This window comes from Falco biarmicus, chromosome 2, assembly GCF_023638135.1.
Source record: "Falco biarmicus isolate bFalBia1 chromosome 2, bFalBia1.pri, whole genome shotgun sequence".
Taxonomy (NCBI): domain Eukaryota; kingdom Metazoa; phylum Chordata; class Aves; order Falconiformes; family Falconidae; genus Falco; species Falco biarmicus.
The window spans coordinates 118,729,323-118,801,411 of NC_079289.1; the positions used below are offsets into that span (position 1 = coordinate 118,729,323).

Genomic DNA, 72,089 nt, shown 5'->3' on the forward strand with positions numbered 1-72,089 from the left:
CCTATAATTCAACTTGCCCAACATTTCTGTGTTGTGCTAGAAGAAACAGAATGTCAGAGAGCAGTAAATAAAGCTGTATGTTAATAAGAATCTAAATTATAAGGCACGGCATGAGTAATGCTTGTAGTTAAACTGGCTGGGATAAAAACTTATTGGCGCTGTCAGTCTTCATGCTTCAGGATATACATCGATCGCACAAAAAGGCCAGGAAAAAATTTATCCCCTCGTAGCCCATTTTTCCTCCTTTCACTGCAAATTTGTCGAGTACGAGCATGTTGGTTGTTTGCATCCTGGTTTATTTGCTTTTCCCTGTTGTTTACTCCAGGTGAAGATTACATGAAATATTGGTTTAACCTGATAAAATAATTCCTGGTCATATCTGCAGCAAGCAGTAGTGAGGAATTATGTGGCCACATGTGCAATGATTAGCATTTTATTTGTTTTCTGATTTCCTGAAAAAGAGGTGTGTCAGATCTCTGTCTTCCAAAGATTAACCTGTCATTAAGCTAAGTGCTATCAACAAGATAAAGGGCTGTCAGCCCATAAGTTGTTAATTGAAAACCTGGGGTTTTTTCTATGACCGTCAATCAGAGAAAAGTAAAAGCATCCAGTTTTACCCACATTTTTCTACAAAAACAGCACGTGGGATGTTGCACAAGAAATTGATGCTTTAGAGGCTACTTTCTTGAAAATTTGACCCTAAAACCAGAACATGAACCGGGATGCTGTAGCATGGGGGCACGTTCCCCAGAAATGCTATTTAACAATGTATCTTATGTTCTCGTGACAGTGATGGCAGTGGTTTGTAAGACAATTTAATTATATCTTTCTAGGCAGATGACTCTTTGTGCTGCCAAGCAGGCATGAGGCAGCTCTCCTGCCCGCCATCCTGCTCCGCTGCGGCAGAGCTGCAGTACGCAGCCCAGAAAGGTCGGTGCAGCATCACCTCCATGCACCTTGGGTACAGGGTGTAAGTGCCATCTGGAACATCCCACAACAAACTCAGGACCTTTTTTTTTAAAAAAGAAACATATTCTGCAGTGTAGCACAAAAGGAGTTGTCCCAGGGAACGATTTCAGACTGTGAGGGCATTTGGCATACATGTTGTTAAGCTAAAAATACCCCCAGACTAGCTGTTTTGTATAGATTCGTATATAATTTTGCAGGTGCCCCTTCCCAATCTAAAGGAAAACACCTGTTTTGTGAACCATGGATGTTGTTACAATTGATGTGAATTTTATCTGTGTAAGGAATTTCTTTAAAGCACCAAAGCTGTTGTATGAGAACAAATTGTATCAAAATTGAACACAGGGGTGATCCTAAATATCCTGCTGCTTAAAAATCATTTCTAAAACTGGTGTCTTACAATATTGTACTATTATTGAGGATTGAAAGCAGTTGTAGATAAATGTGAATTTGCCAAGTTTCTTGTAAACCATGATGAGAGACCGTGCACAGCAGGAAAAGCAGCATAAAAGACCGTGCTGTGGCAGGAAAGGTAGCATGGATGAGCTCTAGCATGGATGGGCTTTCAGTGTCTTAGAGCCAGTAATACTCTTAACCTGGTGACTGAGCACTCTAAATCTCTGGGTTAATTTGCCTTAATTACTTGTGGATCATCTGTCTTAAAGTGCTGACTTGTTCTTGAAAACATAATGTTGGTGATGCAGTGAAAGTCAGCCTACAAACCTGTTAGAGAAGTTCAATTAATACTTCCTTTCAATTAGTTACGCAAATATAAGCAAGCTAGAATAATATCAAACACTCTACATAGCAGGTTTATCTTTCCCTCTCTCTCCCTGTCTCCCTCTCTGGGAGGGAAAAAAACCCCACAACCAACCACAGAAAGAAAGAAAGAAAGAAAGAAAGAAAGAAAAAGAAAGAAAGAAAGAAACCACACTGATACAGTATATTTAGGAAGTGAAGATATCTATTACATATTAACTTTCAGAAATGGAAATGTGATAGCCAGAGGCTAATTTGCAAAATTATAAAGAAATACAGGAAACATAATTTTCTGAAGACAGTCTGAATTGGACACCTCAGAACCAAGAGGGTACACCGTAAGCAGAAGATAAATCAGGCAGAGCTCGGAAGGTATGAGCAGGTTGTTTTCATGAATTTGTTGTAGCGCTTCACTGCAGCACAGAATGGGCTTTTAACAGTACAAAGGGTATAAAAAATGTTCCTAACGACATTTTTAATTGAAGAAATCCACACCAATTTATGACACCTTTGATGGAGAAAGAGAGGGACTTTCAAATTAAGGAGCAGTTTCTTGGGTAGCAGTGTGGATGGATAGCAGGCTCGCATTAGGAATTAGCAGTCAAAGAGCAGAGTATTCCGGAGCTGATTGAAAGCAAAATCATTTCCATCCACTAAACTAATTGTCAGTAAAATTTTGAGTGCTTATAGCACACAACTCTTTCTCATAAGGGATACAGTGTCTGGCACTAAGCGAGGCGCTAAAGGTGTGTGTCATTTACTACCAGACCTTGGAATATGTCCATCCCGGGCTGGAAGCTGCTCAGGTTGTGGTCCTTTTGCTCAAGAGGAACCACAGTTGTGTCACTTTCAGCTACGCTGTGTTCCGTGGGTTTCCTGCAAATAAATACCTGTCTATGTGCAACTAAAGTCATTTTAAAGAGGTGGCATGTGTGGTAGAACTGGAATATAAGTTACTATCATCTGGCCTGAGTTTACAGGTCTCACCAAGTCAGGATATGCAGCTGGCATTGCCTGCTAGGTTTCCTCCCTGTAGCAGAGGGGCTGTGCTGCTCGTGTGCAAAGAGAAGTTGAGCCCATGCACTGCACTTAATGCTGCTAAGCCATTGCATCTAGTGAGGACACTTTTCTGTGTTACACTGAAAGTTTTATTGTATTGATCAAGAATTCACCATGATACGAGTTCTACCCATTCTGTAGCATTCCTGTATCATTTGATCCTAATCTGTCTTTAATTACTGCTTAGATACTATTCTGGTTGTCCTATAAATGGTGGATAGCTATAAACTCCCTACGAATGGTTATTCTTGAAACAATAACATTTCAAAATTGCTGCACAATTCTCCCCAGGTATGTCACCTGCTATGATGCTTCTCTTTTCTGATCCTTTATGAGCTTCTTTTAGCCCTTATGACACTGTCTCAATTTGCTTGGAATGTATATACATATGTCTTAGACTATGACTTGCCTAAGCCACAGCTGCATGATCACAGCTGACAATCTAGTCTCAGATTGTTGGTGAGCAATTAGGTCGGCTGATAATTACCTCATGTACCTTTGATTGCTGTTCGATTATGCTGTTCTGTGCTAGAAAATTAGCATAAGATTTTGTGCCTTGCCCTCCCTTAGCAGCTTCTGTTACCCTCACACTGGCAGTTTTCAACCTGCTTTTGTTCATCTTAACCCCACTCTCTTTGCTTAGCTATCTGCACGCAGGCTTTTGTGCATTTTTCTGTTTCAAGCCATGCCAACTTGGCATTTTGGCAGCATAAAAGAAGGTAGTAATTTTCATTAGTACTGGGCTCAGGCACTTTGTCAAAACTAGCCTGGGTCATCTTAAGGTGCTGGATATCTGGTGATTTGACATGCACTGAAGATCAGCCATTTGATCTGTCAGATGGAATAATGTAGGATAGGTTTGATGGATAGTTTGCAGAACAGGTATTATCCCCATTTCAGGGATAGCTGCAATGTCCAATAATCATACCTTATACCATGCTTTACCTCATTTTTATGTTCTCAGATAGGTAGTTCATTATTTTTAATGCTTCTCATCATGCCTGAATGGTGACAATAATAGTTTCAGTACCAGTTTCTATTTGTAGGAATGTGATGCTAAAGACTGGAGTAAGTTACATCTCTCTTGACCCTTTCTTTCCCTGGAAACCATGACATTGCTTCCTTTTCCACGTGTCTTTCATCATCTGTTGGGCCGTGTCATTAGCTACAGCAGCACACTTCAGGGAAATGGCACAGCTAAGGTTGGTCTAAACCAACCTGAGAACCCACTGTGGCCAAACCACATGAACAAGAGCACTCAGTGATGTTCCTCCTGCTGTCCATTAACAGCACCCTGCACTTCAGGAGCTCTCTCTTTTGTTACAGCTCTAATTCTTGGGGGGGGGGGGGGGGGGGGGGGGGGTGTGTCCCCTTTAAGCTAGAAGCTTGCCTGTCTCCTTTTGTGAGCTTAATAATTCTTGACTTTCTATGACTTCTATACCAGACATCTAGACCTGTGATTAACTTTTTTGGCTGCTCTGATTTGATTGTAGGTGGTAATAAACTTGCTCTTACTGCAAAGAAAGTTGCAGTACTGTACATGAACGGACACTTCATAAAACCATCGTTCCAGGGCATCTGTACCGATAACTGACAGTGCGCACAGATGGAAGATAATCAATGCCAATTACCCTGGGAAAAAGCCTCTACTATTCTCAGACGGTAACTCTATCACCTCTATAACAAAGGCCTGCTACTAGCTCTGCTACAAATCCCTGCTCTTTCGAAATATATAACAGTTCTTAAAGTATATACTCTAAGGTAAGGCTTGGTATAATAAACCTAATATCCAAGAGCAAGTGGGAAATTACGCGCTGGCTTTTCAGCAGGCAGTAAACAGGGCTGTTGAAGCGGGTGTGGGCTATATATAATTGACGGGAATTGAAGGCTTGTACAGATCTACTCCTCTGGTCCAACAGCGGATTCGGTTTCTGTCTCCGACAGCCAGCCTGCACCCAGCTGAGTGCCTTCCCGGCCAAACCAGTCTGGCTTCTACTTCTTCCTTTGGGACCTGGCATGTAGCAGGGCAGAATGAGGTGAGAGGCTGACCTGCTGCTGCCTTGGGCTGTTTGGTTTAAGCTCTTTCACTCAGCTTTTCAACAGCCGTTCCTAACAGTGTTCTCCCACTAGCATCAGCTCAACCACTTCTCTTAAAGGTCTGCGTATCTGCTTACTACGTTCTTTAGTAACAGTCAGGATACAGACACATTTAAGATAATTAAATCAATCAAAGAGCCTGCGGAAAGCTTAAGCTTCTTCACCAACTGTAGCAAAACGCTTTGTGTCCACACACTTTTGTTTGTTCTATATTGTGTCCAGCAGCTGAGCACCCACCAGCCGCTCGCTCACACTCCCACCCACCTCCAGCCCCCAGGAGACGGGGGAGAGAATGGAAAGAGCAAAAGTGAGAAAAATTCGTGGTTCAAGATGAATCCAGTTTCATAATCTGTTTCATAATAATGATGAGCTGGCGTCTGAAAATGTGTTGGTTTGACATGGGAAACAACCAGCAGGGAAATATTTATAGCTCGTCTCTGCCAGTTTGAACCCATTAACATCGGTGGACATAATTCTGATGAAAACGAAAGCAAAGGTAAAGTAGGATGTGCTGCACCTGATGGAACAATAGCATCTGACTCTTGTTAGCTATACCCGTGCTTTGATCAAAGTTAGGTAGAGCAGCACATAGAAAAGCTGACTTTATTGTGACATTTATAAACTTTGCTTCAAGATTGAGGACTGACTTTATCATGAGGAAAGTTAAGAACAGGCCTTATGGAAGACAAGGAAAAAAATTGCTCTGAGCTTTAATTTGCATTTATGAGATTTTATTGCTTTTGAATAGTTTTAAACTAAACTATTTATGTATAACAGGACTAAAACCTTATTTTGCTAGTATGTCATGTGGAACTGCAGCTAACTAATCTGAATGCCATCTCTCTATTACAGATTATTTACCTGGAAGAAAAGCCACCCTGAGGAGCCTTTTGTTCTGCTTCCACTCAACACAGAGCAGTATGATTCTTCCGTGTACGCTCTTTGAAAACAATGATTGCTACGGTATTTTAACCAGTAAGCAGGTGCATCCTTACTAAGGGTAGACGTGTTAAGAAGTTGTTTAAAGATACCATTTTCAAATCATTTGACTGATGTTCAAGGCCAAGTCTGTAGGCTTACTTGAGAGCAGTGAGAAAGTGATGATGTGTAAACGTGTATTTGATGGGGAGGAAAAGGGAAGTAGCTTGCTGCCTCTAAACCAGACAGGTGAGAAGAGTAACCATGCCATCTGGAATAGCTGCAGCCAATGATACAAAGCATAATGCAAAGCATAACATAGACCATTCTATATAAAAGAGTGAGTTAAATACTGGGGCTAATGACCTGCTCAGGTTTCAGTGACGAGACCTTCCCTGGAGAATGATGTCTGGTGTCATGTATTTACGCTTTATTTTTGGTGACTGCATAGCCATTAAAACTATTTCATTGATTTTATACAGTGAAGCGACTGCTAAAAACGTCCTGGTTTCAAGAAATGTTTCAGACTGGAGGCTGTTTTCAATCAACAGGTACACTGGGAGATTGGGACCGTGTTCAGTATGATATTTAATTTACAAAATATATGTATCAGAGTATGAGTATTATCTGAGGATGACATGACCAGGAGCATCCTCCTGAGACAGCCTCCCACCTCCTCATCCCAGAGTCAACTGTGTCATATAACACTGCAGCAGCAGACCAGCAGCCTTGCCTTTACTAAAAGTAACAGAAAATGTTCTTTGCTAGCAACCTCTTCCTAGATTTGAGAGTGACTTTGAGTCTTATGTATGAAATTTTGCCTTCCATACCCATTGAAATTCTCCTTTATTCTTTTAAAGATTTAAATCATAATTCCAGTCATTTTTGAGGAATTAATTTTAATGCAACATTTTTCCGTAAATAAATGTCTCTAGATGTAAATTATAGCTATAGAATTCATGTTTATTTTTGTTCTTCCTCATTTCCTGGTACTTTATTCGATAAATATAGGGTTAATACAACAAATCTGACATTCTTGATGAAAACACAGCCTCAATTATTTTCAGAAAGACTTTAAAAGCAACGATAAAACACCTATTCCCTAAACTGCTCTAAGTTCCTAAATTCTCCAAATTCCTCTAGGAGGCGGCTGTTCACCCAGTGTATCACAGTCAAGGACTTGCCCAAGGTCTCAGATCCCTTAATCATGCTAGCTTAGCTTCAGCTGTACATTTTTAGCATGTAGTTAGACCAATATAATTACTACTTTATGCAGCTGTGAGAAAATATATGTACCATTGTAGCTGCTCATCTCCAGCGTGCCAAACAGAACACTGTTGCAAGGCTTGGAGCAACATCTGCTCTCATAAATTTGCTATAATAAGACTCCCTAGGCTGGAGCTGTTGGATGCCTGACCCTAGTCCTGTCAGGCTGGTTAAATGCAATGTAGCATTCAGACAACTGTCCTGGCTCTGTTGGATGAATGAGTTTAAAGACATGTAGAGTGCTGCCGCGCAGCAGTAAGATAAATGGAAAAGGTACTTCAGGAACACTAATGTAGGCATTAAAATAATGCTACAGCAGAATAAGGCAGTGTCTGGACAAATATGTTTTCTGTGGTACCTCGATCGTTTATATTTATGTGGTATCTTGGACTGTTGCTGTGTGCAGTATCCATTTCTGCACTTAACAGTATGTATCAAAACTGGGAATTGTTGCTTTGAATTTTCTCATGCACTTCTCTTAAAATGCAGTGAAAGGAAACCCACTGAATAAAGCTTTATTATTAGCAGAGTTCCCAAAGTAATTTAATGTTTGTGGAGAGGGTAACAGTCAGAATATTGGCTTGTCAGTACTAAAATACAAGATCATTTATTCATACAAAATATCCAACAGTTTTTAAAAAAATCCTAAACACCTAACACTAGCTGTTTCTTAAGGGATTTAGTTTATTTCCCACCTTCTTTATTTCTTCACAAAAGTGCATATTCACCTTTTACTTGTTTGGTTTTGCACGTGTAAGCTAATAAAGTTCTAAGGTTTCACTCCACCAACCACTTATTTGCTCTTTAGTAAAATTTACAACTCTAATTGACTTGTCTTCCTAGTACAAAAGTACCTGCCTTCTGTTGGATGAAAGAATAGGTTGAAGGCTGCCTTCTGTTCATCCCTGTCTGGTATTATTGAGCTCTAGCTGGCAAAACACTTACGTTTAGCAGTATTTCCCTGGCTTACACTTGTGCGTATTGCACTCCGGATGTCAGGGAGACCATGCTTTTCCAGGAAACATATACTCTTGTTCCCAAAGCAAAAGCAGATGTTTAATACCTGAGCTGCTTTCACTCCACTTCTTCCAAACTCTTCCTGAGAGGCATTAGTACTGTCACAATTTGGAAAGGCTCAGACCTACTTGACCTGCAAGGCTCTGCAAAGCTCTGGCATGCTCAAGAGCTTGTTTGAGATACCCTGACCAGTGAGAAAGGGCAAGGAAAGTATCGGGATGGTGACAGATGAGGAACACCCAAAACCAGCTCAACTTGACATCCCCCATCAGATTTTATGGGAAAGAGTTCTTTCTCCTTTTGTGTTGGACATCACTCTGCTGTGCCTTGGATGGACCTTCCACCCTCAGCACCAGGCTGAAACAGCAGAAAAAGAGCAACTAAGGCAGTGGGACATCTCCGTGGGCTAAGGAAAGCCACAGCTCATGTGGAAACCCCAAAGCTCTGCCACCCTGATGCTCTCTTACTCACCGGTGCTGCAGGCAGGTGGGGAAGGAAGACTGAAGAGGGGCCATCCAAAGCCCCAGGCAGTGTCCCATGGCCCCTCACCACGTGATGGGAGCTGCAGCTGTGAGCACCCCCAGTTTCAGCAGTGGTTCGGTGGTGCCTAGTCTGGGTCACCAGCCCCATATGCAAAGCAGATGCCACCCAGGCACTGCAAAGCACCTCATTAGCACCACATGCAAGCCCTTCTGCCAGCCCTTTCCTTCCACTTGGCTCTTACGACTCTAAATGCGCTTCTTCTGCTCCCTGACCAAAGAGGCTGGCGCAGGTGCCCCTGTCCTGGTTTCAGCTGGGACAGAGTTAATTTTCTCCCTAGTATCTGGTGCTGTGCTGTGGTTTGGATTTGGGGTGAGAACGACGCTGATAACACACTGATGGTTTTGGCTGTTGCTGGGTGATGTTTACACCAAGTCAAGGACTCTTCAGTTTCTTGGGCCCTGCCAGCGAGAGAGCTGGGGGGAGCACAAGAAATTGGGAGAGGACACAGCCAGGACAGCTGACCTGAACTAGCCAGAGGGATGTTCCATAGCGTATGGCGTCACGCTGAGTATATAAGCTGGGGGAAGAAGGAGGAAGCAGGGGACGTTCAGCGTTACGGTGTTTGTCTTCCCAAGTAACTGCAACGTGTGCTGGAGCCCAGCTGTCCCGGGGATGGCTGAGCCCCTGCCTGCCCTTGGGGAGCAGCGAATGAATCCCTTGGTTTGCTTTGCTCACATGGACGGCTTTTACTTTACTTACAAATTGTTCTTATCTCAACCCACGAGTTTCCCATTCCTTTCCGACTCCCCTCCCCATCCCCCTGGGTGAGGGGCAGTGAGCTGCATGGGGCTCAGTTACCGGCCGGGGTTAAACCACGACAGCGCCTTACTCCCTGCTTTCAGGACCAAGTGCACTTTAGGGTTGTGCAGCTGGGCTGGAGAAAACTGGAGCTCCCAGTCTGCAGCCCTGGAGCCAGCACCTTCTGTCCAGTGGAGGTTTCACCCGCTTCCACACCTTGACTCAAAAATAAGGATGGTGTGGTCTCCCCCATTCCAGGTTTTAGTTTGACACTCCCCATGGCAGCGTGGTACCTCTGGCTTGCTTTGAGTTGACTCTGTTCTCTGCTTATTTAGCATGCTGAAGGAGTCTGCACTGTTAGGTGGGAAGCCGATGCAGTGACAGCATTCGTGGGATCTTCCCTGTGCGCGTGGAGGAGGACAGTGGAAATGCCACCCTCTCGTTTAAGGTAAGCTTTTCTACGGTGAACATCTGAGCAGTCCTGCTGTGCTCATCCTGTGGGCAGGCAGGTCAGAACCCAATTTAAGTCTGTGCTTCAGAGCCTTATGCAGAAATATAAAAGTTTGAGCACTGCGCAAAGTACCCAGAACATGACAAACATCTGATCGAGTTTTCACCGGTCTAGGATTTGTACCCTGACATTTTTACCCTAAGCAGAGAGTTTCAGGTGCACGTAGATCTCCTGGAGCGTGCTCTTGTCAGACTGTGCTTGGGTGAGAGTTACTACCTGGAGGACTTGGGTTCTGCGTGATTTTTGTTCACGTTGGGGCAATGCTATTGAGCTGCATGAGCCGTGATTTTAATAAGGAAGGGAACGGGGAGATTCCTCCCTTGGCAAGTTGAATTCCCATTGTACAACATTTATATAACTCTGATCCTGGTTTCAGCACTTCAGCAGGATGAAGGTGGCAGGTATTTGGCTCTTTTCCTGTCACATCACCAAGTGCAGCAGTGGATTTAGCAGGGTGAAATGAGGATTTTCCCTCTCTTACTACCTCTTATGTCTCCCTCTGAAGCCAGGAATAGCCCCACTCTCTGCGGGTGCTCAGGGCTGTTTTTCAGGGAGTGAAAGACTGTTCCTTCCTCTGGACAGTGAATTGAATTAAAAGTGAAGCTGCGAGTAGTTTGACCTTGGATGAGGGAGGAAATCTTTGGTTTAGTGCTGAACTCAGTGGTCAGGAAACAGCATAAGTTGAATACGTAAGTTTTTGGCAAATGTATTTCTACCAGGCTTGGAGGAGGAATGGGGAGTTGGGAGTATAACTTTGAAATGCTGCTTTTAGAATTTAAATTAGTTGCATTGTGGTAGCAGTGCTATTGAAACTCTTTTTGCAACTCTTTAATTTTTTACTGCATTTTTAATTTGCCTCGTCGTGCACTATGTGTTTCACATAGGGAGTAAAACACCAAACCGAGTCACTTGCAGATTTGCCTTCTGAGACTGTCTGCTCTGTGGTAAAAAGCAACGTGTTATGTCAGGTTCTGAAGACTGAAGCAAAAAGAGTTTTAGATGTTTTCAGGCCATTTATCTCCTGAAACAAAATGGAGTGATGTGCCGAGCAAATGACAGAATTAGGGACATATTCCATGCTCCTCTTAACACTGGTCATTAAAAGCAAGACACTCTAGGTCAGGTATAAAGAGCATCTGGTCCCACAGTAGGCTTCTGCTCGCCAGGAGTCTCTTACATTAAACAGCCACTGGACAAAGCATATCTTAGCAGAGTCTTCTTAAAAGAAGAAAGAAAAAAATATAGGCAGGAACTAAGATTAAGCAGACTAAACTTAACCAGGCTTCTTATTTAAAGATTATCAACTTGTGCAGTGAAAAAGAGATATGAAGACGTTTGTTGGCAAAATGACGACATTTCTGTTCCAGTGAGTAGTTGCTGTGGCCAGCAACATCATGAAGAATGTTAATATAATTGCTCCAAGTCATTTTCTGAGAGGAGAAAAATAATTCCTAAATTAGAGGAAGTGTTGAAATCACTGCAAAACCTTTTTATAACTTTGACAGAGGAAAAACTGCTGTGTTTTGTTTGTTTATTCTTTGATGCGGCAGATGCAGTTTGCAAATGAGCAGGAGCACGCTGCGGCTGAACTGTCAGATCTCAGTTCATGCACTAAATGCTCTCTTCACGTGCGTCTTATAAGTGTGATACTGCAGCCTTATCGTTATCATGGGCCTGAAACAGAGCAGCTGTCCAATAAAATTGCCAGAATTGCCAGCGGTTCCCTAAGGTGGCTTGTTTGCTGATAGGGAGAAATGCCTTAGACCCAGCCTGCCGACACCGTCCTATGGGAAAGCACGGCTGCCGTAAGGCCAGGAGCACCGGCACCTGAAATGCCGCCAGTGCCAGCCTTTACACTCAGACTTTTTGCAGGTAAAATTAAGCTTGTCAGAAGCCAGCCTCCCTTACTCTCTAAGTGCAGTGGCACGGTAGTTGAATGTGTAAGGTAGGGTCTGGCAGGAGCCTGCAGTAATTTCCAGGTGAGTTAGGCCTCTGTCTGTGACTGGGCTTGCCCTTCGTTTATTGAAAAGGCATCCGTGATGGATTTGCATCCATCTTCAGGCATTCAGTAATTCAGGCAGAGTTATTAGGCAATGCAGACTAGGCAACATGAATACTTTCTCTGAAAGACGACCGTCCTTCATCCTTTCTCTTCCTACTTCTACTGAACTCACAACCACCGCACGCAGTGACACAAGTAAATACACTGTACGGCACTCGATGGAAGCTGTGGCATCCCCGCAGCAGCAGACAGCCCTGGGGCATCCCTTCCAAGGACAAAGCGAGTGGAGCGGGAGGGGACTTCACCCCTCAGATGCCAAGTGACTAAGCCAGGTCGGCACTGCTGACCCCGGCATGGTTTCGCTGCAGCTCTGAGACAAATCCCTCTCTGTGCTCAGCTTCCTAGCTGAAATACAAGGAAGTGGTTTGCAAAACATGGCCATTTTCCATCACTGATGTAAAATTAAAATAAATTAAAAAAAAAAAAAAATCAAGCTCACTGTTCTGCTGCTGGCACTATGTGGATGACACATTGGTGGCATCGGATAGCACAGGCACGGAGTGAAGACACGTTGGATAGTATAAATGGTTGTCCTGCTGTCCAGTCCTTTAATTTTAAACACCAAATTACACACTATGGCTGCCAGATGGTTTAGTATCATCTTATACAGCTGGCTGAATAAACAGAATTAATCTTCATAAAACTGAGAAGTTTTCTGCTACTTAAAAGCGTACTAAATTGGAAACTGCCCACTACGTAAATTTTCTGCTAGTTCTTCTAGCAGAATGGTGTGCACTGAAGTCTTGTAAGCACATTTCTTGTGTATGATTTTAATCTTTCTGCATAAAAGCTCTGACCAAGCAACAAGAAATTAAAGCCTTGCTGTGTTTAAAAGCACAGTTTCATTTGTTACAGACAGTTTATTTGCCTCCACTGTACCGGGGGAGAGCTTCGCCTCCAGCCATGGTCCTTTGTAATAATGCCCCAAGTGACCAGGAGGTGACTTTCCTGGCCTTGGTGCTTTAGAAATCTTCATCACTGACATGTATTTGATTTGATTGTCATTGAACTTCTTGGAGTTCTGCTGTGGTTTCTTGCCAGATGTAAGCTATCAAGACAGCAGGTTACCTGCATGCCCATGGAGGATGTAAACATCTGCTTTTACAGTATGGGAACCTACAGCTGCCTGATTACATTCACTTAGAATAAAAGTATCTTCCACTGGAAAAGGTCCATACAGGTGTAATTAAAAAAAAAAAAAAAAAAAAAAAAACCAAACAGAAAAACCAACCCAACAAACAAAACAAAACAATAAAAAGATGCTTTCTAAATAGGGGGAAATATCCTGCTTTCTTAAGTGCTTCTGACATACAGATGCAGGTACCGTTCCCATTTCATTGGAAACCACAGTGACACCAACCAACACACAGAGACATGAAGACGTTACAGAACTGGTATCAAGGCGCGCATGGATGCAGTTTTCCCAATGAGCTTGGAAGGGAAGTGATTTCCCTCTCCCGTTTTTCAGTGCAGGCAGTGTCTGCTTTTGTCTCCATCTCGGCCATACTGAAGTTTGCTTGAAGCAGTGCAGGGGGTGCAGGTGTCGATGCGCTGGGGGCTCTGCGCAGCCTCTGTCACGGGCGGGTGGGCTGCCCCGTGCTGGACACAGCCAGTCCCAGCCGCAGGGCACAGCTGAGCCCCGCAGCCAAGATGATGGTGTCTTGGGAAAAGTGTCTGCAAGAAAGAACAAAATACTGCACAGTGAGGAGGGGAAGAGTGTGAGACACAGCCCTGCAGCCATCAAAGTCAGAGCAGGAGGAGGAGAGGAGGATGTTCTCCAGGTGTCTGAGCAGAGATTCCTCTGCAGCCCCTGGAGGAGACCGCACTGGAGCAGCTGGACATGCCCTGAAGGAGCTGCGTCCAATGGAGAGCCCACGCTGGAGCAGGTTTATCCTGAAGAACTGCAGCCCGTGGGAAGGGGCCACCCTGAGAAGGGGAAAAGAATGCGGAGGAAGGAGAGGCAGGGAGGAGCTGCTGTGGACTGATGGCAGCCCCCATTCTCCATCCCCTTCGCTGCTCAGGGGGAGGAGGGAGGGGGGTCAGGAATGAGAGGATGAAGTTGAGCATGGAAAAAAGAGGGGCTGTGGGGAATGTGGTGGCTTTATTTGCCTGTCTGTCTTTCTCAGCATGATACTCTATTTTAATTGGGAACTAACTGAATTCTAATTTAATTTAAATTAAGGTAATTTTCTCCAAGTCAAGTGTTTTGCTCATGACAGTAATTGGTAAGTGATCTCCCCATCTCTATCTCAACCTGAGTTTTTTCATCTTATTTTCTCCCCCATCCTGCTGAGGAGGCAGAATAAGAGAGCGGTCGGGTGGGCACCTGGCAGCCAGCCACGGTCAACCCACCATGGTCGTTTACAACAGACGCTGGTATGCTTTAGGAGTCACTCTTGGTACGTACAGCTATTCAGGCTGATTATACACGTTACATGTGCTTAGTTGCTATGTTTTGTCTGTGGAAAAAGTGTCTCACACTTATTTCTAAAGCTTTGCAGCTGCACGGCACACTCGGAGGACGGGGCTACAGGGCTGTTCAGAGAAGCTGCAGCTCACCCTGCCCTGCTAAACAGCTGCTTTCCCCCAGCTTCTACATATTGCTAACTCAATGTAGAAAGGGAAGAGCTTCCAGACGCCTTTAAGGTGAAAGGCAAAGCAGGTATTTTCATGCAAAGGTTCAATCGCTTCCCCATCAAGGACCCAAGAGACACATCGATCTGTTTTCAGGTACCTTTTTGTATTTTGTCCTAAGCTGTTGTGCAGCTTCAGGAATGTTCATTACCTATGCATGTTTACTGGGGGCTTCTGTTACTGGAAGATGCCAGCAGCTGGGTGTCCAAAGTGCACATTCACATCCTCTGAGGTCTGTCACAGGAACAAACTCCAGGTTTTCAAACTTTCTCTGGAAATGATCTACAGAATTGAACAGCCTGCTATGGTTCTGCTGGTGAGCTTCATTTTAGATCAAAGGATTTGAAACCTATATCAGTATCACAGGGCAGGTTTATCGGTTGTCCTGGCCTTTATTATTTTTAGATACCCCAATGTCACCTTTAAGGCGTAGGAGGAGAACTCAGCTGTGAAAATGCTGTTATTCACCAGCTGACAGCAAAGAGTTTGCTCACCTAGGGCTTCCATACCCTCCTGAACTTCACTGGTGTCCTCTCCTTTCTCTATTTGCTTTCGTTAGTTGTTGTTCCTTTACAGACTTCTCTTGACTTCTTTTACACACACACATAATGCTCACCTCCAGAATGTAAATACTATTTTTACTTCTAAGTAAGAACAACCAGAGATTCCTCCTGAATAATTAAAGAAGTCAGAATCATGCTACACCCAGGTAAAAAAAAAAAATTAATTAAATTCGTCTCTGTTCCAGGATGATGTGCCACTAGATAGGTGTAATTATTCTTTGTGGATGCTGCTTTCCAAGGAAAAGAGAATTTTTTTATTTGTATTTTTGAATTTATTAATTGAAGTACGTTTAATACTCTGGGGAACCGCCTTAAATTACGTGAGGTAGGTAAAAAGGTTAAGCCTAATTCAGAAAACCTGAGCAGAGCTTTAGCTTTCAGCTATTGTTGCAAAATACGGTGGCCATCAAGACTATCAAAAGATAAATGCAGAAAGAATTTAGTTCACTGAAATGTTTTTTTTTTTTGTGAAATTTTGGGGGCATTGTGAGTAGACTAATTTCTTTGATAACAGACTGGGAAATTGGTCTCAAACTCATTAGTGTAAAGCCAGGGTAGTTCTTAGAGTAAATCTTCAGAGTTAGAGGAATTGCTCTATGAGGTGTATCTTGTGTATTAGGCAAATCTCATCAACACGGTGGTTTTTAGGCACCGAGAGAGAAGCAATATTATTCTATTAAAGGTCAGCTTTCCAGGCTTGTGCAAACTGCACTTGCTGTCAAGAGTTCACATGTTTCACTGCGATGTGCTTGTCAAGGATGAGGTCTGGTTTATTAAGTAAATGAACCTGGAGTACTTAAGAATATTTTTCGCTTTTTGTACCCATTATGGAAAAGAATTTGGCAAAAGCTTCATGCTCGCTGTTGCACGTTGAATGTGTGATTTTTAAGGAATGAGAATTTTTTTCTGTCATCCCATATCTTCCTGGGACCCTCTACCAGTTCAGTGGAGATTGTATTGTCTAGAAAAGGGAAGTCTGGAACAGGTCCGAGACTTTCTTAAAATGCCATCTCATGAGACTGGAAGATCGGTTGAGGTCTCAATTTCCACCTAAGTGTAACGGCTGAGAGGAACCTACTTGTTTTCACAATCGGAATATGTGACCTCCACTTCTTAAGCTAGAGGGAATGCTTCTTTTCATGAAATCAAACCTTCAAATGGCTTTGGAACTTCGATCGCTTCTTTGTTTCTTTTCAAATTTTGCTGGCAAATCTGAATCCAATTTTTCAGCACTTAGAGTTCAAGCAGTTTACCCTTAACAGTGAATGCTGATGTGCTGGCCTATTGCATGACAATGAAAATACTTTAAAAATGAAAAAAAGAAATCTGTAATACATCAGCAAAACTGTCTGCAAACAGTGATCTGTACTTTCTAAACTCTACCAGATTTCCCGTGCCTTTATTTTAATTGCATGTGCTGATTAAGCACGTACATGCCTCTCCTAAAAGTCCCAAGGCTGTGCCGCCTTACTCAGAGTGCAGTTTCTGTGTGGAGAGTAAAGTCTCCAGCACGTATTTTTGTCAGTTTTTCAGGCCGAAACGCAGAGGAATACTCTTTGTCAGTACTCAGGGGGAAAAAAAAACACTACTTGAATAAATGTTGTGCCTACTGATACTTTTTCATATCTTAAAATCTGTCAAGAGCTACAGCAGTCAGGAATGATCTTTGCGGTTGCCGTGGCAGTGTGAGACGACTTTGCAGCACAGTCAGTGCTGCATAGCACAGTGGTGATGAAAATCCTCTGGAGGAATATGAACTACAAAAGGTCAAAAGATTTTCCCACATCTTTTTTTTTTAATTTAATTCCATGCTGGTTTTATTTTTGTGTATTGCCTCTCAGCATGTAATACCAAATGCCGATAGTAGGATAAAAAGATATCAATTTCCTTTTTGTTTTCTTTGTCCTATTCCATTCGCAGATCTTGCTCTCAACTATTTGGGTCCTTTTGACAGAAGAATAGGAGGGAGAAAACACAAGTTTTTTTCAGTCTTACCTCAATAATGTAAAAACTGGCATTGCAGCCATCAAAGGTTTGGATAAAATGTTTTGGACACACTATAAAGTTATTTATATATATTCTTATATATACTTTTATATATATATTATATATATACATATCACCTGAGTCCATACTGAGTCCATTGCTGTGCCCAGACATGAGCCACGGATGTACCTTACAGGCCACTGTTTGCACATCTTCTGTTATGGGTAATTAACCACGATGGTTTATTAACTAGTCGTTTTCTACATGCAGAGCAACGTGTACAGTAGTTATTATAAATATATTTTAAAGGGAGTGCAGGGCAGGGTTGCCTTTAGTCAGGACAGGAAACAAAACAGTCTCTTTAGATTTGAAAGACTATTTCATTCCATTAATAAATAAATAAATAGAGAGGAAAAATTCTGTCCCTCGCTTCTGCATCTGCAAAGCACTCTAGCAAACTGCAGCAAAGCTGCAAGCTGCAAACACAGGCGTCCAAGGAAAACTGAGCAGCCTGAGGGGGAGGATGGCAGAGTTACTGAAGTGCCTTCCCAGGGTACCTTACATTTAATTTCAAGTATTTCTAGTTATTGAACAAAAGAAGACAAGCATGGCCTGTCCTGGGCTTCCAGAGTTAGGTGCATGACCGGAGGTAAGCGGAGCTGCATCCAGATGGCTCAGGCGGCCGCCCAGGGATGGTGTGTGGGCAACGTGGGGAGCAGCTGGCCAGGGGTCCCGGACCTGCGCCCCCTGCCCAGCCAGCCCCGCTGCCCCGCCGGCCCCTGCTGCTCCGGGCGCTGCCAGTCCCGGTGCCGTGCACGCTGCACCCACCCCGCCGCGCAGGTAATCCCAGGCTCTGCCCCAGCAGGGATTTACAGATTAGACGCGATTACTGCTATCAAACCAAAATATGACTGACTGAGATTTCTTTTCAAGGCTAGCGGTGCTAAGCATGTTCTGCATGTTCTTCAATTTAAGTTTGTGTAATCACTTGACAAGTATGAATTGCTAAATTGTCTCATTAGTATCTTTTGGTGAATTTTATGATCTTTACTATCCTGCTGAAGGAGGAATAACTTGTATTTATCCTATCTCTTTTTTCCAGTTAGGGTGGGAGGAAGGGGATGGTTGCCTTTTGTTTAGTTTTTCTTAAAGATAAAATAGTGTCTGGGTTGTGTAAGAGTCCCAGAAAGACAATGATGTCACTTTAATACTTTATAAAGGGCTTTAGAAGCATTAGAATATTACTTAAGTAACTTTACCAATAATTTAGAAACCACCCACAAATCTAATTTTAAAAGCTACCTAATAAAGTTTATGAGAACCACAGCAAATTAATTATTAATAATAAAAACAACAGAAGAGGAAGAATTACAGGTTAACTGCCACCTAGTCATCTCCTCCGTGTAGGGTATCACAACTCTGATTTTTGTTCTCTTATTAGCTTATATCAGTTTTGTCCCTGTGTGCATTATGATGGCAGAAGACAGATTTCTGCGTATGTATTGGTTCGTCACTTTAAAAAAAACAGCTATAGGACATAACACAATAATAAGCCACTGATTAGTGGGTATTCAGAGTTGCATATTTTTACATAGAAGCACACTGAGAAGATTACAGCCAAACTAAAGCCAAGAGTCCTAATAAGGAAGCACTAAGCCTGTGTGAAAAAAAAAAAAAAAAAAAGATGGAAAGATGCAAATAGAAGCTGTACAGAAAAAACACTTTACATCAGCGCTTTTATGATCAATGCGCAAATTACAAGTAAATGGGGTTTACCTGCATTGGACCCACTCATCCACCTAAGACAGGACCTTAGAAACAGCATCATTTTTTCAAAAATGATTGCACTTCATTCCGTCTGTCTGGCCACCAGCTGGATAAAGATAAGCCAATTAAACACTCTTTGGGTCATGCCTGGCATGTAAAAATAGCCAGGCTTCACTAGTCAGGTCACAAGCACCTGTGGTCCACTCGCCTGTCTCTGGCAAAAGCCAGGAGCACGTGCCCAGCGAGCGGGTACCCCTCCACCACCCTCTCCGCTTCCAGCAGCCTATGGCCACTCCATCAAGTAACAAGTTTAATAAGTGGGTTTGATGGGATTTTCCTCCATGAAATTGTCTAATTCCTTGTGGAACTCGCACTTACTTCTAGCCTCCATACCACCTTGTGGCAATCAGTTCCACAGTACAATTACACAAACACTCTTCTTTCTTTTTTAAAGAAATCGGAGTGATCCTTTCTCAAATTATTTTGCAGGAATATTTCAAAGACCTCCAGAAAGGCTCTCCTGAGGTTAAAGGAAAACAAGACTTTTCAGTTCTGCGACCTGCGATTTCTATGGCAGCAGTTAAGATCATTGCCTGTCACCGTAGCAAAGGGGTCAGATAAAAATTCTAAATGGTGTTGTCTTCCTGCATCCTTAAAGGCCAAGCATCTCATTCCCGTGGACTGCAGAGGCTGATGGTGCTCATATATAACGCTGAGAGAGATGCAGTGAGAACTCTGCTATGGGGAAAGAGCTGGGGTCAGGGTTTAGTCCCTTGAAGCTCCTCCATAAAACAGCTGTACATTTCTCTGCCCTGGTATCATTGTCCTCATTGTCTGTAACTTTTATGTTCCAAATGTTTCACCGCATTTCTCCCTATAATTCATAGCATCACGCACAGCAAGCTTGACATTTCCTAGACACAGTTTATTAGAGCCTCAGGGGCTTTTGTTTCATACCCTGTGTCAGTAGCCTGTAGTCATTGCCATCACACACGATGGTCTAAGCGCAGGTGCCATCTGCTGCAGTGCTGGGAGGCTCCAGGTGACCTGGTTGTTGTTTGGGGTTTGGTTTTTTCCCAATCACATCCAGAGGATACTAAGCACACGGTCTATGTTTGATACAGGCGCTACTCAGGCAATAGGTTTCTGTGTATAACTGTTGATACCAGATTTAAGTCTTTGGAATTAAAATCTGGGTTTCACTCTCAATGTGTAAACTCAGCTGCTTCTTTCCAGGCCTCACACTTCTTTTATGGCAGAATTATACTGCTTTTTTTTTCATCCTTTCTTGAAGTGCCTTACGTTCTCAAAGTCCTGCCAGGCTGTTCGCTATGTGCTTCTTCTCCTCGTTGAGCTGCTTCCCACCCCCTTGCTGCCACATTGCCTGCAGACCTACCACACAAGTTCTCCACTACTTCTGCATTCTCCCTTGTTCTACCTCTGGGCTTTGTAGGGTCACACACGCGCAGGGATATAATCCCCAGCTAACCTGCATGTTCAGATATGACAAGTCGGAGAAATTTGTCCTTTAACTAAAGAAGTACCTTTTCCTCAGAGTGAAAGTGAGGATAGTATTAAATTGCTAAAAAGAACAGTGTTGCGAGCACAGCCCTTCTAATCTGTGCGTGCTCCATTGCTATAATCCCCCAGGAAAGCTATCTTAACGGCAACGTGGCCTGTACAAGAACTCCTTTAAAAGCAGTTAGTTCTCCCGCTTGCAATTAATTCTAGCTTCCACGTTTCCATTTTATTTTGGGCTATTGCTTCTTCAAGTCTTCTGGGTGTTCCCTCTTGGTTTTTAACTATGACCTTTGCTGATAAGCAAGTCGTGCTTCTTCATAGCCTTATTTTGTCAAATGCTGCAGTGTAAAAGTTAAGGGGCTTTTTTTCAGATTCATCAAATAGATAGTTTAGAACAGCTTGATGATTATCTTGAAGAGTTAAATAAAATGTGGATTTCTCTGGTGTTTTAACCTTGTCTTCCATAAGGACAAACACAACAGAGGGAGGAGATCCTTCCATGCCGTATGAAAGAAATATGCATATTTTCAAGGACTGAGATGCTTGGTCTTTGATACTCACACTTATGCTGTTCCTTTTTTCAGAAGGACATTTGAAAATGAAAATGTACAAAAAATGATTGCAGGCTCCTGTATTTGCAAAAAAACCTAATTGTCTGGCTTCCAAAACCTATGGTTGACATCCTTGATTTTTTTTTCCTTTGAATACTGCTGTTATTTCTGGGAAAAAATGGAAGTGTGAGTAACATTTGAATTTTAAAACACTTCCTCTTTTTTATTGAACAAGCAATTTGGTAGGTATGAACTTTGAAAATTCTGTGTCGGCATTTCCAATTACTAGCTATTGAAAATTTGGATTTGATGATGCATGATGAAAGACTGAAGATTGCTACTTCAAGCTACCTTTCTTTTGCTTGCTGTTCTTGGTTCTTTACAAATGCAGCATTCTTTGCCTGCTAGTGATATTTTGAAGTGGAGTACTTCCAAATACCACTTCACATGTTTCAGATTTATTCTTGCTTTATTCAGTATTTTACATAGGTAATCCCTGCTGCTCCCCGGTATCGAAGCCCCTGATCCTGTCACTGACAGCATGTTAGCAGACAGCTCATATTGCTCCGGGGAGACTGCTGAAAGCAGTGCGAGGGAAGACGAGAGATTAGAAAAATCATGTTTTAATGATAGCTACAGTCCACGTTGCTGTTGAAGTCCTCCAGGCACCCAGGTATGCTTTCTCCCCCTTCCCTCCCTCCTCAGCAGCGTTGCCCTGACGGGCTGCAGGCTCTGGTTTATGTAACGTAGTTATAAATAGGCACCGAAAGCCTGTTCCAGACGGCCCAGCTTGCTCTGTCCCTGCCACCTTTTGCAGCAAAGGCTTGTACCTACTTCTGAGAAATATTTCGCAACTCTGACCTTACATGATTAGTGCGTCCCAGCTCTTTATTTGTCCAAAGAATTAAAGAGAGGTCAAAATACTGGATGACTACCTGAACCCGTATGCTGTGACACAGAGCCTGCCCAAAGCCTTCTGCTGCAGGGGCAGCTGTCCCCGGTTTGGGTACACCGTCCTCCCCGGGCACACCCAAGAGGTGCACCACTGCATCCCTCCTGTCACCCAAAAACCAGGTTTCGTGACAAGCCCAACAGTAGCATCCCATTTCTTTGCGGTTTTGAGACCAAATTTGTCTCTCATGGCTATTGATACTGCTTCTGCGACTGAACCAGCCTGAACCCTGGCCCAGAGGACATTTTAGCTCAAGCAGCTGTTCTTACAGCTGCTCCCAAGTGCAACCACAAACACTCTGGCTGGCCCAAGGGAAGGGAAAGCATGGGATGGAATGAGCAGTGGCAGCAGGGGAGCAGGTTTTGGGATGACGTCGGCTTACGCAAGACTTAGATGCTTGTCAAAGTGCTGTCTAAAGACACTGGCAAGTTTTTTGTGCTTAGTGTATAGCTGCTTTAATTTTTTTTCAGGTTATCCAAGTCAAATCATGCTGCGGTTTTGGCCCGTAAGGTAAGATCTGGACCACAGTTTGTATAGAAGTGATAAAAATGAAAAGTCCACTGTTACAAGGCAGCTGCACAAAACGCGCCCAAGTATTAAAATGGGACTGAAGGTTTAGTTAAAACCTTGTGAATTATTAAAATAAATGCTTAGAAACTACTCTCAAAGTCCCGGTGTGTTGCTTATTCAATATTCATCCGGTTTGCACAGCTTTAGCACTGCAGACGCCGACACCAGACGAGAATCGGCATAATCGGTCCTTGTGCCCCTACTAAGGCTTTGCAGACATGATTGTGCATAAAGATGGTAATCAGCTGATAAAACCACGGCGCACTAAAACTGGGCACCAGTAATCTTGCTAGGGTGCTATATTTACTTAGTCTATATCGGTAGCAATCTGTAAGAGGTTTAAAGTGGCTCTCAAAGGCAGAGTTGGTGTTTGAATGTTCATTCTTGGGCAGGAAGAATTTGTATGAATAAATACTGAGAAAGGTTACTTGGTATGTTTGATGCTATGGGTGCTGCCGGCTCAGCAGATGACATAAATGCTATGGAAATTCACCACTGGTACACAAAATTTATGAAGGAGTGCCCATCTGGACAACTCTGTCTGCATGAATTTAAACATGTCCTGGATCTACATGGACTTACTCCAGAAGCTAACAACTACGTTGAACAAGTATTTCACACGTTTGACATGAATAAGGTAAGAATTCATCCTTACCTTCCCGGTTTTCTTACAGCTGTATTCCTTCAGCGCCATGTCTCAGAGGGCTGGCAGTGCTGAATGTTCAGAGGTGATGGAAGTTATTCACAGGTGATTCAACAGAAAACTATGGGCAAATAAAAATGAGTGGCAGGCAAACAATTCCGAATGCTCTGTTCCCGGTACATTTGCCATTTTGAAGACTGCATACAATCATTCTAATACATGTTGAATGGTTTCTTGTCTTTGAAACCCAGATTTTTATTATTATTTACACTGTGTGTGAATATTTGGAAGTTTTATTTATATAAGTGTGCTTGGAAAACTATTTTTAAAGCAGTAAGTGTTCGGCTGGATTCATAGATACTAATGCTTTAAGACACAACATGATTCCTTCTGTTGTTGGATCCATTCCAAGCACCTTCTGTGGTTTAGTTTGGTATCAGTCAATCTCCCCTTTCCAAAGATGCATCTGTCCGGTTTTGATCCATCATCCCAATTTTAATGTCTAACATCCTAGGTCATCCCAAAGGCATCCAGCAGCTGCTAGTTGCGTTGCTGTCTTATGTTCCTCCAACTGGGTGTTTGTACAGGTTCCTTCTAGCCATGAGACCCATCCAAGAAGACTGTGCCTTGTTATTTTCCCCTTAGGACAAAATAACACTTTCTATCAAATGTTACAAAAGAAGCAGAGAGTCATTTGTAATTCCTACAAAAGTGTTTGTCCTTGACTGAAATAAGGTTTAGGCTGAACTGTCAATACTACACAAGCAAAGGCTGCTTCCAGCTAATAGAACAGATGGGCCCATCATGGTATAAAAACTTATTTTAAAAAAGAAAACAAAAACCACCATTAGTGTTCTCTACTCACACCATTGATCTCAATGAATTCAGGGATGTAATGACAAATGTCTTATTACATTACATGAATTACTTCTGTGGCGGGTTAAAACTGGTCCAAATTGTAGCCAGAACTACTCCAGACAGTTTCAATTTCCAGAAATGGCCTTTCTGTTCTTTATTATGAAATGAATTATATTTGTTTCGAAAAATGCTGAGAGTATAAGGTACCTTGTGTGGGTTTACATCCAATTTTTAATCTCCTGTATGGTGCCCAGTAGACTAAGAATTCCCAGAGTTGGTATCTTTTGTTACACCTTTTTCTTGCTATGTGTATTTCCAGCCCCACACCTGCTTCTGCTTGTGCTTTTGGTATCATGTAATTCTTTCTTACCTAATTGTCAGTTAAGATTTCCTATAAACCCAGGCTCATCGCATGCTCTTTTCTCCACACACGCACACACACCCCCAATCAATTAGATGGTTAAATATACTGGAATTAGACCAAGTAGCATCAGCTAATTCAATAGATGTGATAATTACAGATGATGAGCAAACCTCTAGTCCATAAATATGGCACATGGCTGGCAGAAATTGTCAACTTACCGTGTTCTTTTCAATTAATAAATTGATGCACTATGTTCCCTGGTGAAGCCCTACTGGTGCTAATTTTGTTGGGTAACAGGCATGGACAGTGTCTGAGCTCATTTAAGAGCCTTTTCAGGTCAGCTTCAACGTGTACTGCAAAAAGCCCTTGACATTTCAGTGCTCTTGAAAAATATTTGGAAATATTTCCAAAATTTATTTTAGACAAATACTTTCAAAGCAGGTAGTGACTTGAGGACATTGCAGGAAGTTGAGCCTGCAGCTGCTTTTAGTTACTTTTCAAAAAAAAGGGGAACATGAAATAAATACATCCAGAAAATCAGGCTTCTGCCAAGACACTAGCATAGCAGTGCAGGACTGACCATGGGTGTGGGGAAACTGAATGTCACGACATAGCTGAGGGTGTGGAGAGGGAAGAAGAAAGTCCCCTTCAGATCACTTTGTGCCAACAGAAATGCTGAGGAGTACTCACCACTGCTGCTGAGCTTGGACTATATATTTGAAAATATCTCTTGCACTTGGTAAATGGTGCATCCAGTACAGGCAGAGGGTACAAAATAAATTAGATACAAACTTTCAGGGTGCAGTTGTTCTTTACCACCTTACCCCATTCAGCTTTCTCTCCTATTTGTAGTCTTTGTAATACTGTCTGTAATCAAACCCACATTTTCTTCGCTTGTTTATATTGCTTATAGTATTGAGAATGTGCACATAGATGCTGCCCTTTGCTTTTTATATACTTCAACTATTGCAATCCAACGTGTTACAGCTGCGAAGAATACTTTCCTATAGCTAGATTATATAAAGTACTTTTCTGTGAGGGAAAAATAATTTGCACATGTAGCTAGTCACTCTGTATGAAGACAAGCCCTTGGTGAACCTGGAACCTGTCTAAACATGGGAAAAGCTCCAAACCAGAAAGGTGGGGAGTTGTTTAGTTGTTTTTTTTTTTTTTGTTGGTTTTCTTTTTTTTTTTTTTTTTTTTCGTTTTCAGAGGGTGTCTTTTGGTTTTTTACAAGTTACTAATTGCAGGAGCCCCCTCCCGGTACAAATAGCTTAGCAGCCAGGGAGAAGCTTGCTCAAGTTATCTGATGAATATTAAGACATACTCCTTAAACCTGTCAGGTTATTCCCACATCAGAGTTTGACTGTTACTTGATCCTATCCATCAGTCTCTGCCCCCCTTCTCCTGTTTCCATGTGACTTTTTAATCAATCGTCATATTTCAACGAAATTTCAAAAAGCAGGCATTTCATCTCATTGGTTCCTAAAGTTTTCACAGAAATTGGCAGCTGGGTCACAGGGACACACGCCGAGTGGCAGCCCCGCTCATGCAGAATTCAGCTTTTTATTCCTTGTCAGGGCAGCAGCTGGCAGCTGGCAGAACACCCAGGCATGGGTTCCCTCCTGCCCCGTGAGGATGCTGGCTGGAGCTGGGGTACCAGGGGCCAGAGATTCAGGGGACAAAAGACAAAGCCTGTACAAATTTAGGCTTTCTGTTTTGCTGTTCCCAGAAGAGCTTGTTTAATTAATGTTCCATGTTAGAAAGGAAAAGATGTTTCAATGTTTCATCCGTTTGGAAGCCTTCCCCCCATTTTAATGAAATTAAGCAGCGATTTGGCCTTCAGGGCTTCATAAAATCCGCTATAAAACTGCTTATGCTAGGCTTATAACTTCATTATTTAATAATGAGCTCCTGCTAAAGATCTGATACTCATTTCCAGTTCTGCAAGATGTTGTAACAACCCTTCATCAGCTACTGTAATCTGAGGCGCAGATTTTATTGTATGTTTTCTTAATTGAGCTGTTGCAGCAATAGGCCCAGGGACAGTTATGTATGAGGCAGAACTGGAATGGCACATTTAGGGTAGTCGTATATGTGGGGCTGTACAGTCTGTACCCTTCTTCAGCTGGAAAGAATATGAAGAATATGGCAACTACTACCGGATAAAAGGCTGGCAAGTTTTTTTCATAGTCCAATCTATTTGTATCATGCAGTGTCTGGAAAGGCTTAAATGCTTAGAGAAATGGATCAAGTGAACCAGGATGTTTTACCTGAATGTTTTACTTTTTTTAATAAGGGGGGGGGGCGGGGGGGGGGAATATCTATTTTTGATGAAATAGCAACAGCATAATTTTTAATGAAATGACAAGAGTATAAAACAGTATAACTACAAGATTCAGGCACGACACAGAGCATCTAGGTAAGCTGTAGCTCAGTTTTATTTTTCTCTTGCCTCGAAGTCTTGTCGTGAGAGCCTCACTGAAAAGCCTGCGGCAAACCGGACCGGGACCTCTCGAGCCACAGGGCAGGACTTCAGAAGCTTCCCCTCTGGGATTCACACCACGCCTGCTTACTTTAATAGGATGCACATATTTATCTGTTGCAACTTATGTTTCCAGTGAGGCCATTCTATGGGCCCTCAGGCTGGCTCAGGGAGCCAGCTTACTTACAGGAGAAGAAGAAGGAGCTGTTGGCGTAGCAGCTGGCCAAGAGTAATGCTTTGGGGGGCTTTAGGGCTTGGCATCGGCTTCCTCAGCAACGTATCCTCATGCGGTTCTTGATCATTCTGACTGTATCAGCACTTCTCTAACAAGAGCATGACTTAGGCGTAGTACAGTCAAAATGCATTCGTCTTCTGGGTTCTGCTCTCCATACAGAAATCCAGCTCGGGACTCCTTTCCATGCTTAGCAGAGCCAAAGGATCTTATTTCAAGATGAGTCAGCTCTTCACAAGTCAGATGAAACCCACTACACCACCCTCCCTTACACTTCAGTGGAATAACTGGTTTGGTCAGCAGAAACTATTTAACTCTTTCTTAACAGAATAAGCAGATGCTTTTTACTGGTTTCGAAAGAAACTACACATGATACAAGGTTCTGAAGTGCCATAACATTTAGACATGCAAGAAATCATTATCGTTCAGACTGTCCTGCCCTCTGCAGTGCAATTATATTTCAAAGTTGAAAATTGCAAAGTTAGTTGGGGGGGGGAGGGTTGTTTGTTGTTTTTTTTCCCTGAGGTCTATACGTTATTTTTCTTCTGTTAGAGGGTAAGATTTTGTCTACTGTCATGATGGTTAAAATCACTGCCAGGTCTTTGACATGACTGGATGAGGAAAAGAATTTGGGATTTAATCTCTTGCAGCACATGTTTGGCATTTAGGAAGTGAGATTCCAAGCAAACACCACACTTTGGTGTGCTGCGAGTGTCTCCCTCAACCTGAAATTGCTGAAGGTGCCTCTGCCAGCTTCCAGTTTCTGTGATACTGAAAGTGCCGGGCTTTAAATATTCAAATTTCTCCCACTGTATTATCTGAAAACCCATCACTAAGACTGTGTGAACAGCACGTGTGTTAAGTGGATTATGCAAATAATGCAATATGATTACTGCTTAGTGCCTCCCCACGCTCTTACTGTTTCAGAATTATATACATAAGGACATGTTCCTAGTTCTTTTTACCTTAAGATTAGACAAAAAGTATTTATCACATGCTTGGTTTAGATGGGATGTTAAGTCAAATTCAGAGTCTGCACTTTTAATTGGAGAGTCACAAAGAGTCTGCCTTCAGTTAAAAAGTCCCCTTCCTGATTTTCTGATTTATATGCTTTCTTCAAGTTCTGCTGTGTGAATTTCACCAGGTTTTGTATTTAAATAACCTGATGTTTCCTGTGAGAGGAATCATTTATCAGAACATTTTTTTTCAATGCTAACGTTATGATGCTGTCTGGTCTGTTTATGTATCTTCCTTCAGCTGGAAGAATGCACACCAGCGTCACCATATGCGTCATTAGTATCTCGCAGGATTTACGATTCTCCTCGTTTCCCAAGGTGCTGAATGCAAAGCCCTCCAAACAAAGCACAGCAACACCATTTCATAGTTTGGGACGCACACAAAGTCACCTTAGCCAGTGCATTTTTAGTGCGAGGCACTGTAAGTTTAGGAAGAGTCCCAGGGCTGCGAACCTGACCAAGGATCTTGCCCAAAACGAGCACAAATGCCACGTTTTGTTTTCAAGTGAGCCATGGCAGAGGCATGTTGAGCCCTGGGAACACAACAAGGTTGCCCTGGCCAGGGGGAAGGATCCACCACCTATTGACAAGCCTGCTTGCGTTCAAATAGGTCACGAAGCACCATCCCATGGAGTTTCTATTTTCACCTAATCCAGATCCACATGGATCTTTAAGAGGTTTACAACAGTTTCATAGCTCCCAGTTTGTGGTTCACTTCTTGCTGGAGGTGAGCCAGGGAACGCGGGAGCACCAGAGAGCAAGGGTGGACGGTGCAATGGGAGCAGGGGAATCAGCTGATGATTTTGCTGCAACAGAAAACAGCCAGTGGTACAGGAAATTTATGGACCACTGTCCCTCCGGGCAACTTAGTCTCTACGAGTTTAAGACGATACTGGGTTTACATGGTATGAACCCTCAGGCAAACACGTATATTGAGCGGGTGTTTCACACCTTTGATAAGAATCAGGTAAGAAATTTTCTTCTATTTTCATCCTGAAATGTATCTGTTAGCATGGACAGTAGAGGACTTTGGCCTAGTGATATCACATAAGAAGCAGTAGGTAACTGGGAACTGTTTTTTTCCCCTCATTAATTTCCAGCAGCTTTACCTAAACTGAGAAAAACAGATTTACTGAGTCACTTACAATGTCATTTAGGTTGTTTAAGAGAAGGGCTCTTCAAAACCTACTAAACACGTTTGATTCTTTGTAGGTGGGCCTGGATAAGAGCCTTAAACCCCTTATATTCCTGCCTTTCACTACTGGAAGATTGTGTGAATATTTTTATCCTCGCTCTCTTTTTTAGAAATTAGTTTCCCCACCATTTCCAAAGCAAAGTCTGTTCAAATCTATTGAGCTGCATTTTTTTTATAGTTACAATGAATCTATTTTTTTTCTTTATTTTATTAATACAATTTTTATTCTTGTTTGGAAAGTTTGTAAAAGAGTAATATAGCTGTTTCACTTCCCTACCCACCTCTTAAAGAAAGCAACTTTTAAAGCTGAGCAGTAAAAGGAAGGTAGACTTGATTTATTGTAGAGATCAGAAATCTGAAGACTGTTGCTTCCAAAAGACAAATGGAAAGAATCAAGAAATGCAGCAGAAAAAGTACAGTCAAAACCCAGGAAGAGCCAGGAATAAGGTAAATTAGATATCAGCTTTCCAGAAGAGGGAAGAAGTAAGTGAAATATAAAAATGAAAAGTAAAAAAAAATCCACCCAAATTTCAGCACAAGTATAAAGGGTTGGAAAAAAAATGTTCAAAGAGTGGAAGGAGGAAATAGCGTTTCATCCCTTCTTGGTGCACTAATTGAAACCCTGGCGGAACTGAAATGCAAGCTGCGCAGGGACAAGCGTTGAAAAGGCAGCTAACATCTTAGCGAGAGATTCCTTCTCCATCCGAAATGGGGCCGATACTTGGACAAAACCAACATGCGGGAATAAGCGCGGTCACTTGCTCAGCTGCAGGAAGAGGGAGAAGAGGCTGGCCATGGTCCCTGCCAGATCCAGCCCCTCGCGGTGGCCCTCCGCAGGGGCTGCCTCTCTGCTGGCCCAGAGAAGCACCTGGACAGGGATCACCAGGTGTAAATATTGCCGTGCAATTCAGCAACTGCAACACACCCCTGCCTGGCCCGCCAGAGCCCTAGGAGATGCACATTGCTCAGTGTCTGCTGGCTTTGGGAAAGACTTCAGGCGCCAAGAAGGAGAACATCTCCAACCAAAATAGCGGTACCTAATTAGAGAAGACAGCCTCTCCTTTTAATTAAATGTTTACTGCTGCCTCTCTCTATTGGCTTGGCTTTCCCCTCTCCAAAATGCTTTACTCAGTGGATTTTACTGCTGGGGTGGCGGGGAGGGGAAGGGAAGGATGCTTTCATATCCAAAGTTCTTCCAAATAGCTGCGCTGCGTAGGCAGATAAAAAGAGGAAGCTAGGATTTAGAGTTGTTTAAGGATCTATATGTAACATTATTAACTGGAAAAATCCAATTTGTTTAAGCTGAAATCCTTCATGAAAACAGCTTGTGGCATCAAAATGTCATTGGCGTGGGGGTTCATTCAGAGATGCTATCCTTAACACAAAACCTCTGGGGACTTTTGTAACAATTTATTAACTTAAATTATTTTCAATAAATCTAAACCCCCTTCCTCCCCAGACTACCAGCATGCAAAACTTTAGGGATTTCTTTCCTTTTTATTTCTCCCCGTTGGAGCCAGGGTTATTTCAGTGGCCACTCAGATTTTCCCTGGGTGAGAGGACTCCTTCACTTCGTTTCTAATAAGACCACTTAAAAATAACACTTTAACAGTCCTTACGCTGCCTCTCCATCCTTACACAGCTGTTGTTAGCCCCACTGCACTTCCCCGATGCCCACAAAGCAAGGAGCAGCCCCAGCGCTTGCCAGCCCCGAGTGCAGGAGAATCAGTGAGTTGTGCAATAGCTACAAAAAGGAAGGATTCCTGACTTCTTCTCCTGACAGGGGCTACATCTCTTTGGCAATAGAGACCTTGATGAAAATAACACCTTCCAGAGCGGGGCCTCATTGTGTTAAGTATTTAACCCAAAACAGAAACCATAAAGTATCTCAGAGCGCTTCCCACAATCGTTAAAATGAAAACAACCGCGCTACAAATGGCTCTGTGGGAAGGATAAGGCTTATTTCATTATGCACGGTCTGCTGGTTATTCACAGATACCGGTGCGCTGTAGCATGTGTGGCTAACAACACCCACAAAATCGCGTCTGTAAATGGTTGGTTTAATGACAAAAAAAAAAAAAAATTAAAAAAAAAAAAAAAAAACAAAAAGCCTAGGCTAGACTGTGCACAACTGCGATAAGCGCAATTGCTTATCTTGTCGCCAGGGCACGTATCACTCTGCTACACTCATAATCTCCATGTCAGGAATAATGAAGCAGTAGTACAAAAAGGAATGAACAAGACATAATGGGCCTCTATAGATGGATTTTGAAATGGTCACTGCCCTTCTGTTTTGGTTTTAAATCCACACGCAAACCCAAGGAGTTCATTGTTTGCAGAAATACAGCAGCAGGCATGCAAGGAATGTGACAGTGAACTAACAAAGTTGTGCCAGTGCTTGATCAGTGTTTTCAATGACAGAATAATTAAGCAATCGTGTGCATATTCCCACACATTTTGCTGTCTATGCATGGTTAAAATGCCATGGAAAGTAGCGATAACCTCTCTTTTCCTCATCCCCATGACTGATTTAGCAAGAATTTGGTAAATCCTCTCCTCTCAGGCAAAGATTAGAGGTCGTTCCTACTAGAAACTTGCCTTATCGGGGCAAAAGCCTTCTGGTTAATGAAGGAGAGGGAAACAATCCTTAAAAGCAGGGTATATTCTGATAAAGATACAGGAGAAGGAAAGGCTAGTTTGGTCCTCCTCCTTGTGACATGCATAGGAAAGCAGCACTGAGCAGATGAACACTCTTCAAATATTTAGAAAAATGTAGGGTGGGCCGTAGGGAGAAGATGGTGACACTTGGGACCTTGAAAAAAAATACAAAAAAAATAAGGACCTCATGAGGTAAATTTTCTGACCAGGATAGGCTGTTGCAGCTCTGCCTAGAGGTTAAGCTCCTCTTTCTACAATTGCGTAATTTGTCCAGATGACTCTCTCATTTGGGCAGCCTCAGTAGTCCCTCTGCAAATACGTCACCCAGCTCTGCCTGGGCTGGAAAGGATGTGGGAATGCCCCAGTGGTGCTTTCTCTGGTCCTGCCCCACAGCTCAGCACTGGCAGGATCCGGCATCTGGCAGCAGTGGAACACAGGGAAGAAAGGGGATGGAAGAAGAGAACAATGGGGCAATGTCCAGAAGCATGAGCTGAGTAACCCAGGAGGCAAAAATGGCATTTTTCAGAGCAAACAGCAGGTAGAAATTACCAAGGAAGGAAAAAGGGAGTGGGGCTGGAGTGAGCCAGAGTGGATTCAAAAATCAAGAGGAAAAGGCAAAAAAGTTAGCTAGCAAAGATGACACCAATTTAGATAAAAATCTGCAGATGCGCTTTTTATGCAAATACATTTACAAGTTGGCATTTGCCACTTCAGGCACCAGCAGTTGTCTTTTTCTTGTCTTAAGCGTTCAGCTGAATCTATCAGAGTGGAAAGATGCCTGTGACCTCCTTGTTTCACAACACAGGGATTTAGTATCCGCTGCCTACAGCCACGTTACTGCTTCTTTCACAATGCCCACGGGAAAGGGGATGTCATGTTTATTATTTTACTTTTCTGTCATTTTTCATATCAAGGTAATTCCCGATCACCCTGCTGTGAAGTCGGTTTGTTTTTGTTTTGGTTTGTTTGGGGGGTTTTTTTCTTGGTTTTTTTTTTTTAAAAAGGAGCAATCTCTATTTTTTAACTCTGTCAAAAGACTCCCTTTTTTCACTTGTAAAGAAATCTAAATTACATCATCTCTTCTAAAACTGATGAGATTTTATACCATTTTCACAGCAGGACTAATTAATCTGGGTTTTTTTTCTCCTGTTTCCCTATGGAGACAGTTTTGCTTTACCTGCAGTGTGCATTCTCTATGTGCCCCATGTTCTTGCATTTTAGCAACAGTTTGTCCTTGAACCAGTAATCGTCATTGTTACGGGACTGTCATGTCCAGAGCAAATACACAGTCCCACTGTTGCCCGTTTGTAGCTTTTTCTTAATCCCCAGAATATTGTACAGGCTCCAGAAAACTTCTTGCTTAATGTAGATCTCAATAGATGCTGTAATTTTATCTTCATCTTTTAGCATCCGTTTGCTACAACTTGGAATTGCATCACTGGGATTCCTATAGATAAACTAGGCTCTATGCCCATTGTGTCAGTGCTCTTTGAAATGACTTTGCTAGATTAATTCCTTCAGCTCCACATTGTTATGCATTTTTCTATTCTTATTTATAAAATTAGAATTTCTCCATTGCCATCAGCTTCTGGAACAGGCGATCTCTATAGAATTTCTACTGCCTTAGCACACGCTTTGTGAGTTTATTAAGCATGTCAAACTATGCAACGGTAAATATTAGCCTTTTTTTGCCCCATGAAACCTACCTTGCTTTTTCTGTCAGGTGTAATATCAGCTATTATATATTGTTCCAGTCCCCTACTAGGGGTGAGGGATGCTATGAGACTCAACTATAAATCAGATCACTTATTCCCCAGGCATTTTTGCTGTCGTTTACAGGTATCTTGCTTATTGCTATTAAACTAATGGGATCCTGAAAACAGGGAATAATTTAAAATCATTCCAAGTTTAATTTAACATTCTTTTGTAAGTTTTTTACCAGAATGTACAAAATCTGACTAAAATCTGACTTCTAAGGCCTCATCTTGAAGTCACTGTAGCAGTGTCTCTCATGTGACTCCGTCACCATGGGTACATTTCCCAAAAACTTGCTGTCTGGAAGCAAATAGCTTGCATAGAGGAAGTGTGTGGGTTTTCAGGGGGAGAAAATGGGAGGGAGAGCAAAGGGATCAGTAGATGTGAGCAATTCCCAAGCTCCCTACGCCTAAGTGGGATCCTGTGAACAGTGTTTGCAGAAGGTCATGTGAAGAGATGCGAGAGCTGTCATTGTCCAAGTGGAAGAGATGAAAGATTTAAAGTGCAGTATTTGTCTGAGTTCTGGTCATGAGCAAGAATCTGAACCTGAGAGATATAAATGTGAATAGAAAAAAAGAGAGGTTTTCTGCATAATAACATGCACGCCAAAGAATCATTGCCAGGTGATGGCCCTGCCCCAGAGATGCCCTGTTATTACAGCAAATTTATAAGAGAAAGCCCATCTGGGGAGCTTTCTGCATGAATTGCAAGAAACTCCTGGGTCTGCAAGGGCTGGATCCACAGCCCTTGTTAACAATGTTTATGCACATTAAATGAGTGTTTGATATCTCTGATCTGAACCAGGTAACAATGTTTATGCACATTAAATGAGTGTTTGATATCTCTGGTCTGAACCAGGTAAACCTTCTTTTCTTTATTTGTTTTATCTCATACTATTGTTTTCTTTGCGAGTTGCAGCCTCTTCTTTGCCTGCTTCTGTGAACAGGGTTGTTGTTACGGTGCACGAGGGGTGAAGAAGTGGGACTGGGCTTTGAGGGCTTTGAGTAGCGCTCTTGTTAGTACTTTCCAGCGGCACTTGAAAACATCAAGAAACAATTCTGAAAATGAGATGTCATTTGCAGTTCAGTGGTTATTCCTTCATCCTTTGCTTATCCTGTACTTGTATATATGCATATGAAAATATTGGTGTGCTCAAATACAACGTTAGTACTTTTTACCAAAATGCTAGAAGAGGGGAAAATATGGTCTGCACTTAACCAATGATGAAATGCAGCAGAGAGAAACAGATTTGCACAAAGTACTGTATTGAACCTGCAGCAGAGGGGAAAAGGTAACCCAGGTGAGGAGTGCACACACAGTGCCCGACTTACAAGACCAAACAGACTACCCAATGAAAAGGTCAAGCAGCTTCTCCAGCCTGTATTTCTAATTTACCCTCCCTGCTGCTGAAAGAACTGCTTGTGATGGCAATCAGCTCTGCATAATGTAGCTGGCTCCCAGACAGACAATATATATTTTCCTTAGGTGTACAGACCAAGCCAAAGCCATGGCCATCTGGTACTTGTGCATAGCACCTTTCAGGAGGTGTAGAAGACCTTAGACCATGTGGTTGTGGAGGTAATGGGCAATAGGCATCAGGGGATCTAACAGCTGGCAGGCAAGTGCGGGCTGTTTTCCAGGTCTGCCTTGGGCACTGCCTCGTGCTGTAAGGTCCTGGAGCTGGCCACCCTGAGCCCTCCACTCACAGCAACGCTGGAGTGTCCCAGGGCACTGCTTGTCAGCACAGAACTGTGCAACCTTCAGATCTGTGAGACCGTCAGCCTTCGGATTAACGCGAAAGTGAGGAGAGTGGAACAAAAGCAGGTTTCAGAAGGAGCATTTGCTCACCTTCCGTTGCTGTGGCGGTGGCTAAACACACTTAAAAGAAAATGGGAACCCTCTACTAACCGTTGCTTCTCTATCTGGTGTTTCAGACTTGCGTCACCCTGCTCTGCAGGCTGTCACTGCTGTCACGTATGAAGTGGTCAAGCTGCCAGATAGCAAAGCAACTTTTCCCTTAAGAAGCAGTGTGCAGATGCTGGGGGGCACTTAAAGCATGTGTTGTAAACACAGAGGGACAGTATGTATAGTGTGGAGGACAGAGAGGCAGGAGGAGCTGCACCAGGATGGTCAGCTGGAGAACATGCTTTCCTTTCAGCATGGCTTTCAGGATCACCATCCTGAAAGATCTCAGCTGCTTCATCTGTGTGACTGAACTCCCACTTTCAACAGGAACCTCCTTGCTGCATCTTTCTGAACTTCACCTTATCATTGTCTACATCCTCATCTTCCTCAGGTGAACAAAGATCAATCAAGGCTAAAGGATGGTAAAACAGGGTAATGACCAGGAATCCAGTCTTGCAGAAAAAAGGCTTCATCGCCCATAGTATTGCGAACCATCACACCTTTCCGGAACACATCCTTGGGGGGACAGCAGGGTATGGCTCTATAGTCAATACAAGAGGAAGCCTTTCTCCCTCCTGTCTTCTCCCCCGTCTATTTTATAATACCCGAGGCCCCAGAGGGCAGACCAACGAGGGGTGCCCTGCTTGGTTACAGCAAACTGGGCAGCTTGGAACAGCAGTCCCTGCACAACAGAAGGCCACGTGCATCCAGCACCAGCACCCCACCACCTGCCAAATGGGGCTGGGCCACTCAAGTAGAGAAAACCTACGCATTTGCCAGACTTCACAGCTAAGGACTTCTCCAGATGCATGGCCATTGACAGAGATTGTGATCCTTGAATGCCTCTTGGAGGGTCTTAGCATAGCAGCTCTTCCAGTCCTTATAGATATCCTTTTCTCCCATTTGTTTCATACCTAGGTTTGCTGAAAATTTCAGCTCTCTATGGAATGTGGAGTTGAGCTGTGACTACAGCAAGGACATCCCAACCTGTAGATTAGCTTCCAAGCTGAAAGAAAAACGAGGCAAAAACAACTCAGAAAAACAAAGTAGAGGAATGGGTATTAACCAACGCAGCAGCTAGCAATCAAGCTAGACGGCAGCAAAGGTCAGAAAGCCATGCTGCTCACCAGCTCTGAGCACTTCCAAAGGATGTCAGGTATTGAGAGGATCAGCCTTGCTGGGGAAGGATGTCAGGCAAACGGAACTAAATCCGGCGTATTTGAGACCAGCAGAGATGTATATTCAGAACAGAAACGGAAAGGTACAATTTAACATGTAAGATTTGTATCCTGAGCCCACGACAACTTCTCACAGAGTTTTAAAGATTTGTTGTATTTTAATCTCTATTCAGTATAACGATTGCATTTCTGTCACCATGCAGCCTCTGTTTCTTTCCTTAACGTTGTTAGCAGCACTCTGTTTTCCTAAGTTTAATTATGGGGTTTTTTCTTTATTACCAAGACTAACGACCACTATTTTTAAGATATACTTTTAGAAATAACAAGCATCAATCAAACACTTTTAAAGTACAGGGCTATGGTGCTTTTTATGTGGTTGCGGTGGGCATACAGTGGCAACAGACCAGCCCCTCAGGGCAGGAGAAAGGAAGGTTGTATGGTATTGATGAGGCAAAACAATAGGATTTCCTTATTCCACACGCTCACTTTTTGTCTTATACCCTTTCTAGAGCTTTTTTTCTCACTGGGGTTTTTGGCAGTAATGTAGGCTTTGGTCACAGAAAGCACTTTTAGTTAAGTACAGCTGTGTGAGGAGCGGTCAGTGGCTGGCTGGCTGGGAGTATCAAACTGTGGGCTCTGAAATGGCAGCTGCCACTGTACAAATAAGGGGTCATTATCCTTCCATGACATTATGTAGAACATCTAAGCACTGTGCAGCATTAAACATGTGATTTCATCTCCACGCCACAGAATTTAATGGATGCAAGTGCTTGCATGCATAACACAGGAATAATTTGGCCATTTGAGTTGTTCCTTGCGTTCAGTTTCCTTCAGTACTATAGCATCTTCTCAGGTTTGTAGATCAACATTTTATTTCCTTTGCTGTTGTATTCTTGTCTGGTTGTTGTTTTCTAATAATGGGGCCATTATCCCAGTGAGTGGTGAAGTATACAAAATGTCCTGACAGAAATTATTTCCTTTCTCTCGATAGTACCCTTTATATAGAAGTGCTGTTTAGCTAGACAGCTAGCAAATGTGAACATTCTCCCATGCTTTCCCCAGCTGACTTATATAGAAATATGACCTGTTTCTTTAACTTGTCTAACTCTTTGTGGCCAGAAAATACTATGATTTAATACTGGGGCTTTTACAGCTTAAAATTGTCATGACTTCTATTGCTAAAGCTTATACAGAAAAGCATGTAGTTGGGGGACTGGTTTACAGTTGATCTAAATCTGAAGAAACTCATTCTGGAAAACTTAAGTCATTTAAAAAGATCTTCTACTCTCAGCATAAAATATATTATTCTTATGTAGACTTCTGTTTTCTCACAAATAGGAATCTGCTCAGAAAGCTGTGCTAAAGTGTTAGGCCTGAGATTAATCTGCAATTCTGACTATAGCAGCCTAATGCTCCTTGAGTTAAGTTGGGGTCATCCATGCTTGGAGGTATTCTGTCATCAAATAAGATGATAAAACACTCTTAAAACGTGTGTAGACTTTCGCCTCTGTTTCATGCATGCCCAGGTTGAAACCTCTAGGAGGTAAAGTGTGGAATATTAATCTCGTAAAATGCCAGTGGGTCTTGGGGCAAGGGTGTAATTACAGTTGTGAAATTGTATTTCATCTCCTTGTTGCCTTGCTGCTTCCAGCTGAAGACTGTTACAGACACCCTTCCACTTAGGATTATAGACATCTTCTTCTCCCTAGTAGTTCCACGTTAAAGAAAACAACTTGCCACTAAACTGGAAACAGTAAAAAGGGAATTAAGGCAGTGTGGTAGGGTTTTTTGACAATTTGTGATAGACTGAAAGCCTAGTCAAATATTGTTTCATTCAAGTCATCCATACAAATACCAACAGGAATTCAGTTGCAAGCCAAACCTTATAATTCCCTGGATTTCTTTAGGTTGGAGATAATAGAATAGTTCAGCCCCCCACTCATGGAAATGGTCAGTAGATGTATGAGGGGGGCAGGGGGCACAACTTCACAGCATAATTCAATGTCATGGAGCGAATGAGGTTACCTCTGGTCTTGGCAGCAGGCAGATCATGTAAGCTCGGAGCATTGCACTAGCTTACTGTGCCAAAGAGGCGATGCTGCTGTGGCTGTATGGCTGCGTGGACTCAGCTCCTGTGCATGTCTCTGCGCAGCAGAGCACCGTACTGCACAGGATGCACGCCTCCGGCTCAGCAGTCTGCGCCTGCTCCAAGCGTAAACGCTGTTCCCAGTCACTGCCCGCTTCTACTGGGGATTAGTGACACAGGCTATGTTCTAAAAGCTTTCTTCTCAGGAACATACCGAATCACAGAATCCCAGACCGGTTGAGGTTCAAGGGACCTCTGGAGACCACCCAGTCCAACCCCTGCTAGAGCAGGGTCTCCCAGAGCAGGTTGCACGGGATCGCATCCAGGTGGGTTTGAATGTCTCCGGAGAAGGAGACCCCACAGCCTCCCTGGGCAGCCTGTCCCAGGGCTCCGTCACCCTCAAGGTAAAGAAGTTCTTCCTCATATTCAGAAGGAACCCCCTGTGCTGCAGCGTGTGCCCATCGCCCCGTGTCCTGTCCCTGGGCACCGCAGAAAGGAGCCCGGCCCCGTCCTCTTGGCACCTGCCCTTAAGGTGTCTGTAGACACTGGTAAGGTCCCCTCTCAGCCTTCTCCTCTCCAGGCTGAGCAGCCCCAGCTCCCTCAGCCTGTCCCCATCAGGGAGATGCTCCATCTCCTCATCATCTTCACAGCATCTGCCCACCCTTCTCCAGCAGTTCCCTGTCTCCCTTGAACTGGGGAGCCCAGCACTGGGCCCAGCACTCATGCTAACCATCTCTGGTGTGTCTCTTGTCCAGACCGCCAGCTATTTCATAATTAAATGACCTTATGCCAAGTATGCAGATATCTTTAATTCTTCCATGTTTCTCAAAAACGAGAATTCTATGTCAAGACTTTTCATCCCTTCCTTGACTGCTGTGGGATGGTTTGCTAATAATTAAATAAACAAACAAACCAACCAACCAATTTGCTAGTGGAGTTTGAAAGCTGTTCCTCATCACTCCTAGCTCCAGTGAAAAATAAAGATGCTGAATGTTCAGAACTGTAATTGCCGAGCTAAGTTTCCTTGAGATTATCACAAGGAGTGCAGGAGGTAGCGTTTAGGCAAACGTTTTACTCATGATTCACACATTAATATCACAAGCATTATTTATACAATGGCACTGGCAGTATAATAAGTGGTGGGTTTATCTTTTGCCACAGCTTTCCAAAGAAAATCTTAAAAAAGAATGTTGTGATTATTAAAATACAAGTGCAACAGAGTTCATTTCTTGAAAGTTTCTCTTTATTAGGTCATTTTAGGGAAAAATTATCTCGGTCTTCTTCACCCTTCAGCTGTTTGCAATACAAAAATGAAAAAGCTGCAACCACATACAAGCAAGCTGAATTCCTCCTGCTTTTTTTATTCCTTCTGCATCTCAGTCCATGCATAACTGTCATGCAGTCCTAGTTTGTGCAGCCTACTGATGAATTTTAGAAACAGTTATGTTTACTAAAATACTTCAGTAGTTGCCAAGTATACTGATGTATATTTAAGTTTTTTGTGATAATATGTATCCTATTTCAGAGAGATTATATCCTTCAAAATTAGGTTACTCTGATGTTAAAGGAGAGAGCATATCTAGAAAAATAATGTCTGGTGTATCCATAATATACTGGAATTGTTAGTTGCGCTTAAACAGAACTAAGGAAACATTCCACAGTTGGCACTGCTACTATTTAACACTTATTCTAAAAAATCTTTCTTTATATTGGAAACCCAGACCATCATCATCCACTTCCACCGGCTTGCAGATAGGTTTTGCCACCACTAAAAATAAAAATTTCACACTGTACGAACTGATTGATTGATCGTGTTCTTATGGCCTGTGAAGGCAAAATTTGCAGAGCCATTTACCACGTGAAGCAATGCACCAAAAGCGGGATGCTGCTGTTCTCATTCTCTTATTGCTCATTTTGGCATTAATTGAAACTAGCTCCAGGAATAAGGGTCTGTTGCTTTGTAAGAAAATTGGATTTTAAAAGGTAGGATATACTGTGAAGAATGAAGAAGATTAATAGGTATGTGGCATTGAAGGAAAATTATGCAAGTTCAAGGATTTTCTGTTAACATTTCATAAAGCACCGGCTAGTCCTCAACACAGAACAGCATTTTCTGCTACATTTCTTAGGCAGAGATAAATTTGGTAGATGCGGAAGAATGGACACTCCACAGCAAAGACTTGAAGAAGTCTGTAGATAAAGAGCTACCAGCTAATGTAAATCTTCACCTTTCCAGTTTGTGTTTTTTCATTTAAAATTTAAAGTAGTTCTGTGATAAACTGGGGATCCTCTGACATCATTGCGCCGCTCAGAACTATAAAAAGATTTTAAAAGGAATCCATTTTTAAATTTAAAGAAGTTAAAACAGGCTGTTTAACATAGAACAGCAAATAAATGCAAAAATGTGTTACTGAATAGAACCTTGTTGTGTGATGAAATGACTTTGTAGCAATGTGAACTGTATCTCAAGCCACATTTTTTTTTTTCTCCTGAAGAATAAGTTTCACTTCACTCCTCACATTTTGCACTGTGCTGACAAGTGTTAGGAGGCAGACCACTCTTCCTTTTTTCCTTATCCTAGCTCCTTCCCCACTGTCCTGCTGGGTCTTTATAGTTCCAATTTTCAGGCAGACTCTTCATCACCTGTGTCCTGGCTATAAATAGATGCTATCCTCTCTGGCTGTAGGGACACGAATGGGATTAGCCAAGTCTATCCTCTCAGGTATTGTAGTAGAAGGAATGCAAATCATCTGGCCATGAAATTCTCTGTGAAAGCAGTGATTGCACCTCATATTCCAAGAAAAGCATGCAGGTGCTCACAGAAAGATGTGCTATTTTTCAGCAATATTTTGATGATTAATGGAACTCACTCTTCATTTGTCTTTCAGTTGTTTCCTCCCTCCAGTTTTTCCCCCTTCTTAAGAACTGTGAGAGACAGAGGATTATTATTGTCATCAATATGAGGCAAATAGTTGCCAGAGATTCTACTGGAGACATTATTTAATCAAAGACAAGCATGGTCCAGCTAGGCAACGATTACCTAGCACTGCGTGATAGCTGCCTTCCATGTTCTTGTGGAGGCTCTTAAAAGATGAAATAAAATGACTGCTAGTCAGCAACGCTTCAAACACTACCTGGAACCTAAATATTAAGGGGTTTCACATCTTGTGGCATTAATTATAATGGCTCAAGGTATCTTTGCTAACTCCGTTTTGTTGGAAAACTTGATCTTCAGTTGGGCTTCCTTTCTCAGGTTGCCTTGTTCCAATGTGTCCTCAGGAGCAGGAATCGCTGCTGTGGTAGGAATTGCCAGGCTGCCCAAGGAGCTGCCTAGACTGTGCATCCTTACACGTTTGCAGGCGTTACCAATGCTGACGCAACAGAATTGGGTGCAATAGTTAATAGTTATCCAAAGCAGGGTGACAGAGGATGATAATTACAGAAATATTTCCCCAAACTCTCCTAACCAATTTTCCTCTTTTGTATCCTGAATATTCCAATAGTTGTGCAAATGCAAGTTCAGCTGTACACACAATGTTAGGGATGTCTTCAGGCTGAAATGGCTCTCTGGGCAGGTACACTTTTCTTAGCTTACTCTAACAAGTCAGCTTAACCAAGGCAGTAAACTCAGAAAAACTGATTTTCTTTTCATGATAGTCATAGCTATTACATTGTAGAGTCAGCAATAAAAGCCTGTGTGTCAAAAAATAAATCAGCTTCCAAACAAGGGCTAGAAGAAAAGAAGAATCAAGATATCTCTTAGCCAGAAAGAATTCTCTCAGACCTACAGCTCTTACTTCCTGAAATATTTGGGCTTTTTGGAGCTGACACGTACATGTACATATCTGCTTCCCATTAGTTTTGGACACAATCCAACAAAAGCAACAAGAACAAGAAAGCCTAAACATTTGTTTCTCCTTAATCTGGAGTAATGTTGCATAAAACTATCTCAAATGTAAAGTAACTAGTCTGATTACTGTAAATAAAGAGGAGGTTAAATAATGCCTTGCTGGGTTCAAAGCAGTGTAGTTACATCATGCTTAAGCATGCTTAAGTGATTTTGAAAGGTACTGTACCCTTATAAAAAATTCCATGGAATAGAAACTATGTTCTATTAATATTTTACCTGGTTCCATTAAATACTACTCTGTTTATTTATAGACTTTCTTAAAGAATGTCTTTGTTCTACTTTTTACCTGCTTCCAGAATTTTTTTACATCCAATTTTATAGATTGATTCCAAAAGGGAATCTATTAACTTGTCAGGACCTCCCACAATTATTGGTGTAATTTCACAATCTTAATTTTGTTTTCCAGTGGTTCAGCACAGGACTTACTGCTGTAATATTACTAACATGCTGCAATAATGTGTCATTGCCAGCTAAAAGCCTAAATTAACATTATCAGTAAAATCATCACTTGCTTAACATCAGCACCATCAAATCCTTGACTATGGGATTTGATGGCACGAGTTATGATCTAGAAGTTTTACACCAGAGATAATTCCCCAGCAGTGGCACAGTACCATCAAGTGCGGAAGGCCGAATCTGTAATGGGATGTTACAATGAGTTCTGTCTCAGATTTCTATCACAGCATTGCACAGGTCAGTGGCTGATGTATTTTTTGCATTTCATAAAAGTTAATCTGGATGCCCAAGAAATTTTCTCTTTATAAACAAAACTTCAAAACATTCATGTAGGCAAGTGCTATTAAGCAGTAACCCCGCTGAATTTCCCTCGCGTTGCAGTCTGGATGCTCGGCGGGGTCGGGTGAAGCTATGCGGTGGGGCGGTGGGACAGTGCACACTGCGGGCTGCCCCCACCTCACTGCAGAGCCCCCGCTGCCCCCACGGTCACCGCCTGTCCAGACTCGCTGCTGCGTCACGGAGACCTGCCGTGCTTGGGCAGCAGGTCCAGCACACTGCAGAGCGTGCCAGGCCCAAAGGCAGGATTTGTGCACGGTGCAGGTGCCTCGGCAGCGGGCTGTCCGGAGCCCGCTTTCACACCGGGACCCAGCAGCCCAAAGCCGGGGGTTGGGAGAGCCCAGCCCGGTCCTGCAGCAAGCTGCGGTGCCAGGGTGCAGAACAGACCTAAAGAAAATGAATCACTGCATTGGATACAGAGAAACCAGCAGGGAAAAGTCCCAACGATAAAAGTTAAGCACTTAGAGGTTTGATCAAGTGATTCTTTGGCTTAACGTTTTTTTTCATTTTTTCCATGTTTTTTTTTTAATTTAACACTGATTAAGTTTGTAGCACATACATTTTTACTGAATGTCCTGCAGAAGCAAATGTAGCAAAACTCAACGTGTGTCAGTACAGAAAGGGAGGAATACGAAAAAATGATGAAGTTTAATTTTATTTCAAAACAATCTTCATTGTCTGCACAGTCTCCCTTTGAGTTGTGCTGCCTGAGCTCCTACACTCCCTGGCTGTTTTTAGAACAAAAGAAAGGGTTTAGGCTTGTTTCCTCTGCAGTTACTCAGAGACCGATATTGCACATCAAACTGAAGCAACTACACTTTCCTAACGACACCTGTAGGGCTGTTTGAAATTTTCATTTAGGTGTAAACAAATTAGCATGTACTCTGCAGCTTTCACTGAGCTTAAAAAGCACTTGGAGCGTATTACCACCATCACCAGCTAACGCTGTAATTTCGTCACATTATGTGAATAGCCAAGATTAACTCTGTACAATTAATCATAATTACTTTTAAATACTACTTGTTATATTATGATAAAGGGGAAAGTAATTTTAATGAGAAGCAGTTCAAGAATCTGCCTCACTTACTTAAAGAAATTTTAACTAGTTTTTTAAAGTTCAAATGTCTTTTTTTTCTATGTATTTCCTTATTAATTATAAGTGCAGCAGTTAGAAGCTACTCCAGGTTCGTATTTTCTTCTTTTTTCCCTTTATCATGTAATTGTTGCTTTGAAACATCCAGAAATATGCAATCGTGATTCACACATTTGTTGCTAACAATGATGTTGGTGAACCACGCTTTGGAAATAATAATTGCAGAAAAAATACAGCAGAAATTGAATGATCTGGTTTAGCTAGCTTGGCCGCAAGCTCATGTTGTGACAATAAATTGGTAATCGCTTTCTGGTGACAAAACATGATCTACCAAGTCCCATTTCTTACAGAAATAAAAAATGCCTACGAGGTAAAGAAGGTAGAGAGTATTAACTTTTCCCTTCCCTGAGGTCCTTGATCTGATAATACCGAGTTGCTTACAGAATGATGCTATATGTGTTTAACTTTTAGGAGCCCTCTTGCATAGATCCCTCGAGACATTAATTTCTAAAAATATTATCTAGGAGCACCCGAGACAATCTGCCAAATAGAGCATCTTTGCCACTAGAAGACATATAGGTCTTCAAATTTCTTTTCCTGGAGGCTTGTCCTGCTACATTCTTGGGCTTTCAAACAAGAAAAATATGCTTGAATTGTCAGCAAGAAATTTGCTGGAAAATGTGTTATGTGGTCATGGCTGCTTATTTTTAGTTTCCTCTCTCTTGCCTACTGCTTTAAGTTGGGAAAGACGCTCTGAAAAGCACAGGCAAAGGCTCAAAATGAGGGGTGCGGAAAGCTGCCCCCCGATCCGGGCGATGGTGGCAGAGGGCTGGGTCCCTGCGCACATGCTTCCCCTCGGCACAGCCCCCGGCACCGCTGCAGGCTGAGCACCGGACCCCGCCGCTGCCCTGCTGACACCCCCGCCCGCCTGCTTCCCCCGTAATCCCGAAAGAAAATCACAAGTGACGGCAGAGAGTTGAGGGGTAGTTGTCCATTTTAAAGAAATAAAAATTGGGTTTCATCTTAACATTTTGGTTAAGGTTTTACCAGCGTGGCCTATGAGTCTGAGAGCCAGGACACACAGCTGGCTCTGCACTTCCAGCTCCTCTAAGGCAAAGGTTCTGGTATTTTCCAAATCCCCAAATCTCACAGGTCCTCCTCATGTGGACAACGCAGAACCTTGTCTAATGGTCTGGTCAGTACAGCCTGGTCTCTTTATATAACAGTGGGTGTGCAACTCTCACAAAACCACTTAACGATCTGCAGCTACTAATTCCCTGCTCGTTCTTACCAAATCGCTTTTGCTGGCCAAGAGGCCCCCCCAGCCACGGCAAATGCCGGCTCTGCTTCCTTAGGGAAGCGGTGACTCTGGCCATAGCCTGCAGGGATGTCAAAGGAGCAGAGTCACCCTGGTAGCTCCATATTTCAATAATGCGTATGCAACCTCTGAGGGACACCTGAGAGCCTTCAGAAGCAGAAAAGAAAGCAAGGGAATGTGGGAAGATGAAACGGAGTGAAATGAATCCTCCTTTAGGCCACTGAGGGCAGAGAAAGCAGCACTATATTTGAAAGGGGATCTAGAGAGAAAGAGGGAAGCACATCGGATTAGCTATAAATGTCACGGTTACTCTGAGCTGTTGTAATCTGCTGTTTGACTTGTGCTTCCCCTCCCTGCCTCCTGAGGTTTAAGTAGTAGTATTTTGGAAGACAGCAGGTGGGGAGGGAAGGTGGTTTAATGTCCTAAGCCCTAGGTTCGAAATACCTCGACCATCTCTATTTGCACCCTTGTTAATCCTGGTAAAGCCTGCTGAGCTATTCTCCTGGTGGCAGGTTGAGTTGAGAGGTTTTTTTCAGGAGCAGTTTTTGGACACAAGACACTGCTTATTGTCTATAGACTCTTGGTGGAGCCTTCAGTGCCCCAGGGCGATGAGCTCCCTCACCGTAAGGTTTTGCAGGGACAGAGGTTGTCCCTCCCCACCAGCACGGCCGTGCTGGGAGCTGGGTGGCTGTCCCAGTAGCATGGCACCAGCACTACTGGGAAATCACTCCCAGGGAAGAGCTGGGCAGCCAAAACGCCAAGTTCAAATCCTTCTGGCCGCATCTGAATTACCGTGCTATTTAAGATCAGCTGTGCTGACAAGTCAATTATTTTTAAGCTGTATTCAAACAGTTTGAAGCTGCGAGAGTTTTTTAAGGCTTCTGAAGATTAGCAAGACTATTCTTGGCACCGAAGGGTAATGCCCTCCCACAGCTCCCCGCTGGGGGTACTGGTGGCTGTTGTGTAACGCCACGGTCCCTCCCTGCCCAGTTTGCCCCCACAGGGGACACATCCCCATCCCCACTGAACAGCCAGCAGCCGCCAGCAACTGGGCATCGGCTGACACTCTGAAGCAGAAACTTCTCCTAAAAAAAATAATTTGCTTTCTCCTCAGGAGAGCCAGTAACAAACAACTGAAATGAGACCTGGGCTGTGGGCAGGGGTGGGCAGGGCTGGCAGTGCCCTCAGGACACCAGCATCATCCAGCATCATCATTACCATCAGCAAATTCCAGTTTTGGAGCTGCCTTTTGTTTTTGTTTTGTGAATCAAACTGTACAGGGCAGCTTAAAAAAAAATCACTCATCAGTGAAAGCAAAACACATTATATAAACCACAGCATCAACAGGCACAGGCACAGAACCACAATGCATCCTTCGGCATCTAGTTCATCTGGTGAGGCCGTTAAGAGACTAAAAAGAATAATATATATTTTATTTAATTAAGTCTACTAGGTTAAGTAGAAAGTTCAGAAAACTTTGGGGCATGTAAACAAAGTTTTGAGCTTTTTGGGGGGTTTTTTTGGGGGGGGTCTCTCCAGCCTGCTCCTTAGAACTGTATTAGGGGATTTCTGGCCCCTGTTTCACACCACATGCAGAGGGTACCCAGTGAGCTTGCCCCAGCTGGCTCTGCCCATTCGGGCAGGGAAGGGAGCAGGACTTCACCCACCCACCCTGCAGATGCCCACGGTATCCCAGTAATGTGGTGCAGCCAAGGAAGGGAGGGCCAGCACCATACAGCCATGGAAAATAAGCCTCCACACACGAAATGCATCCGTCACTCAGATCTGGCTAGTATCCTAAGTTGCCAAATAATTAGACTTCACCAGCATTAATTCCATTTATTAAAAATATTAGAAATTTTCCCTTTGGAACAACAGAGTAAAGCACCTGAAGTAAATTATTAGTATCTTCCATTACCAATAATCAGCTTATTATGGTTTGAGGTTGTTGTTTTGGTTAGGTTGTTTTGGTTTTGTTTTTTTTTTTTTTTTTATTTCATTATCATTTGTTATTTTTATGTTAGCCCTTTGCTTGTGAATTACTGGCTTCCCAACGAGCCACAGAGACTTTACTGTGTGCACTGCACGGAGTTTAGTTTTACAGAGTGCAGAGACACGTGAGGACCTACCCAGATACTGGTATTGTGGATGGTTATAGAGCAGCAGGTGGGTAAATCACCACGGCAGTATTCTTTTAATAACATCATAACACATTTATTGTATTATCTATTGTACTCACAGAACCACAGGACGATCTTCATAGGTAGCTGTTATGATTTCTTAAATTATTTAATGTACTATTCTGAGGGTCTTGGATGCTACTGTAAAAAGCGCAGTATTTTTCTTTGTCTGGGAAAGCTCTGTATATGAGTAACAAGACCGCCATCGCCTTCTACATCACATAAGCATTTTCTTTTCTACCTACAATGTACGTTTTTTGGTGTGGAAAGGAAAACCAGTACATTTCTCATCAATGCTTTTGTGCAACACTTCTGGTTCCGCATTGTATAGCTAAATGTGTCTGTTTTATCAGCATTGCTACTCCTGGTGCACCGGCTGCTGAGGTTAACACGTTGCCAGTGGTCTTTGCATGTCTACAGAATGTGGCCAGGGCTATCCTGGCAACTACAATTTATCTCAGGTGTTTTTCAGAGGGGAGGTTTTTGACCTTGGCCTTCAGTCCCTTCCTGCTCAGGATGGGCCAAACAATCCACTAGAGCAGAACTACATACCCAAACATATTAAAGTGATTATTACATTGTCTAAACCTCTGATATTTTGTCAGAGCAATCACAGTGACACTGAGACATAGGAAGAAAGCAAGCAAAATACTATTTTCCAAAATCCAAAGGGAAAAGTAAGGGAAAAAGAAGAAAATTAATCTGGTCACGGACATCCAGCAAGCCTAAAATTAATCTGTAGTTTCAGCAAGTAGTATGAAGTGCAATAAAAAGGCAGCAATGTGAAATGCATCTCACCACATTCTTAATAGATCTATCAAATGAGATGATGGAAATGTAATCAGAAAAATAAACCTTGCCCTCCAGCAAAATACTCGTTCAGACTCTTCTTGGAATAATACTCGCAAAATTGAAATTCAAGCTGGAGTGCCAAAAAGAAGCATAAAGTTTGTGGTACATGATATGTCATTTTTGGGTAAAGCATCTGCTTTTAATACTGGGCCTAATCTTTTTTGAAAACTATGCAGTTACTGCCAAATTTCATCTAATCCCGAACAGCGGTTGAAGGGCGTCTGCCTTTGCTGTGTTTGCTATGATTGCAATCAGAGCAAACCCAGCAACCACAGCAGAACCTGTGCAGCGGGTCCGGGAAGCAGTGCTGAGGCTGCACCAGGTAGGCATGCACCATTTCTGCGTGCACATTGAATCTGGTGTGTTTGAAGCACTGGATTTACCTCTTGGGTGCTACTCTGACCAAAAAGCCTTGCACAGAAATCCAAACAAGCGCTACAAGCGTGGCACTGAGTCACACCGCGCCTTTACGGGACTTTTCCTTTAGTCTAGTACAGTCTTGAGGGCCGATTAATGCCTGCTGATTGCAAAACCTCAGCTGGCAAGATATGTGTTGATATACGACAATAAAAATTAGTAACATGCTAAACCTACTACGTACTTATCCAGCCTTCTCTTCTCAATCACAGACCATCTGAAACTGATGACAGCCCTTCCAAGGTTTTCCATGCAATTGGATTATGGCCAATGTAAAGATCACAAGATTAAATTTACCAGTTGTTAATTCTTTCTACATGCACAGGAGAAACAGTTGGAGCAAGCACTCTCCAAATTCAGCAACTGTTTCTTCCATCCTCACCACATTTTCACAGAAACTGAGGAACCTGACCATTGAGGCTTGTCCTTGACAGGCTTCCATCAGTAGCTTCAGAGAAGGAAGCAGAAAATATGAAATCAAATTGATCTGAAATGCTCTTTCCCTAGGACTATCCCCAATCCTTACTATTTAGAAACGAGTTTATGACTTGAAGGCTTTACATCCCATGTGAAATGTATTGGTCAGAGAGACCTGGGGTTTACACGGATAAACCACAGCACCTGGGCTCCATGCCAGGTTATTGGTTACTACGTGTAACACTTAGCACATGATCTCTGGGATGGGTAACACCTGGAACAGCTCTGTTGCACTGAGAACCATCTGCACTTCTGAGTACCCATGTGAATTTAAGCAAACCCGCTGTAGGTATTGCATTAGTACCAAACCAGATATCTCAGGTTCCCCTTTTTCACGTGTCTAGCACAAACCTCTTTCTCTTCTACTCAAAAAAAGGTCAATAACAATTGCTCAGAGCCAACTCGCCCCCCACCCATGCTGCCCCCGGCTTTCAGGGCAGAACAAAACTGTCTGTGCTAACACCCCTTCCTATTGCACTTCCAGTTGAGTGCATCCTTTTCAAACACCACAGGAGGTTTCTATGTTAAAGTGCTTTATAAATCAGTGTGTATGACTGAGAATTCGATGACCTGTTTCTGTGAAATTGCCAGAACAAACAGCAACCCAATGTTAAAATGTGCTTTATTTTTCTCTCTCTCTTAGGATGGATTTATAGACTTCTTGGAGTTCATAGCTGCAATAAACTTGGTCATACGAGGGAAAATTGACCAAAAATTGAAATGGTATTTTAAGCTATATGATGCTGATGGAAACGGATGTATTGACAAAAAAGAACTAATAAGCATATTCACGGTAAGCAAGTTATGACCAATAGCAAGAGTATTTGACACGGTACATTGGCCCTGTGGTTCATCATGTGTTGTAAACGGATTGTCTGCACTTTACCTAATGTTTTACAGCTGTAAAACCAGAATTGTTCTGGCTAGTGACACTGCTGCCATTCGTTTCTCACTTACTGAAATAAAAATATCTAAGTAGTATTTTGCTTTAACCCATAGTTCTACAGATACAATGCTTTACTGAAAGTGAAAAATTGTAAAAAAGGTAGAGAGATTATCGTGATAAACTATACTACAAGGCAGAGCGGAACTGAAGCAGTATAATGAATAAAACAGCTGGTTGCAAGTGTTTGTGCCAGTCTGTTGTGGAAAACTGGCTTCTCAAACAGAACTTGCTGCAAGAAACAATACAGATCTCATCAAAATAATCCAGTATTTTAATTTTTTGAAAGGCTTTTAGATTTGTTTAGTACAAATGCCATCGCCCATATTTTAAAATAAAACTGGGGAAATGTAATTTTACCACTAAATCATGCAGTGCCGTGTGAATACAAATATTGTAGAAAATTTTGCTGAAAATGGATCCATTTGAAACCCATAAAACCAAAGCAGTGCAATTCTTTTTTTTAAATGATCTCTGTATTTTTCAACCTGCTGGTTTAATCCAAAAGGTATTACAGGGCTCCTTGCAAATATGAATGACTTAATACTCTCCCTAAATGTACAGGACTTGTTACAGATCAAGGTTTTGCTGCAGGGAGAATAAAATCTAAATAGGGATTTAATGTCATAATAAACAAGGAACATACTTTTCCTGGCTTCTGTATCACTGCTGGTGCCTGGCTAGTCACTGTTTCAGACTTTCAAGAGCCACTGCCCAAATTAAAAGGAACTGGAGCCAGACGGAGCCATGGGGTCGAACAAATAACGCTGATGCATCACCTTCCAAAGAGCAGCTTTCTAAAGGTAGAAGGAGAGGCTTCATCTCCCAGATTTCTCCTCATTTAAGACTAATGACATCTTTCTTTTGCAGATATTCTCCATCATTTTTCACCCAGAGGTAGTGAGGCAACTGAGTTTTTTCTCGGGATCTACTCAAAAACAGCATTAAAATCCTTTTCATATAAAGATTTCTTTTTCAACTTATCTGGCTTTTAAACCAGTGTAATAATCTGTGTGTTTTCTTCTCTTTTGGAGTACGAGAACTTTAACTTAAACCTGCCTGTGCCATTTAACCTAGGCTAGATTAAAACCAGCAGGCTCTAAACAAAAACAAAAATACAGGCTCACAGTCATTAGGGGCCCTGCTTATACTAAGCATCAGTAAACAAGGGCTTGTCCGAAAAGATATGCCATATCTGAGGCATTAAGTTAAATCACAGAAGTCCTATTAAAACTTCACCTGGCCCTGCAGCTATGCATACTTTGAACCAACAAATGACTATCAACCATCAAAATTCCTTCCAGACAACCATGCACCCTCTCAATGCCTTTTAACAGCCCAGTTATTTTGTTTTATTATTTATGGTGATTCTGTGGTAGTCAGGGATTCAAGCACTTCAGGAACCACTGCTTTACTCAGCACTTACAACCATTGTAACTGTGGCAGAGGCACAACTTTCTTCTGAAGACCGCATCAGGGTCAGGCATATAAAGCACCAAAAGTATCCGAAGAATGGATTGGTAATACAAACAAGTGTGTGTACCTAGTTTTGTAAAATTCTTGCTGCCTTTTGGAACTCGTTTGTGCAAAGTAAGATAAATACAGCGAAGGTCAAGAATTCCACATCAGTGCTGAACAGGTTTAACTTACATTTTATTTAAATGTAATTAATTCTATTGTCATATCAGGAATACTGAAAGAAACAGCTGGCATATACGGTGTATTATCTTGCACAACACAGTTCAGGTCAAGACAATTCAGGTGTAGAAAAACAAATTCTATAGTATGCCCATTATAGAACACATGCATGTATATTTATAATTATATATGCAAGTATTTTCCCAGTCACTTGCCAATTGGGATATCGAATTTGAATCTCACTCTATAAACACATGCTTGTTGCACCTGAACCACTGACTATTAACACACAGGCTCCTATTTTATTAACCCAAATGAACACCATAATGCAAAAATGACTGCCTCAGTGAAGGGGACATACTTTTGCAAAAATAATCATTTATACCTTTATTCCAAATATTGGGTCCTTTTGCCACAGAAAAAGTAGAAGAGAGACTTCTGGGTTTCTTAATTTCTTTGGAGGACAAGCAAATTCTGCCAGCTTCCAGGACTGCTGGTCTGACTTAAGTTAAACATATCTTAATAGAAAAGCGATTTAGGCTTTCTCTGCACGTGCTTCCAGCTGTGAAAAACAACACTATATTTAAATCACACAGACGATAGGGCACTCTCCGAAGACACCAAACTCTCTAGGGCCAGATAAAGATGCTGGTGTGGAATCTAAAGTGTATTGCAGAGCAGAGGTGCCACATGATTTCAGAAGACCTTCAGAGATATGTAAATTAGTCTGTAATCTTCAGGCTGTGTTATGTTAATTAAATTTCCAATCTTCATTAGTGAAGATTTACTTGAAACAGCTTTTTATTTAGTGATTTTTGAAAGGGTTGGTGATCCAAAGAGTTGCATGGCAATGACTGCAGTTGCCAGAGTATTTTTTTCACAACTTGATGGAAAAAAGTCTGAAAGAACTTTCTGCGTTTTCTGCCTTCAGGCTATCCAGGCTATTAATGGCCACAGCAACATGTCAGCTGAAGACTTCACCAACATGGTATTTCAGAAGATAGATGTGAACAATGACGGTAAGAATCGAGGGGTTGTTGGCATTGGCAGGGAGTTACCTCCCCAAGGAAGCCTGAGATCAAGAGGGGAGTGGAACACGCCACTGAAGAAGTGACTTTTAGATTAAGTGAAAGCTGGAATCTGTTCATCTTTACTCAGATCACTTCAGCTTTACAGTGAAGTGTAAATTAACGGACTCTATTAAGCCGACACGGGAATTACATGCAGTAGGGGCTAAACCAGAGAGGTCTCGCACTATTTGTGTGCCCTGGTTGCACAGCAAAATGAAAGTTTGATGGGGGGGAGGTTTAGTATATTTGTGTTGGCTTCCTCTAAAATGGATAAGAAAACTAATCAAGATGCATGCTACCATATGCTCTAGCATGTTCTAAAGATCGGACAGCATGTTGGATGTCCCTTCAAGGCTGACTGTTAACACATGCTAAGACACATGCTATCCTTTTTTTCTCAAGATAGCTAGACTAAGCCAATGGGACTTGCATTTGGAAACTAAAACTTTAATTCACTGCTTGAGAGTGTTTTCTAATAGAAAACTCGTCTCATGTAAATGTCTTCCCTTGTACTTCTAATCATGAAGATCCTCCTTCCACTGGCAATGACACTTTACATCAATTACTGCAATCATTGACAAATTAGGAATTTTAGGAAAGCATTGCAGAACAAAACCAGATCCCAGCCAGTATTCTGGGCATTTTTGGTTGATTTTCCTGGTCTGATGTGGTGCATTAAGGTTATTTTTTTGAAAAGCTATTTGCGACATTTCATCAGAGTATAAACAGTGATCTTGTGATGCACGTGAATAATTCATGGAGGATTTTCCCCCCACCTGCTTGGCTCATCTTTTAGGTGAAGGCAAGTTACCAAAAACCTCCAAATAGTCATATTCTAGAATCTAACCCAAATTCTATAATTATTTGTACTTTGGCCCCCTCTTTGACCATATGTTTACTGCAAGTAATAACTCTATCTGAAGCTAGGGCATCAGCTGAAAAAAGTAACTTTTGCGCCTTACATTTTATGAATGAAATGCCAGAACATGAATTATTCAAAACTATCTTCATAATACTCCCATTTCAAACTGCTTTCCATAGTTAAGTTATTTTTTAAATAGCTGCAGGGCAGGAGGACTGGCTCCACCTGAGGCATGGGAAAAATTTTACCAAGTTTACCTTCAACTATGCTACTTTCTTGTAGCTTCCTATTAAAGAAATGGGCAAATAGACAAGGAAGTTGCAATGTCCTTCCTCATATTAAAATACAAGAAATAATCCCATGGTTGTAAGGAGTGATTCTTAAAACAAATCTCCTGATGACTTTGCAATTTATTTTCATTAGCTCAAGGAAATCTGAGACCCAGTGCGGTGTTTGTGTGCCTGCATGCTGGTATTGGTACTTTTAAATATATAACCTGGGGTCAAGAGGAAGGAATTCAAGACCACTTGACCTGCATAAAGAGGGAAATGATGCCGCATGTCCATCTGATGAGCCCTCATCCAGCCAAAGGCAACACAGAGAGAAGGAGATGGGCAGTAAGGGCAGTGCCTGGGATGGGAGCTCAGAGGCAGTGAGCGCACCAGTGGCAACGCAGGAGGACGCAGACGAGCTTAGAGAGGTGGCTTGTTCTGTCTCTGCTCCTGGGATGGTTTATGTAGGGGCTCTGGTGTTGAGAGGGGAGGCACAAACATCCTCAGGGCACTCCACGCCAGCCCCTGGAGAGGGTCTTGCTCCTCTCGTTGAAGCCCAAGAGCCAGACCTTCTGCCAAGGGACGTCTTTCCACTTTAATAGTGTGGATATGAGTCTGCTCACCAGTGCAGGGAGGACCCATATTGATACAATTTTTAATATTTATTACTTTAGTATTATTTTATGTGATATAAATATGAATATATTTATTTATTATTTACTTTTTTTAAAAAAGGAGGGGGGAAAAGAAGTAAGTATGTATAGGGAAAAAAAAAAAAAAAAGAACTTGAAAAATAGAGGATGTTAGTTAATCCTTACAGTTAACAAAAATTGGCCTTGGGAGCAGGAACAGACCCATAAATATGTCAAGCTGGGGCACAACAAGATAAGCTCAAGCAGAACCAAATGGTTAATGAGACTAAACAGAAAATTACTGGAAGTATGTGTGAACTATGCCAATTAGCACACTAGAACATCCCCCCTGGAGCAAAGAGAGCCCCCTACTACCAAAGCCCCCTCCCCACAGAAAGTGCACAGCCTCCTAAGAACCAGCAGGAATTGTGACTAAAGGTAATTGTAAACAAGTGTTCCAAGTGCGTACCAAGCGCTGCCTTGGGGGTAGAGAGGTGTGCTGGTGGGTGGATTTACCACCCAGCACCATCTCGGCGCAGACGTGCAAAAAATGAAATGTGGGCTCTGCGCGGGGATCGGCGCTGGCACGCCGGGTGCAGAACCCAGGTGTGGGATAACAATATGACTGAAGAGGAAGCAGCCTTTACTGCCCAGGGGTAGAAAGTGGGTTTCACATTTTTAAAATTATGGTCATTTTCCTTTTTCACATCAGATGAAGTTTCCAAGGCTGCCATGAACAAAATCCAAATAACAAAAAAAACCTCCGGGGAGTGCTTAAATCTGAAACCAGCCCAAAGCATCGAGCTAAGCACTCACCAGCAGTGCACATGACTTGAACTGCTGCTCCCCGGCACGCTGGAGCCCCAACTCATCCAGCTATTTTCCTCTTTGCCTGGCCTCTTGTCATTTCTCATTTCAGTGAGAAATTATTCATTCTTGTGATTTGAACAAGAAACTTTAAACCGTTCCCAGAGGAAAGACTCAGGCTCTTCGTATTAAACCAAACTCTGTTTCCCCTCTCAGGGAAAAACAGGCAGTAACACTGGAATAACTCCTAACCGAAGAATTAGGTACACCCCCGTGTATCACTGGAATAACTCCTAACTGGAGAATTGGGTACACCCCCATGTATCACTGGAATAGCTCCTAACTGAAGAATTGGGTACACCCCTGTGTTATCACTAGAATAACTCCTAACTGGAGAACTGGGTACGTCCCCGTGCACAATGCGAGCAGGCACACAACTAGAACTGGCCTTCACCTTCGCTAACAGGGAAGGGAGCAGGAAAAGAAGAACACTAGCAGGCATTCCTGCTCCTCAATAAAAGAGATTTTATAGTCGTCCTGCAACTTCCAAGGTATTACCTGATTTTGACCTGAGCCCAAAAAAATCACATTCTAAATGACCATTTCAGTTGCTTGGAAGAATTTATCTGATCAAACCACTCAAGTGACTTTTTTGTCCATCTTATTATGGCCCTAAATAATCCAAGTAGTCAACACGGGGAGTATGCCTAGTAATCCTCAGCAAATCACACCCTAATCTCTGTTAAAACCAGTTATAAGATAAATTTAAGTTAGCTGAGTGAGGTCCATACATCTAAATTCAGCCTTGATACATTCTTCATACATTTATGTCGCCACAGGTACTGAGTACTCACAGTTGCCTTAGACCAGTGACAGTTGTGTTTGAACCATTTTAACAGAAAAAAGGTGACTCTGAGTTCCAGGATCTGATGCAAAGTGGGGAAAAAAAATTAGCAAATACTCTTCCTGCATCTGCCTGTCAGCAGAGAACAGAAACCTTCCAGAGGGGGTCCATCGGGCACGGCTGGCCTCGCGTTGGCTTGAGAGGGAGTGCTGGGTTTTTGGGTTCCTAAGGAGTATCTGGCTTCCTTTCAGGGGAACTGACTTTAGAAGAATTTATCAATGGCGTGGAAGGAGATGAGGGCCTAATGGAATTGATTACAAAGAATTTTGACCTTTCCAACGTACTCAAAGTCATACAGAACGGCAGGAGGCACAGCGTCTGAAGGATCCAGCGACAGATGTGGCATCTGTGGCATCAGTTCAAGGAAGATAATAGTTGATATTTTCAGAAAGCTCGATGTCATCAAAGCCTGCCCGGGCAATATCGAGCAACCTGCTCCAGGAGTAACAATTTTCACTCTTGACTCCCTATCTCTTTTTTTTTTTTTTTTTTCTGTATTCTTTCCCTCAGTAATAACTGTGGCAGCCACAGAACACAACCCTTTGCTTATATATAACAGAAAAGCTACTTTGATGCATTACATATAACTTGCTTGGTCTCTATGAACACTGTTCAGACTAATCAATAAAATAATGGAAATATCACAAAATGCAATCTTTAGAGAAAACATGGAGTTAATAAATGTCTTCTTTTAAGCACAGGCTCTTTGACCTGCTATTTAAAGTGTGAACATAAACTTCTAGGTAGGGCTGGGTTCTATCCAGATCAATTAAGAATGAAGCCTGGTTTCCATTAACCTAACATTTGCTCTAATCAGTACTCAAAATTGGAGTAAGTTCTCTGGGAAACACCTCAGCCAGCTTAATATTCCTGAGATGTGCATCCTCTTTAACAATCTATCTACCGCTCTTGACTTTATTACATGCATAAATTAAAATAACGTGATGGTTTGATGGTTTTGGCAGGGTTCAGCTGCTGTTCTTTCAAATTAACCTTTTATATAGAAGCACCGGAATGAAATTTTGTTATCTTTGTAGGGTAAAATTAGAAGTTCAAAGAATAGCGAAACCCAAATCATTTTGTAAGCACTCTGTTTTGTGTCCTTTGACTCACATGCCCTCCTTTTCAAACCAATTCATTTTCACTGGGCTTTTTGCCACAGCTGCGTGAGGCAAAAGGTAAGAAGTATCACAATTCATCTCTGCTGATGCAACTGCTGGCTTCTGCCAAACAGCCTGTTTAACAGCTGAATTCTTCTGTCTTTCCCTGTCAGAGAGTAGTAATTTAGGTATCTTCGCCCTGCCCAGATACCTGGGCAAAAGCTTTTAGCAGTTTAGTCTCTTTGAAACTTCTACCTTCTTTCAAACTGCGTTTCAATTGTCTCTGAAGGTGGTAGCTGTTAGGAGGGCAGGGAAGGCATCTGCAGATAGCACAAACACTTATGCCTCATTTTCTTAGGAAACCAGGCTAAAACCAGCTCAACCTTAGTTTATAAAGAGCAAGGATAATTATATGAGCTGAAACGGAACTGCTGTGAACTGTCTGCAAGGGGAAAATCACAGTTCTCTCTGGTTCTCTTGGGATTGATTCTCTCTCAAGTCTGCAACAAGTTTTATCAAATTACTACATTATATCCTGAGAATAAATCCTCCTTGGCTGACAGTGCCCTGCAGGCATCACACTAATATTTATTATTGTTAGAAGCATCAGCATTATGCAAAATAAAGTGTGCATGGATCAGTGCAGGTTTAACGGAACAATTATTAACATTTCAATATGAAAATGTTTTTCTTGCAAATTCACTTCAAATCTACGTCCATTTGCACATGAAATGTGCTCCATCATCTGCAATTATTATCCCAGCTTCTGGTTTGATCAATGGAATATACTAAGAGTATGCAACATGCATCACTTGACATTATAAACAGTTCTGACATTATAGTTCTGACATTTGAATCTCTTATATACTCTTTTTAAAAAAAAAAAAAAGAGAGAATGATGTATGAGATTGCTGGTGGTTCAGATTTTAAGTTCTTGTATTTATTCATCATTGACACATTAAGATGTCATTGTCAGTATCAGTTTTCTCACAGCCAGACTTCAAAAAGTTACTTTTCTTAATCTAACACTTTTGTATTTAGATCCTGTGGGGGTGGTGTCCTTCAGAACTGACTTTACAAGATTTAAAACAAAACGGTCCAGTCTAAGCAACTTGGGTGTAAGGAAACGGCTGTGTTTTGGATTCTGCTTTTAAACTAGTCAAGTTACGGTCTTTGACAAATTACTACTATCTACATACAGATTCTTCTTTTTTTTTTCCTTAATAAAGGGATTTTAAAAAGAGTATTTCTCCAAATTTATCTAATTTTTCTGTGTAACTGTAATTATATGAACTGAATTGCCAACTAAGGAGGAGTGTTGTATTAAAAAATTATGTACATAAGGAAGTTGTTTGACATTTTTCATCAGACTAAATTTTAATGGCATAGCTGACACGCTCATTTTCCACACTTTAAAATCATTTAACAGAAACCTGTGCAATTAAGAAGCAAGTATCTCTGCTGGTTTAACGTAAATGCTTTGGCACATCATTGCCAAAAATATTTACCTACAGTAACTCCACATGTGTTTGGAACTGTTCCTGAGATTCTATCTAGTATTTTTGTAAGTGGATTAACATAAATTGCCTGTAACTACTGAAGCACAATTTGACACACAACTGCTTGAGAAAAATGCATTATGGCCACAGTTTTCTATCGGTCTCCTAAATTTGTCAGCTGCTCATCAAGCATATCAGTGGAATAAGGTGGCACATGGAAAACTTGTCAAGGGTGACACCCCAAAGTCTTGCTCTGAAACAGCCTGAAGCTGCAGCTCAGCGAGGTGGAGGTAAGTGAAGGTAAATTGCCCTGACTATTGGAATGCTAATTGCTAGCATTAGCTAGGAAAAGCAAGCCCGGTGTCAGGCCACCTTAGGTACCCCCTTAGCAAACACTTAAGTGGTTAATGGGCAGTGCTGAGCCACTGTTCCTCAGGGCTCCTGAAGCCCACAGGAATGCTTCTGCTTCAAAGCCCCGGATGGGAGAGAAAAAACATCAACAGCACATGCTCTCAAGAAGTGTCTTTGTCAACAAGATTGATGCCAGCTGGGAGTGTCTGGAGAAGCTGGGCTGCCTGTATCATCGTCACAGGGAGGTAGGCTTTAATTAAGATAGATGTGTATTGAGAATGCCTCATCATTTTGTCACTGTATTCACCTTGGAAAGAATCACAGGCTTCAAACTCACTCTGTGCAGCTGGGTCAGCTTTGCCAATCAACAGGGTAATTGCTAATTTCTCTTCTAATATAAGCTCTTTTACTGTTAAGAAATCCTTATGATTTTATGTTCTTTTTATTGCATCTAAATAGCTAAAGGTAATCAGTTTGACAGTCCCCTTTTTCAAACAATTCTTAATTGTTCTAAAATTATCTCCTTTTCTGGTAGCTCAATGTGCTTAGAAAATAAATAGGCACTTTTTTCTTTTGAGAATCTGGGAATTCAAAGCCACAAGCAAACTGCCTTTTCTTGTAGATATGAAATTGCTTAAGCATCAACAGGCATGATTAAACCTTGTGCTACAGTCGTGCATCCCTGACAAAGTAGGAGGATAGCTTGCCACGGTGTGGAATAGATCTCATAGCTGCATTTAATTTTTGCCCTTATGTAGGATTAGCTGTACCATATAGACCATTACAGCTAAATATTCAACTAAATATTCAAAGCTCGAGTCCCCTGTGTGCAAGGACATATGTCCATTTACTTGGTAAAGATTTTCTGTATGGAAAGATTTCTGGAAGTCTTGCAGGATTACAGAAATTGCTGAAGGTATCAGGGAGGGATTTTTAAACACCATTTTTATAACTTCTGCTAAATACGGTAGAATATTTTAAAAAAGCGGAAATGTATGTAGTTTTAAATTGTACTTTTTGACCTGTCCTTATCGGAAAGCTGAGGCAAACAGCTTAAGTATACAGCTTTAACATGGCAAACTGTAGCTGACTTTAGGTTGCAAGAGCTCTGTCTGAAATAATAACCATAATGATAGGCTGGAACAGGCACTTTTTTCTGGTCCTTACCCAAACTGTCTGCATCACTGGCGTTTCTACATTACTAACCAGTTTACGGTTTTGTTGAGCACTCGCAGAAGCAGCTGAGTTGTCAAGTATCATCTGAGGCACAGAACAGCCACAACATGGACGTGCCCCTGCATAGCCTTTGTCTCATCTCCTTTTCCTCTTTTCTATACTTGGACATTTGGACTTTCCTCTAGAGCATGTCCCTTAGGGCCAGACCTTGTCACACCATGGGGCTGATCTCTCCCTCTTCAGGTTCCTTCCCCTGCTTCTCTTTCCCTGTGGTCTCTTTGGGTGTTCTGTGACTCCCCCCACTATCCACCCTCCCAGTCTCTCTCCAGTATTCTGCATGGGACACGGGTTAACCTATGGGTTTTGTAAACTGCGCAGCTTTAAATGAGACAAGAAGTTCAGGCCTTACTAAAAGCAACTAGACATTCAAACTGGAGCCAGTAGTCTGATGGCTTAGTAACTCAAAAGCCAGTATTCCATTAGAGTAAGCGCAGCAACAACCGCGTAGCAAGCCGTCTTCAATCCTTTTGCAGTTCTACTGCAGAGGAGGCAGAAGTAAAAACGAAGCAGTGATACAGGAAAGCTTTTTAGAACAACTGGTTTTGACAGTTGTTACCTTTGATGGATGAACTTGCTCTGACGTGGCTGCTGTAAGGCAAAAATCGGCGCAGACCTAAGCATAGGATGTCACTTTCCAAGGTGATCCAAGTTAGAGCTTTGTCTCCTGCTCTGTGTCCCAGTTGGGCTGCAGAAGAAGAAGGTTCCCTAAACGTACCAGCTGACAGGACCTCCTTTCCTAACCTTAAGGTCAGAAGTTGTCATGTCACTGGAGAATAAAGCAAGGGTTCACCATAGATAGTATAAAGCGTTTCATCTGGGACTGTCTGAGATTTCGCTTTCCTTGCTGCCCTAATGGAAATGTAAAATTTCTCCATGGATGCACTATCGAAGGAAGATCCCACAGAGGTCATTCATACACGCTGCCCCGTATATGCCTATCTCTTGCACAACGGTACAAACCAAAATTGCCTTCTGAGCTTGCCTAGCATTCAGAAAGAATCAGATTGGCAATTTACAAACAAGGAATTTGAAATAATGATCCTCTGCCCTAGCAGTTTTTTCTCCCCAAGGATAGTGCTGGGATGTTACTGCTGTTCACCTGATTTCTCAAATCCCAAGGGAATTAACCACACAAGACATCTTCTGTTTCTTCACAGAGGATGTTCAACAGCCCAGCAAAACAAATGTACTTTTTGATGTTCCTCTCTAGACTATTTTCATTAGCTGTCCAAGTTAGCAAGGTACCAACGGCTGTGCTGGCATGCGGAATTCTGCATGCTGTGGGAAACTATTTTAGGAAACGCAGCCATTTCTTCCTCACATCGCTAAACACCCTCTGAATGGCAACGGTGCTTGAGCACTGTTTCTCACAACTGAGTTTGAGCAACCGATCTGAAGAGAAAAAGGTTGGTATTCCACTATCCTGTCCCATGAGACATCTAGTCTCCTGGCTTTTTGAATATGCATAGCAATTACAGGTCTTTTAAACTCCACCTTTCCTAGAAAACTCAAAGTACACATGTGGACTTACAGACCAGTTGTGGTCCTATACATGTCAATGATTCCACTGATTGAAAACTAGAACATAATTCATTCATTCTTAACATCTAAAGAATATATCAAATTCTTGATTTATTCAGACTCTTATTAACCCTTTCTGCAGCACAGTATTTCTGTAGACTAATGCAGAAGGGTGCAGGGAATGAATGAAGTATTTTGAAAACACTTAAAAATAATAATAATAATAAAAGAGTAATGTATTACAGCCATGATCATTTTCCTTTTAAAAATCAATGAAATATTCATGGAAAGGGTTGACACAGTTTTGAGTGTATCAAAAGAAACTAAACTCCCATCAGGCTTCAGGCACAGCTTTTCATTCTTAGCATTCATTCACATGTTCCTTCCATCCCTGTCCCCAAAGCAATAAAAATTACGTGTTTTTTTACACTGGCAGCATACCTCTGGCACATCGCTCTAATGGTCCTGGACAATATGGGAACAGTTTGCACTTTTTCTCTTCTTTTTATTTAAATTACAAATATTTGACAAACTGCTTCTATCATGGAGGATTCCAAATCCCCTGAGATTTAAAACACAGCTCACATTTAAAGAGCTTCTAACACTTAGAAGAAAAAGTTGAACATTTGCAATTAAGCACGTTTTTATTGGGTTTTTATTGTTCCTTTATTACACTAATGGTGCTTATATCAAAAGAGGATCTTTATTCCCTTGCCCTCATTTATTTTTTAATTAGGTCAGTGTTCCCTTTGATATCCTGTTCACCAGCTCAGCTCTAATGGTAATGTCAGCTAGCAATCAACTTCTGGTAAGATCATAATAATTTAGTCATCTTCCAAGTAACGTAATGACTTCCAATAACATTCCATAAACAGTGAACATCAAACAGCTCGTAAAACACAAACTGTAACTTCTGATAAGAACTACCTCCAAGCAGAATATTTTTTCAATTTTCCAAGAAAATTTAGGCTTTTCCCTAGAACTTCAAAGTGCACAGGGAAAACACACAAAAATTTGAAGCTTTTTAATTATCGGTCAGTTTTCTTCTAAGTATCTAAGCTGGTGAGGTTCCCAAGCACCCAGGGTAGGAGCTGACTTTCCTTAGTCAGGAGAAAGAGGAAGCTCTTGTAGTGGTAGGTCAGCACATCAGACCTAGCACCTAACGAAGCTGATAGGAATAATCAAGGAAAATAAAGGTGTCGTGCTGCTCCCCAAAATGGGAAACTCCAAAACGATGCATTCTGGCTGCCAGGGTTAGCAAATGCTTCTAGGGATTTATAAATCTTAACCTGGTGCTTCCTGGTGGGTTTGACTGTTGAAAGCACATTTGTGCCTGCTCAGATAGAGGATGCATTCTGCTGTCACCTTCTCTGCCTCCTGCCTAGAAAAGTACTAAACGCTGCCATGTCTCTGAAGAGAAGCCAAACGTGCCCAACAGGCAAGAAGCTATTCCCAGCAAAGTGCTGCCCAGCGACTTTAAGACAGCCCAAAGTGATGGTGGACACATAAGAAATGACTGTTCTGCAGGTACAAAAGTTAGGGGGAAAGAGTTCAACAAATAAACCTGTATTGTTGTTTCAGATGGAAGAGAAATCCTCAGAGCAAAACCCTTCTAGCCCCATCCCCAGTATCTCCTGAAAGTGGTGATGGCAAAGTATGTCTGCGGCAAAACAGCCCGCAGCTGCCAGGAGGGAATATTTTATGTGACAAGCAAGCAAATAAGATATGAACGCAGTATGATGGGCTGTTTGTCCATGTCTTTTTTTCCTGCTCCCACTGTTTTCGTCTGCTTGTGGCTGAGGTGGGTTTCCTTATCCACCCACCCACCCGCCCCCCCTCAATTCTTCCCACTTTCTCCTACTTGCCAAAAGTACTACTGGAAGCTCAAGGGGAAGCTCAAGGGAGAGGGAGTCAGACCTTGAGAACAAGCAGGAGAGGACAGATAAAAAAGGCTTTCTGGCATCTGGGGAGTAGCTTTTGTGCTGGAGAAAATGGTTTACTCACAGATATGCTACCCCTGCTGCTTATTTTGATTTCTTTCATTTCTGCTTTGCATTGACATTCGAGGCACACTGAGAAGATGAACTGTCCTGTTTACTGGAGAGATAAAATAAAGCATCTTTTCCCATATATCTAAAACAAAGACATCTGGAAATGAGTGTCATGGTGCAAGGAGGACTTGTGACACTATTCCCATGACAAGGCTCTGCTTATCAGACTGAGAGAAGCATTTCACATGTTGTAGTAATTTGCAGTAAAAACTGCCACAGATGGTGTTAGTTAGTGTTTGTGGGGTTTATGGGATTAGTATTTGGCTACAGATCTATCTCCACATGTTTCTGTGATACCAAAAAGAGTGCAGAGAGAGAGAAGCTTGAACAAACACAGATTTTTCTTAAAGGAGGTTTTGTTGACAATCTTACTATAACCTCTGTAGTAGTATGGTGACCAGATACAGTGAGCTATATAAATCCAGTTCTAATTTCCACTCTAAAAGTAATCCTAGTCTATATCCGTAAATGATTCCTGATAGCTTTTGTTTTTCCACATGCTGTTGTGTATGGTATTGCCTTTAAAAGATACAAGCAAGAGACTACAACCTCTTGACTAGCAGCTCCTTTGCTCCCTCCCAGCTCCCAGCTCCTTGTTGAGATGATCTCACCCCCCACCTCACAGCATAGGTCTTGTGTTCATCTTACCAGACCTTCTATAAACACCGGTAAATGTCTAAGCAAATAAATGTTAACCTCATGGATCATAAGAGTAAGGCAGAAAAAACATGCAAAGCAATACTTTCTTTTTCTTTCTAAACTATTTGGGTGCATTGTGCCAGAAAGCAAACTGAATCTTTTAGTTTAACTGAGCACGGTGACGCGTGATGTTGTAAATATTGGGTTAAGTGATGAGAAGCACAGGATTCAGCTTGTCAAAGCAGCATGATGAACACACATACAGCTCAGAGTCAGGCAACAAGCACAGGTAGCTGGGGGTGCTGGAGGATGCGTGAAGGACCAGGGTATAACAGTGTAGACTGGGAGCGTGCCCTCAGATCAGGCATTTTTAAGCACAGGGGTCATTAGGCTGTCCTGGCTGGTGTGGAAGGTGTACAGCTGGAGCTAGGCGTACTCTACTATGAATCCATGAGCGTTAGATGCCAGATTGGACAAGCGGATGTAGGCAAGGTGCCCCAGGACACAACGGCTCTGCAGAGAGCCCCGTCCTCTGGACTTGCCACTTTGACCTGTTTTCTTCCCAGATAAATCAGGAAATGAATTGGTCTAAATCTTCTGGGGTTTGGTTTTTTTCAAGTATGGAGATGTAGTTCCTCCTCACTGCCTTCAGAAAAGGGCCTCCAAGCATCCACACTCTGTGCATGTGTTAGTGGTTCAAGGAAGTTTTCAAGGCTTTCTCTGTTCTTCTTGGCCCTGCTCCTATTTGTGTTAACCTTCTCCCAAGCTACCTTCATTCATCACAGTTTTTTTTATTTTCTACCCATGCACTTGCTACCAAGTCTTTATCCATCCCCTTTGATATTTTTTTTTTCTGCAACCCAATCCTTCAGCCAATTTCACACAGACCCTATCTTAATTTTAAAGCCTTCTTCATGTACTGAATTTCTTCCCAATTCCTTGAAAAAAATCCCACAGAAGAAGGCAACTGAAGGGAGGGGGGCAAGAAAGAGGAAGGTCAGAAGTACAGAACTCCACACACCAATGCAAATGTCCTTTGCACCTCAGAACTAATAAGCCAGCCAAAGAAAACTGAAGCTGGCTAGTGCAGATGGGTTTAAATCCTCACTTTGTGGTCCACAGTGATTGGAAGTCTGAGGTCTGAGACAATCAAGAAGACACGTCTGTAAAGCGATGCCATCCACTGATCCTGTTTGTAGCCATGACCTTTGCAACAGGGGAAGACACAAGGGAATTCATGCCACACAACTCTGATTTAGCCAGGTACCTGCTATCCAACAAGCCTGGAGAATACAGCAGAGTGTGTGAGGTCTCCCGGGTGTGCACAGGGGGTGTCCATGCCCTGTGCAACCCAACCGCCCCTGTTCATGCTACAGTCCCAGCTATGTGGAAGCCAGCTGAGATACTGCTGCCTCTGCTACATCCCCATCTCCCTTTGCAGAGACCCAGCAACACCTGACTCCCATAAAGCTTGCCACAGGTGTAAGAGCAGCAGAGGGTTGAAAGAGGAGAGGAAATAGCTCAAGCATAGCTCTAGTTTCTTTTTGTTCTCCACAGCAGTGCATCTAGCTTAGAAAGGTGTGAATCTTCACAACTGCAGCCCAGAAAAAAACATTTCCTTTTATCTCCTGGCAAGCACTGACTTCTGTGCTCTTAAAACACATACAGCTTCTAGAACCGGACACCCCCACAGCACTCGTGCCAAAATACACCATTCTGAAAATGGCCTTTCACTCTCTGCATACTGTAGTTCTCTCAGGCATCCACAAAAGTCTATGAGCAATTTTCTAAAAAGGACACAGACACATCATCCTTTTATTAAAACTAATCTTTTCTAGCTGAGGAATCGTGGTAATTTCATATGGTTTGAGTGACCAGGCATATGTTGTTGAATCACGCAGACCAAATATTTATTCTGACCACTTCAAAAATACCTTGTAGGCTAACTCTGGTTTGCCCAGCCTGCTTCGTTAAACAATTGCAAATGAGAAATGTCCAAAAAAACCCACAGCTTGTTTATGCATAATTTGTATGCTCGCAGTAGAAAGGGCTATGTATCTCAGCTAAACCATTTGCAATGAATAATTCCACCATTCGGTACAGATGCAAAGTGTTGGAAGTTACAGAGTGTTATGGAAATGTATCTTCCATCCTCAGGAGATGGGAGAATTTCAATTCCTGGCACTGAAGGCAGGCTTGAATGAGAATATGATTAAACTTTTATAACTGCTTGATGTTTTCTTGGCTCAATCAATATTCTTTTCAATAAGCCCTTGGCCTGTTTCAGAAGCACTGCCAATATTTGTTGTTGAGTAAATGTGGTTTTCTTTTTCACTCCTGCTGATCTGATCAACAGAATGGCATTGATCACAATGAGTGCTGTGTTCAAACATTTTAAAACAATTTAATCTGCTCATGCAGGACAGAGGTTAGGTAGCAGTGCTGATTACAGCACATCTTTTAGTGGCCTCTGCTACAGACGAATACGCTTTGATATCATCCCCAATGTATCCAACTGCAATCATACCTTTGTGCAAGCTGGCAGGAACGGATGGGGTCACACAGAATGCTGGCTTCTTTTCCGCCCAAGGAAGACCAAAAGGGACACAACAGGCAGTCATGCACTCCTCAGGACTAGCATACTGAGCCTTCCATACTGACATGTGTGAAAGCACCCAGGGGAACAGGCTACGATTATTCAGATGTTAATACTGTCAAGCAGAGCGATGCTAGACTAGAATTCAGGATGTGCCTACAGCCTATTCACGGATCGGCCAACAGCATGGGCGTAACCTTGGGCAAATCACTTAGCTCTGTGCCTTGGCTTTTCTAGCTATCAGGCAAGGTTAGTAATTCTTATTTTGTCTTGTGAAACAGTTTGACATCTATGCAAGAGGCACAATGTGGCTGTTGAGTCGTGGCATTCGTTCAGCACATCGGTGGTGACACTCAGTTCCTTGCCAATCTAGGTAGGAGCGACTTCTATAAAATGCCAGAGAGAGTAAAGGGTTTGCAGCAAAAGTCAATCCAGACAGTTTCAGCTGGTGCTGACAGCTGGGGGAAGTGGTGAGTACTGAAAGGAGCAGGAATCGCTCACTCTTCAAGGAAATTCTCATTCTTTGCTTTAATGGTAGTACTACTAGGTCTGGTTCTTGAGCTTTATGCCCTAAGCCCTCAATGAGAAAAAGCAACTTCTGTTCTCACTTCTCCATTTCCGCATGTGATGGAAAAGAGGATTGACCACTTCAAGGTAACGGCTGTCCTAGTAATTGCTTATTCCTCTACTTACAGACACGGTCATTGAACTTGGGACCTGCCTTTATAAATGAGCTACAGTCAGACACATTTCAGTGATCAGAAGGCTTCAAAAATAACCACGTGCTGTGGGTTGAGCCCTGCCAGCAGCTAAGGACCCACGTGCACCCCAGTGGGACAGGGAAGAGAACAAGAAAAGCAAATGCAAGAAAACTCATGAATCAAGATAAAGAAAGTTGAGTAGGTGAGAGGAAGGGGGGGCAGGACACATGACGGACGAACACGACACGACATGATGAAAACCAAGTGATGCAAAGGCAGTGACTCACTGCCTCCCACAAGCAGAGGTCTCTGAGCAATGGCCAGCATGGAAGAAAAGAAACTGAGTTTTCTCCTTGCTTTCTTCTTCTTCTACCCCACTTTTTGCTGCTGAGCATGACATTATATGGCATGGAATATCCCTTTGGTCAGTTGGGGCCAGCTGTCCTGCTGTGTCCCCTCCCAACTTCTTGCACAGCCCCAACATACTCATGATGGGGGTGGGGTGGGTGGGTGTGTGTGCGCGTGTGCATGTGTGTCTGTGTGTGTGGCAGAGTGGGAAAAGAGAGGAAGCCTCATGTTTGCAGACACTGTTCAGCAATAGCCACATAATTAATGCCTCACCAGCACTGGTTTAGCCACAAACCTGAAAGAGCATCACAGGGCTGCTCTGAACAAAGGTAGCTCCATCCTGGCCAGACCCAGTACACCAGGAAAGAAATGAAAATAACAAAGTCCCATTCTGGCAGAGGACTGATTAGACTGGAACTGATTAAATTACTCCCTCACAAAATTAAATATGCTATTGAACAGCTGAGGGCAGTAAACAGCCTTGAGAGAACCAGCATGCGCAGCCTTACAGCCTGCTCCGATTCCCTTCCAGCAGTCCTGCGCAAAGCGTTCAGAAGCAGGGAGCTGCAGAACGTTACTCAGCCCAACACAGTGTTTGGGAGCTCAGCAGAGTATTTGGCTTGATGGGCAAGATTTTTGATGGCTTCCTGATGGCCAACTGTGGTTGGGGTTTTTTTTGTTTTGTTTTCTTCTATGTTTTATATAAGCAGAGTTATGGAGTGGTTGGGTGTGTTTAATTATGATAAGGTTTGGAAACAGTTGCCTGTTTAACAGACACTCATGCGGGGACTGCCTTATGTGAAAAAACCAATTTGTGACTTTGGATAGAGCTATGAGTAAGGAAGAGTGAAATACTGCTTTCTGTCCCACCTCTTGCATAAGTAAGGCAGGGCTCCTCGCAGAGGTGCTGGTACACAGTAACTGCTGCAGCACCTGGCCTCTGCTGACTAACTAATTCACTGTGGTTTTCTGGGATGCTCATGCTCCCTTTTCCACAGGCAGCCAGCTCTTCTGCATGCCTACCGCTACTCGGCCCTCCACACTTCTCAGTGTTTTTTCAGCCTCTGAATCTCTAATGATATTCACTGACTTGACACAAGCTGAGCTGTGCAAGGGTTTCTGGAAAAGAGCAGTTATTTTATGCTTTTATACTCCCCTGTACAAAGAGTGAGAGCAGCATGCAATCCAGAAGAAATACACTGAAGAGAGACGAGTTTGTCATTTCAATAGTCAATGTGATGTTTTGGCTGTATCTGAAGATCAACATTTACAGAGAATAGATGTGTAAATCGCTTTTTATATGGCTCTTCAGAGGTTGCTTTCAGAAAATGATTTACTATTCCAGATGCCTACATACTCAAACATACTGACTGACTGGAGAGAGTTTAGAGCAGAATAGTAAAAATGATCACTTAGTACACAGATGTTTTGATTTATAAAAAAAGTGATAAAAAGATTAAAGGGATAAAATACAGCCTGAGGCTGGGCTAACTGATGAGCTAGAGAGGACACAGCCCTCTCCAAATATGAATAAACACCATGAATAAAATAATTACATATGGTAGTATACCACAGGGTAAGCAACAGCACACAAAACTCAGTCCTACAAATTATTCTTCTATAAGCCAAACTAATCAGAGAAGAAGTTGAGGTTAATTCTTCTGTCAAACATTTCTCCACAGACCTACTCCATAGAATCGCAGAAGATGTGGAGCTTGGACAGAACAGAGGATGAGCTTTTAGCACTACACAGGCACCAGAGAAGTTTTCTTCTTGAAATGTCTGTGTTTCTGCATCATATTAATTATCAATATTCTCTTTTATAGCAAAAAAATGGCACAAGGTTCATGGTTCACTTAATCATAAGATTAAAAAGATGCTGGCTGTCTTCATACCACAGGAAATTTCCTGCTGACATCAGTGTGCCCTTGCCCAGTGGCAGAGCAAGAGTGAGAACCCATCTAAGACCAAAGCCTCAGATGTCTGGCTGGGTACTGACTGCAGGACCCATGCTTCCCCATGGCACATAGCACAATTATACCTTTACACCCCAGTCACCCCCACCCTAATGAGGACTGCAAGCTACTTCTCCCAGCAGTCAGCTTATTCCTAACTTCAGAAATAGCTTTAATGATTTGTCAAGTATCCTTATTCGAGCAGAACTTGAGACAAAGCCTTCATTACGCTTAGGTGCTGCATAAACACAAGACAAACGGGTAATCCCTGTTAATTTACAATCTCAATAATTAAGCAAAGGATGGCAAGCAGCAGGCACAAAAAGAAGTACAGAGGAGTGCTAGGAAAAGATAGGCCATCCTGGTCACATAAGACAAGTAATAGCTGCTGTTTCCTACATGACCTTAACATCAAGGTTTTAATGTTATAGCTCTTCCTTGTTTCCTTTCTTTTGGTTGTCTACAGTTTGATGCACTGCCTTGCTTTGCAGTCTGCATAAATGTACCCTCTGGGCGAAAGCATCAGCAAACCTTTGCTGACTTAGTGATTCCTAAGGTCATGGAGTTTGAAATTTTTGGTTCCACCTTATCAAATAGACCACTTACTACCTCTATAGAATAGTTTTCACACTCAGCTGCTGAATGCCACTCTCATTTTCTCACAGGGGTGGTAAAAGAAATTCTTTGCAATTGAGTGCTCCTGTCACTCTAAAGAAGGGTAGCATGAAATCAGAACAGCCAAAAGTAACTACTGGATCGATTGGCTGAAAGGCTGATCTGCTACCAATAAAACTGAACAGAAATATACCCTTATTTTCCTAGGTTACTGATTACATCAAATATAAATAAAGTCTGGGGCTACTGTTATTTCTAGTACAAAATTACATACTAAGGAATTAGAAGACATTACAGTTGTAAAGTGAGTGACTCCTAAACTAGGAAATCTCAGAGTAAAGTAATTAATCTCCTCCTACGTGTGCACTGTATTTCAGTCTTTAATTATCAAAGCACTGCAAGAAGATCACAAAACCCCACAATGAAGGCCATGATGACCCTAAACCCTAGAGTGA

At 42.3% G+C, this 72,089-nt stretch overlaps 1 protein-coding gene across 2 annotated transcripts; it reads left to right on the plus strand.

The window, feature by feature from the left end:
• The first annotated feature begins 22,779 nt into the window (after positions 1 to 22,779).
• Positions 22,780 to 57,717, plus strand: GUCA1C (guanylate cyclase activator 1C). Of its 2 annotated transcripts, none has more exons than XM_056329928.1 (4): positions 22,780 to 23,117; positions 50,538 to 50,687; positions 53,407 to 53,494; positions 57,214 to 57,717. In XM_056329928.1, the coding sequence occupies exons 1-4, from the start codon at positions 22,914 to 22,916 to the stop codon at positions 57,342 to 57,344; spliced, it is 573 nt and encodes a 190-aa protein (XP_056185903.1). In that variant the 5' UTR covers positions 22,780 to 22,913; the 3' UTR covers positions 57,345 to 57,717. The 2 variants fall into 2 exon arrangements, with proteins under 2 accessions (XP_056185903.1, XP_056185904.1); XM_056329929.1 differs by lacking the exon at positions 22,780 to 23,117 and adding an exon at positions 28,778 to 29,045.
• The last annotated feature ends 14,372 nt before the right edge of the window (positions 57,718 to 72,089 follow it).

Coding starts and splice junctions, on each gene's coding strand:
- GUCA1C (XM_056329928.1), top strand. CDS start 22,914: ATGTTTGATGCTATGGGTGCTGCCGGCTCAGCAGATGACATAAATGCT. Junction 50,688..53,406: donor AACTAATAAGCATATTCACG/GTAAGCAAGTTA, acceptor TTCTGCCTTCAG/GCTATCCAGGCTATTAATGG. Junction 53,495..57,213: donor GATAGATGTGAACAATGACG/GTAAGAATCGAG, acceptor GCTTCCTTTCAG/GGGAACTGACTTTAGAAGAA.